This window comes from Eublepharis macularius, chromosome 6 (assembly GCF_028583425.1).
Source record: "Eublepharis macularius isolate TG4126 chromosome 6, MPM_Emac_v1.0, whole genome shotgun sequence".
NCBI lineage: Eukaryota > Metazoa > Chordata > Lepidosauria > Squamata > Eublepharidae > Eublepharis > Eublepharis macularius.
The window spans coordinates 102,770,706-102,842,794 of NC_072795.1; the positions used below are offsets into that span (position 1 = coordinate 102,770,706).

The 72,089-nt window shown below is 43.0% G+C and overlaps 2 protein-coding genes across 2 annotated transcripts; one reads left to right on the forward strand and one right to left on the reverse strand.

Annotated features, from left to right (window-relative positions):
* The first annotated feature begins 18,542 nt into the window (after positions 1-18,542).
* ANKRD1 (ankyrin repeat domain 1) lies at positions 18,543-37,550 on the forward strand. Its single transcript, XM_054983400.1, has 9 exons — positions 18,543-18,626; positions 20,740-20,919; positions 28,909-29,046; positions 29,138-29,245; positions 32,324-32,422; positions 33,903-34,001; positions 34,133-34,231; positions 35,312-35,410; positions 37,188-37,550. Exons 1-9 carry the CDS (start codon positions 18,600-18,602, stop codon positions 37,296-37,298), a joined length of 960 nt encoding a protein of 319 aa, XP_054839375.1. The 5' UTR covers positions 18,543-18,599; the 3' UTR covers positions 37,299-37,550.
* A 2,004-nt stretch (positions 37,551-39,554) lies between these two features.
* On the reverse strand, positions 39,555-56,748 carry RPP30 (ribonuclease P/MRP subunit p30). Its single transcript, XM_054983401.1, has 11 exons — positions 56,572-56,748; positions 55,548-55,603; positions 54,277-54,333; positions 53,296-53,370; positions 51,160-51,231; positions 45,655-45,744; positions 44,670-44,786; positions 43,525-43,554; positions 43,030-43,067; positions 41,897-41,976; positions 39,555-40,088 (listed from the first exon to the last, which is right to left on the reverse strand). Exons 1-11 carry the CDS (start codon positions 56,651-56,653, stop codon positions 39,976-39,978), a joined length of 810 nt encoding a protein of 269 aa, XP_054839376.1. The 5' UTR covers positions 56,654-56,748; the 3' UTR covers positions 39,555-39,975.
* Between the last annotated feature and the right edge of the window lie 15,341 nt (positions 56,749-72,089).

Here is a 72,089-nt window from a genome sequence, read left to right on the forward strand (position 1 = left end):
GGCTGGGCCATGCACCTTCTGGTCTCTCCCCTTCCTGGCCTTGGCTGGAGGTTGGCTCAGAGGAGGTTCCTGAGTAGCCTCCTGGGTTTCTGGCCTCCTGATTGAGAGGCATGGATCCAAGTCATGAGACTGCCTTGTGACTAGGCTTCATTGGTGTTGTTCAGCAAGGTGGTCCTACTGCCACTTGGCTGTTGGGCAGGGACCTGGGCCGTTTCCAGAGGGCTTACCTTCTGCCGCTCCATGCCGCAATGTCGTGGCTTGTGCTGGAGAAAATGCGAAATAGCGTGTTTTCTCGCTCGAGTTTTGTGCAACATCGCGCAAAACTCGTGCGAGAAAACGCGATATTTTGCGTTTGCCCCAGCACGAGCCGCAGCGTTGTGGCATGGAGCGGCAGAAGGTAAGCCGTCTGGAAACGGCCCTGGTGTCACCTCTGCAGCTGCATCCTGCACTGCGGGATAAGTGAAGGGCATTGGTATGCCCACTGTGGTGGGTGGGGGGCACCCAGCCTTGGCAGGTCAAAGTCCAGGGCATATCAAGTACCACCCCTGAACAATTCATGATTCAAAATCAGAACTTCAGATATGACATTTCATTTTAATATGAGATTTTACTTTGCTATTGGATGACAAGCTTTGATGGTTGGTGTGCATAGGTGTTTAGTATCTGACAAACATTATTGTGTATTTGGCAATATTTGACAGGTGACAACTTATGATGATAAGTCTATTTGATATTTGATGGGCAATAAAAGGCTGAGGTTTGACCATCTAATATTGCTGTTCTGTTTATATGCAATTTATTATTTATTATTTTATCATTTTTAAAAGATTTATTGCTTGAAAATAATATTTTGTATCACTAATTGTAATACTTAATTTCTACACATCACACAACAGCATGTCCACCCCTTGCCTTGCCCCCAAAGCTTCCAGCCACCTGGCATCTCTAGCCACCAGACTTTTCTTTAATAGGAGCTACTCCTGAGTAATGAAAAATGTCCCACGCTACAATGCATGCACATGAGTGCATGCACACACACACTTGTATGGACTCGAAATTTTCTGTTAATGTATGAAATTTTCTACCTGGCATGTTACAAAGAGCATGGATTAGGAAGAACACCGGAAATGAAGCTATCAGCTAAGCAGCACAGAGAAGAATCCAATGAAATGGAACTTTTTTTTTTTAAAGGTAGGGCAGTATTTCTATAATAGCACAGGTTATCATGTTACAGCACTTTGCCAGGAGAAAGAGTTTAAGTAATTATCCCATACCATGGTAAAGCGCAAAAAAGTCAATTGCAAAGAGCATTTTGAAGCAGAAAAACTCGTTTCCAATTGTAGTCATCTTGTGAAAAAGGTAAAAAGTATGACTACCATCACAAAAAAGGCAAACACAAGGCCCTGCTACTTCACCTGCTGCCATTTTACTTGTGCCGCCATTGAGGTATCTTTTGAACTATTCAGACCATATTTGGAGTGCCAATGGGGGTTTTCCTAGTAATCTTTAACTTCTACTTGGTTTTTAAAACTGTGCAAAGTGGGCTACTACATTGTATACAAACACAGCAGGCAGCAAATAGAGTCTTGAATAATACATAATAGTAGGCAGGGCAGGGCTCTCAAAGTGACACTTTAAGAATGGGACTATTTTCATCTGTGAAATGTTAATATAGCCTCTTTCTGGTGGGTTGTATGGGGCTAATTCAGGAACAGAACTTGCAAGGCAAACTGATTTCAAACAAATATTTATTTAACTCAACATTTCTTCCATATAGAAAAATGTGATAAAACTGATGTAGCTAACAATATAACAGTGAACAAGAAACTGCAACAGAGAGTCTTTCATTGAGTTCAATTAAACAACTGGTTCTTGCTTGCAAAACTTTGTGGTGAGTTAAGTTCCACCTCTCAAGTCCACCAAGGAGCCGGATTCTTCTTATCCACCTCTCATTCAAAAGGATGCAGTTCAAAAAACTGGGCTATGCAGTAACCAGAGCGTAATATGCAGTTTGAAAGACATAGCCTTGCGATAACAATATAATTACTACAATACCAGTTATACTAAATTCACCCCCATTTTTTCTAATTCATTTTCACATACAAAGTTTTCCAATTACCTTATGCATGGTGATAAAACCCCAGAAAATCTTATCAAGCTCCCCAGCAATCAGCTTCTTTTACTGTTGTTCAACTCCATGCACTGACTGGACTAAACCAACTAGTTTTTTTGGGGGGGGGGGGATTACATTCGCAGCTATGTCTGGGCTCAGACATAAGCAGAGTTTCCAACAATGGCTTGGGAAATTCCTGGAGAATATAGGGTGTGACTTGGGGGATTTAGAGGTTGGCCACCCTAGGTCACATTTGGGAACATGTTGAGGAACTGAAAAGCAAGTGTCTCAGAGTCTCTCTACACAAGACACACAAGGATGCTCAAGTGACTTTCTGTGTGGTCTTACATTCAAGTGTACTCTGTCTCCCCAGCAGCGCATGTGTATCCACAATACGAGAACAAGCGTAAGATCTTTCACTTGAGCATCCCTGTGTAAGATGTCTTGTGTAGAGAAACTCTCAGTCTTTCTTCTGGGCTTGCCTATATTGTCTGAAACAGAATTTACTATCTCTCCTGATAGTGAAATGCACAAGTAGTCCCAGTTTTGTTTTAGATAATAAAGCTTTTTCAGAATTACATCCATGCATGAAAGGAGCTCTGTGACCACATATACTGGAAACATAGTCCCTGTGATCCTCCCCATATGCACAATTGTCATTTCATGTGAAGAAAGCATCGCACAGGTTATTTACGTGTGTATAGCTTCAGTACGTGCCACACAAATCCCTGAAATCTCGTGGTTAGTTCAAGCATATCAAAATTGTATACCAAACCTGTGTGGAACGCAGCATTTTTACTTTATTTGTAATTATTTCATTTATACACCACCTTTCTCCCCAGTGGGAACTCAAAGTGGCTTGCATCATTCTCTCCTCCTCCATTTTATCCTCAGAATAACCCTGTGAGGTAAGTTAGGCTGAGAGGGTATGACTGGCCCAAGTTCACTCAGTAGGGAACCCAGGTGGTGGGAAATATCTGAGTGGTTTGCCTGCTTGCCTGCTAATCACTGATGACCAGCACGAGGTTTCAGGCCTTTCAGCAATTGCCACCAGCAGGCACCCTGGAAACACAAGTGGCAGCGTGATCCCAGTGGATGCAACAACATCTCTTCCAGAAGTGACATCATCACGCTGGTGCTGGGAGCATGCGCACAAAGCACGCCTGTGAGGAGGTCTTCTTGGTTAGTGCCAGCCCCCCCCCCCTTCCTGCCAGGAGGGTACAGCCAGTGAGATTGGACTTGGATCTCCCAGATTCTAGTCCAGCACCCTAATTAATAACCAAACTTTGCCCCTGTTCACAGAACACAGTGGCTGTGTTTATTGGGTAGGGTTATGGTATAAAGGTAGTGTTTTTGGTAGACATCTGAAAAGGCCTACAGAAAAAAAAAGCATAACGAACACCAAGCACTCCTGCTTTGTTTCCCCCAGTAAAAAAAACCCTAATTGTTACCTTTCCCCACCTGCATTCTCCTTATGCCATTTCCTACAATTTATTAACACACAAATAGTATGACAGTTTCATAGGACAACCTGATTAGGTCATCCATTCATGCACTGAGACTTTAACTCGCTGTAATGGAGAAAAAGTACTTTCCCCACTCACAACATTTAGCCTGGTAAAAGCGTACATTAATATTTTGAGCGTAATTAATTAAGGGCATTTTAACTAAGAGGGTTTTCTCTGAGAAAGAACAGCCCACGTTTAGTAATGAGAAGGGAAACCACTGCAATTTTCTGGTCATGGAGATGGTTATTACTAACTAAAATGTATTACTCAACATTTTGGCGTTTACCAAATCATTTCTATTGCAAGACTTAATGAGCCTGTAAGCCCTGCCCTCATCTTCTGCAAACAGTTTCCTCCCTAGCATTACTTTCCTGAAGATTCCATAGCAACATGCATTAATAATTCATTCCATTGTCAGTGATGGTGTTAGTACACGGTCCTCTGCTAGCCTGAACTGACAATGTAGTTTCACTGTGTATCAAAAATGTCCAGATAAAAGAACTTTTGAGAATGAAGGCTTTTCGGCTGCATTATATTTTATGAATTCAGTGAACTTATATGTCAACTTTCCATTCCAAATGAAACCCAAGTTAGCCTATAATAACACAATAATAACATTCAATTTATATACCACTCTTCAGGACGACTTAACGCCCACTCAGAACGGTTTACAAAGTGTGTTGTTATTATCCTCGCAACAATCACTCTGTGAGGTGGGTGGGGATGAGAGAGCTCCTAGAAGCTCTGACTGACCCAAGGTCACCCAGCTGGCTTCAAGAAGAGGAGTGGGGATGGGAATCAAACCTGGGCCGTTTCCAGACGGCTTACCTGCCTCCAGAACGTTGCGCCATCTTGCAGGGAAAACGCAAAATATCGCATTTTCTCGCGTGAGTTTTGCGCGACATCGTGCGACGTCGCGCAAAACTCGCGCGAGAAAACACGATATTTCGCGTTTTCCCCGCAAGATGGCGCAACGTTCCGGGGGCAGGTAAGCCGTCTGGAAACGGCCCTGGTTCTCCAGATTAGAGTCCTGCCGCTCTTAACCACTACACCAAACTGGCTCTCATAATAAAATTTAGAAAATAGAATTATCATTAAAAACATTCTTAAAAACACAATATTAAAATATCAAGCATGGATATATTTTTTCCTTCAAGGGCCTCTCGTAGTGATTGTCTTCTGTTTCAGGTACCTGACATAAGAGGACAGTGTTGTTCAGAACAGACATGGGCCGTCGTCACATGGGCTTTTATTTAGTGCTAAAATGGCGCTATTTCCCGGCAAACACCCACCTTATTCCAACACTAGCAATTTTCTCTCTTCTGCTTTGTGCTTGATAGTCGCGCTATTTTTTGCCTCAGTGTGAATGCCTCACATCAATGTATTTCGCCTCGCAACGTCCTATGCCCTCCCTTCAATCCCAGAATCCATTTCTTCCTGCGACTCCCCTTTTTTTTATTTTATTATGTCCTTATAACGCCATAATGACATAACACAATGTAAACTTTCTGCTGAAGTAAAAATGACTCAATCGCCATGGCAGAGTCTTCAGCGATGGGGATCACGTCAGACAGGGAGTTTTCTGCAGGCAAAGGGCTATTTATATAATTTCAAAGTTGGAAAAACAAAAGGGTCGTAATGTTTTGCTCTAACGGAATGTTTATATGCTGTTTTTCCGTTATTGCAGAATTAAACGCCAGAATAATAAAAAAAAGGGGGGGAGGAGCTGCTTCTGCGCGGTTAGAGAGAACAGAACAGAGTGCTTCGGTGTGGACAGCTGGTGGCGCGAAGAGCCGTTAGGTGACCCAAAGAAACTTTACTGTGCCGATAACAGGTAGGACGCTATATGCTGTAAATTTAACAGAAGAGATGCCCGTGTGACGACGGCCAAGTATAGACACATTGTCACGAATTTGTGAAACAAACCACACCAGTGGAAGATAAGACTTTCATAAATTTGAAAGGCGGTAGCTGCTTTTGTTTAGCCCTGAACTGTGTAAAAACCACTAGGTGCGATCTAGTTTGCTCTGCACACAGTGAATAGAGCGGAGTGTCAGTTTAGCTCTATCCCACCAATTGTGTAGTGTTAGCATTTAACTGCTGCCACTGTTCTCTCTGTGTATATTACACTGCAGCAGTGCCAGTTCAACATTTTGAGGGGCCTGGGGCAGACAGTGCTCCAGCTTCTCTTCTGCCCATCACCAGGCCCCCCTCAGGCCTCCCTTTCCACTTACCTATGTCTCCCCACTTGACAGTTCACCTTTCCCCTGGTTGCAAGCCTGCACTCACAGCCTTCTGCACCACTTTTGTGTCCTTTCCCTAAAGCACTGGGTGGTGTGTGCTGCTGGTAGCACTGCTACTGTGGTCAACAGAAGTGCTGCTCTTCCTACACGCACTTACCCATCAATGCTGGAAAGCTGAGGTTGCCTTGCCAACTCTATCTTGAGAAATTCCTAGAGATTGGGGGGGGGGGGGTGAAGACTGGGGAGGCTGTAGTTTGGGGAGGGGAGGGACTCAGCTGGGTATAATGTCATAAAGTCCACTCTCCCAAGCTGCCATTTTATCCAGGGGAACTGATCTGTGTAGTCTGGCGATCAATTGTAATTCCAGGAGATTGGCAGGACCCACCTGGAAGTTGGCAACTCTATGGAAAGCTGGGAGCATGGGTGGTGGAGTGCTTGCACGTGAAGGGGCAGGGAAGGGCACACGGATGGATGGCAAGTGAGATGTTTGGGTGGGGGGTCAGCAACAAGGTGCTCAAAAAACCTGCCCCACTTCACGGCATGCTGAATCTGGCCTTGCACTGCAGCCCATGTACTGACTATAAGGCAAGGTCTTCACACTGATACATACAGAGTCATACCTCCCCAGGCCTTCAGTGGGCAAGTGATACTTGGACAAAGCAAGAATAGTGTGGTGACTTGGGAAGAAAAGAGCTCTTCAGTCAGAAAATCAGAGGTGATGGTTATTCAAGCTGCACAAGTCTCTCTCTCTCTCTCTCTCTCTCTCTCTCTCTCTCTCTGACATATAATCCAGACACCACCACCCCTGCAAACTTATTATTATTTTTTTTTAGTTTGGAATTGTAGTTATGCCCCAAAACTAAACAAAGCAAGCAAAAAAATTAATAAAGATGCCAGGAAAATGAACAGCATTTTAATACAAACCCATCTGAAAAAGAGAATACAGACAAGCTGGTGTAGTGTGGGGGTCAGAGTATTGGCCTAGCATATGAAAGACTTGGGTTTGAATTTCCATTCTGCCATGAAAGCTTTCTGGGTGACCTTGGGCCAGGCACCCACTCTCAGCCTAACCTACCCCCCAGCGTTGCTGTGAGGATAACGTGGATGACAGGAAAATGATGTACACCACTTTGGGCCTCCACTGAGGAGAAAGACACGAGATATAAGTGAAAACATCAATAAAGTTATTCTCCTGTTCTATCTACTTGCTTATAAGGTATCTTTCATTCACTCAGTAACATGAAACAAAATGTTTACAGTAAAGGGAGTTGGCTTCTTTTGGTTCTTGTCATGTTTGCGATGTTTGTGGGCACAAACACAGATCCAGAATTGGAGAACGTTTAATCCCCCGACAGTGAGAAGCTGAATCATAATTTTTCTGACTCCACTGTCTACATCCTTCAGGTTCCTTGCCATCCTGACAGGATGACTCTCAGTCTTTTCACAGGACGCTGCCAAGAAGCAGACTTCAGCAGGCCGATATCACTTGGCAGCAGCTGAGAATCTAGGCCTGGCTCCAGCCAGCAAGAGGCAGTCCACATGTGTCTCCACTAGTGCCAGCTTTAGACATGTTTGTACCTGAAGACAAAATGACTACCTTCTGCTCAGGAGTAGAATGCTCCCTTCTCAACTCTCCCCACACATAATCATCAACGGTGATCGAGAAGGGAGGAAGAACCTGACGTCCTGTACAGAACATAGATACTGTTTCACCCCCCCGCCCCAGTTCTTACACATAAGTCATCTAGGCTTGCCAACTCACCTGCTATGGCTGATTTCTTGCTGCTTCCTCTGGCCCCTGCCATTGCTCAAATGAGCAATGAAGGGGTATGGGGGGCAGGGAAGGAGTCGCTGTGTATACGTCAATGTCCCTTGTGGCTAAAACCCAGAAATGATGTCACTGACTCTTTATGATTTCAGTCATTTCTACGGTATACTAGGTTTTAGCTGGGTCTCCAGGTTTTAGCTGAAAGTGAAGTTGACACATACATGACATCATCCCCCCCCCCCCGCGCGTGCTCTGCCTGCAAAGTCTCCCAGGGGTTATACACATGCACCTAGCAACCCTGAGATCATCCCCCTTTCTGACATGTCCAAGAAGCTGTTACAGATGAGCAATCCCATCCTAACACCTATTTAACAATTAAAAAATTCAGAGTGCACTGAGATCTCCACATAAAGCAGTAGATTATGTTCATATATTCCTGTGTCCGTATATTGCAGTAGATTACGTCCATATGTTGCTCCACCTTTCCCACCACCATGGCAAAGGGAAACAGTCTGTGTGTCCGTTTCTCCTTCTCACTCTCACTCAGAGCAGGAGTTGGGCAAGTTCTGCCAGTTCAGTTACTCTCACAGGTCTATGGGCTCTGGCACCAGTTTGGGGGCATAGCCCTTTTCAGCACAAGGGCAGCCACTCACTAGAGAGCCCAGTGAATCCCCCCTCCTTCCTAGGAGTCTCTTGCACCCTTTAATGAGCCCTCTATTTGTATGCAGCTGCCGGGAGGCACTGGACCTGTAATTTTTTGTAATTTGGCAACTGTCTGTACATTCAATACTTTTATGGCATGCCCAAATGTAACAGAACCCATTTTTCACTCCTGTGAAATAACATGTATTTTTCTTTTCCCTTTGATAAGTCTGTTTTGTCATCTCCTTTACTTCTCTGGTGAGATACATGTTGAAGAGTCAGTATAAGGCAGCAGCTGGCACACGGCTGGGTTTTCTTAAGTAATGTCAGCTATGGGACTAATAAACTTCATGTGCCCTTAAATCTGATCGATGGATTTCTCAATCGCTCCCTGCCTTTACCATACAAGGTCACTGAGCAATACAGCATAGAAATTAAATATAACTAAAGAAATAATAAACACAGTTGAGTAGCAAAACAGATTGTGTCCATATCCACCCTTCGCATTTCCCATCCGTATGCTCTAGTCAATATAGTTGATATGCCATATTCTGCACCAATTGTAGCTTCTGGATATTCATTGGCAGCCCCCCAAAGAGCACATTTCAACAGTTTAGCCTTAAGGTTAAAGTATCCAGGTCCCAATGGAGTACAGAAGGGAAGAGAATTTCTGCATCCAATGCAGTTGATTGATAAAATACATTATTTCCCACTGCAGTTACCTGATCTTTTGACAAAAAATGTGGTTTCCCATAATACACTAACAGTGAAATCTTAAGCAGAGTTACTCCAGTCAAAGCCCATTGATTTCAGTGGGCTTAGACTAGAGTAACTCTGTTTAGGATTACATTTCCTGTTCTTTACAGAGATAGTTAAATTCAATCCACCGCTTTCTAAAGTGGTTAGCACAACCCCTGCCAAAGTTTCCATCTTACCTGTCAGCATCACCTTCATCTTGTTGGTGTTCAGCTGATCCTCGGCCAGCTGGCTGATGGAATAGGTGACTCAGCATGCCTTGGACATTGGCTGGGGGCGGGGGTGCTACATGCCTCTCTGTGTGTATATGTAACTCTCTTGTTAGTAAGGTGCTTCTCTTTGTCTCCTGACTCCTCCACGAGTAGGCAAATCTCATCTTAATGTGAATGGGACTTTTCTTATTTCCTAACTTGCCCACATCTGTTCTAGTAGGGATGCTTTTTCTCCCACTCCTGTGCCCGATCATATCATAGTGGTGCTGATTTTCCTGATCTCTTCATGCACATTTTTGTTCTTGACTGTTTGCTTTGAGGTCTGTTGAAACTGCATTTTTTGCCCTTTCTAGTATGTGATGTGTTGCATGACTACATGCAAATAGTTGTCAGATTAGGATGGAAGAGTAAAGGATGCTGAAGACATCTCCATTTAGCAAGGGGAAAATAGTTACTATTTCCATATGCAGGGGGCATAGAGGGGAGGAATGTGTCTCAGTTAAAAGTTTTGCAGATTCCCTAAACGCTGACTGGCTTTCATTCAGTACTTTCACCCCTTGTGCCAGCAAAGTATCCAAGAGATGAAGGCAGTCTGACAGACGGACACAGTCAAAGATATGTAGGACATTATTAGGCAAAATGGTATGCATGGTAAATTGCTGTTAGATTGTTTGTTAGTTTATTTGCCCTTTGTGGGGTTTTTAAGCTTCTGGATTAATAACAAGAGCAAGCATTCAGATGTGTGTGTGTGTTTAGCATAAGAACTCAGGTGCTGTAAGTCAGGAAAAAAGATAATCTTTTTGTGTATCAACTGGGGTGCAAACAGTGTGAGCAAAGAGCAAAGTGGCACATACCCAGCGCAATGACTAGCACAGTGAAGGAGGTGTGAACAAGCCTGGAGCAAGACATTTTATAGTGGTGAGAGTGCCTCAGGGTGCATTGCAGTAGCAGTTCTATTATGGTATTTAACTTATTATTAAGCAGTTTTAATGAAACAAGTGTAATTCCAGCAACGTTGTTTTTAATGCCAAGTGGTTCTCTCACATTACAGTGCTTTGACAGCAAGTTTACTTAAGCTACTGGATAGAATTGCTGCCAGAACATTTTCCCTTCTATGTCTAGGCAAGGGGGGCTCATACATTGTTGATCCTGTGCATCTCAAGGGATGCATCTCAAACATCCTTTGAGAGAATCTTGAAAGAGTTTAGGCATTTGTTTGTTTGTTTGTATGTATGTATGTATGTATGCATGCATGCATGCATGCATGCATGTATGTATGCAGAGGTGGGCACGATCGGCATTACGATAGAAAAATACCCACGATAATGGCGTTCTCGTGATTGGGACCCGGCGGATCAGTGCCGTCCATGGTGACTGATCCAGTGTTTGGGGGGGGGGGGCTTGATTGGGGTGATCGGTATCTGATCGGAGATCCAGTCACTCCGGCGCCAGTAATCTATTCCCTTGGCAACGGAGCCAGGGGAATGCCTAAGCTGAGTTTGCCCTCCTTCTGTCACCCTGGAAACCCGAATGGAAGCCCAGCTTGCCTTGATCAGCAGGGCTTCCTTCCAACCACGGAGCAGCAACGCACTCACCAGTTGGAAGACAGCCAGGGGAGGGAGGGGGAAGGGGGTGTTCTGTAGCCATGGGCACTCCAAACGTTTTTTGCTTTTTAAAAAAACAGGGCTTTGTAGGAGGAATGGCTGTTTTTCTGTCTGTCACTCTGTTTTTAACCTGCTTTTAAAACACTGTATTTTGTGGGGAAACCTCATTCACGGCTCTCTGTGTGTGTTTAAAATATGCTTTTGGAAGACTGGCTGCTTGCTTTTAAAATCGGGTGGGGAGGAATGTCCCCACCCGACTGGCTGTCCCTGCTTTTTTTAAAAAGCTGGCTGAAACATGTTGACGGGGTGTCTCTCTCTCTCTCTAAGTGTGTGTGTGTGTGTGTGTGTGTGTGTGAACGTCCCCTCCCTGAGGGGAGCCGGCTCGTCGCCGGGTTAAAAACTTCCCCCTACTCTGCTCTAAGTGTGTGTGTGTGTGTGTGAATGTCCCCTCCCTGAATGTCCCATGCCCGCTGGACCCGGCGGTTGCCACCACCACCCACCTTCCCACCTGGGAACAGCAGGGCGCCCCTCCGCTTTAGCCTCCCCGATCCCCGATCCACAGATTGGAAATGGGAGATGACCGGTGTGGATTGGTGATTTGGGGTCATCGCCAGTGCCGATCCCCAATCAGCTTGAGCGGTAATTTTTTTTGGATCGTGCCCACCTCTATATGTATGTATGTAATTTATATTCCACCTTTCTCACTGAGACTCAAGGTGGATTACATAGTGTGAGATTAGTACAAATTAGTGGCAAGGACAAAGGCAGGAATTTCCATACAGTGTCAAGAATATTTCCATAAACAATGTCATGGTGAAAAAGAATATAAGTTACAAAGATATTAGCAAGGATCCAGTATGGAGTTAAGGAATTGCTGAAACAGAACATAATCAATTCTAGGACTTACATGAACAACATAAAGCACAGGTAGGATATAGGAGTACATATTTAAAGGAACAGATAATATGTAAGGCAACATAATGGTGAAATCTATGGTTTCTAACTCATTAGTGAAACATCTGGGATCCCTTTCCTACAATACCACCCTCTTAGTTTAGAAAAAAGGCCCTTTTTACTGATTTTTGTATGGTAGATTGGGTTTATATGACCCCTGAAGAAATCCTTGTATGAAAGAAGTGCACAATTCCTCTTGTTGGGTCCTTGAAGATTTCCCCTCTTCTCATTTGTGGTTCCACCTGCAACAGAAAAAAGACAAAGAGATTAGATGTTGCTCTTGGATACTTACCAGACAGCATCGGTGTTTCTCTTCAGAGCACCCTTCTTTTGTGCATCTTCAAAGAAATATGTGGAAAGAAACTCCAGGGTCTATATTCATATTTAGATTTATATTTATTGTATTATATTGAATGTACTACTCTGGACGACTTTTCGTATTTTGTAATTGCTATTTATTGTGGAGTGTGGATATATTGTAAGATGTTTTATAAGAACTTTTAAAGATATTTATATAGTCTATATGTATATTAGCACTTTTGCACTTTAAATATATTTATATTGGATTAGTACTTATATTTATACAAGCTTCTCTTCTGTCCCCATGGTAGTGGTTTTCCACTTTAAGTTTCAGGATTTAAACTGTTTAAAGACAATGGTCTTTAAATGGTCCTGTGTAGCTTTCAAGTGTCAGTGCTTCTGAGGTTCACTCTCTGCTGTCTTAAATGTTGGAGAAAGCTTCAAATTACAGCCAGTGAGTTCAATGGAGGATAAAGACCTTGGAAAGCCAATGTTACACAGACACTATACACTGAGGTTCTATAACTTGGTTTTCTTGACATTTAGCCAGGTGCTGAAATTCAAATGTCATCTGTCTGTATGGACATATGTGCTGCCAAGCGACAACCAACTTATAGCAACCCCGGCAAGTGGCTTTCAAGCCAAGTGAGAAGCAGAGGTGGTTTTCCCTTGCCTTTCTCTGCAGGGTCTTCTTTGGCAGCCCCCCTGTACAAGTATTGACCCTGCTTAGTTTCCAAGATCTGACAAAGGCTGAATCCATACTTACCGGCATAGCGCTAAACAGTCAGAATGATAGCGTCTTCCTGGCGCTTTTTCTGACGTCGTCGCACCATGAGAGTGGCATCGTGGTGCGATGATGTCAAAAAATGCACCAGGAAGACGCTATCATTCCGACTGTTTACCACTATGCCAGTAAGTGTGGATTTGGCCAAAATCAGGCTATACCTGTCAGGACTGACTATGCTTCTTATGTGATCTAACCAAAGAGACTCCATTTTAATCCTGTCAGTGTTTTAAGCTCTTCTTTTGCAGGTGACAAGCAGTACAAGTTAGCTCAAATAAGAGGAATGTTATGACTACAACCTTTCCAGCCTTGGGAAAGTTTCACTCTCTCAGCTTCAAGCCGTTTGTTTTGAGAACCATGGGGGGAGGATGGGACTTGCTGGGCTATGCTATTCTGTACCTTAACCTTTGCCTGTCATTCGTAACAACACTCGTGTACCAGCCAAGATATTGCATCTTGGTTAGTGGACTATAATGGTTGTTTATATTCAGTAAAATCTTTTGAAACCAATGGACTCATGTCTAATTGCAAGAGATAGGCTGGATTGCAACTTTTAGTAAGCCACAGTCTGACAATACCATGCTGCCTTTCCCTTCCTGCCATCTGTAGGACACCCCAAATTAAACCAAGTAATAGACTAAACACTGAACCATGTGTTCTGTATGGGCAAAATTTGAGGGTGGAAGGACATACATTGAAATTATAATTTTGACTACACATCTTGAAGGGACAGGCATGCCTCCCCACAGGTATAACCTCCATATTCTGAGTCCCATCCATCTTTGAAATCCACACCATAATGCACCACAAGTAGAGAAGAGGTGGCCATAGAACAGTATGTCCAGGTGCAAGTACTGCACAACTCCTTAGACTTCCTTAGAAATACCCTAGATTTTCATCGTCTGTAATTTCAAGTTTGGCAACAGCCTCAGCAGGTGAAAGAACAGCAACAACAAAATCTCCCTCCCTTTGGTTAGTGCCTGACCTGCAACTTCAGTCCAAACGGATGCTTGAATTTTCCTGAGTTTATCCCGCAGGCCTCATCAAGGATTTCCAAAGAGCCACCATGACCCCCAACTTAATTCCTTTCACAGGCAAACTAACCAGACCCAACCCAATCCTTATATAAAGATACACTCCATGACTTCTGTCACCCCCCGAGTGGCCCACTGGTCCTACCCTCCCAGCAGTCTTATATGGGATGGCAGCTAAAGAAATGCCTAGAGGTCTGAGAGACTCTCATATAAAACACTAGTCTTGCAGTTTGCTTCCTTCAGTGTTTTTTCTTGGCTTTGGTTATGGGAGGACTCCAGTAGCTGTAATGGCCAGTGAGCCAGGGCTTTCACAGCAATTGATCTCACACCCTTGGCGTTTGCAGGTGCAGCAAACCAACTTTCTTCTTTGCACTGTGTTTTCCACACCTTCTCTGCTTCATCTGGGGCTAAGTGGTTGACAATGGATCAGTGGGGCCAGACCAGAGTGTAAGCGGAATGGGTTAGCTTTAGGCTTGCCTAGGCTGCTTTTTATTTTATTTTTAGTAGTACTATTACTGTTCATCAATGCGTTTTCAGTTTGCAAAACAAAAGTGCATATTCAGGAACTCTATAATTTTAATCTTTGTTAAGGAATCCTGATTATGATTTGGATCCTATATGTTCCTTCGATTTGCATAGGATGATACCTCATAGCCAAACATGTGCTTCCAGTGCCAGACATTGTCTACGAATGCAGAATGCTGCATCTTGAAAGAGGAGAAGGCGCCTAGCACCCGAGGTACATGCTCTATGATGGAAGATCATCCTATGCAAGTGGAAAGAAAGTAAAGGCTCTGTTCCTCACTGTGCTTGCTTAACCAATGAAATTGCATTGCTGAACGAGACCAAGGTCCACCTGGTCTCTCTGGCCATTCTCTGGCCGTCGTCACACGGGCCCTTATTTCGTCAGTTTTGCACTAGAAATTGTTTCTTCTGTTATCGTTATTAGAACGGATTCTCCCATCTTTTGACGACTGCTTGCACTTCCAGTCAGTCACATTAAAAGGGGAAAGCGCAATTCGACGGTCAGTCAAAGTGCCTCCGGAAACGGGGCCCTAAAAATCCCACCCCCTTAAAAAAAATTTTTTTCCGCATATTTGCACTATATCGCTCTTCTACTAAACCAGTGTTGTGCTGGGCCAACCCAAAAGCCAACCGTGATAGGTAGCAGAGGTTTCCCACCCATGGCAGAATAGCGCTATAGCGTTTTTTTTTTTAATTACTTTGAGGCTTAATTGCGGGTCGCACTGGGGCTTGTGGGAGTGTAGGGCAGGAGAATCAGTATTAGGTGAGACAGATGATCAGGGAGAGTGAGCGTTTTGGTGTTGGAAAGCATTCATAGTCGATCCAGGGCATTTACATGGAAATGGATAAAGACGATATAAAGAGTCACAAAGCGTGAATTGGGGAGAATGGCGAAATCGCAAGAGAGCCGGAATAAGGTGAGAATTCAGCGGGAGATGGCGCAAGTTTGGCGCTAAATTTATGGCTGTGTGACGACGGTCTCTGTTTTTTGCCATGGCCAGTATGGCATTGCTGGGCCATCTCTGTTCATCCCAATATTTGGTAATCAAAAACTCAAAATGATGGAATTCCCTCCACACTGAGATTAATCTGTCCCCTTCTATCATTTGTCTTCTGCCCGTGAGTGAAGACTTTTTTGTTTTGTCTGGCGTTCCTTTGCTGGTATCTCCTGTTCTTGTGTTTCTTTGTGTTCTTTTTTAGTGTTTTTAGTCATTTTTATATATTTATATGTGTTTTAAATTTAGTTTTAATGTTTTTATTGTTCATTGCTTTGGGGACCCTGAGTTGGGTGGGAAGGTGGATTAAAAGTGTTTTAAATAAAACAAATAATAATCAAAGATGCACTACCTTTAAACATGGAAGTTCCATTAGGCTAATCACCATGGACAGGCATTTCATCCTTCGATTTGTCAGATCCTTTCTGTAGTCATCATAGATACAGCACACACCTTTTAGGTTGATAGCCATGTTGGTCTGCAGTAGAACGGCAGGGTTTGAGTCCAGAAATGCCTTAGAGACCAACAAGATTTCCAGGGTGTAAGCTTTCAAGAGTCAGAGCTCTCTTCTGCACATACCTTGCATTCTTTTCCAGGGTCTTCTGTTTCCTACCTCTAACGTGCAAATGGGGTGGAGGACATCAGCCACATCTACAGCTCTTGCCAGCAATCAAGGTTTTCTCTTGCTACCTTGAAGGAAAGCAACAGCAGTGTTCCATGATGGAGCTGGCTGATACAGCTTGCAACAGTGGCAGTACGGTCAATTGGAGGACAGAAGTGAGTTGTCTGTGCTTTGTTTTGGAAAAGAGCCCAACAAGCATCAGGCACTGAGTTGTGCCTTGTCTTCTGTCCACCTTGGTGCAAAAGAGGCAGTCTATCTTTGTCCAGCCTACTGTTTTCTCTCTGTTTGCATGCCAAAAATCCATACCCCTTTTGAATATGCTATGCACATCTAGCTGCTTTGCATGGATGCTTTGCATGGATACTACACCATTTAAATGAGATGCTGAACCTGTGCAAAGTTGTGTAGAGAAGCTTATTTGCCTCCCCTGCATCACATTTAAAGCAAGATGTTGTCTGATTCACCAAGGCTGTTACGTTCTTATGTCAATGTGCACACCCAGGATCATTTGACACAGACTATGCTTTAACTATTAAGAAGTCCTCTTGAGCATGCACCATTACTTTGTAAATTTAAAATATGTTGGGATTCTAGTAAAAAAGAAAGAAAAACTGATCAAACTGTCCCAGCGTACATGAAAACCATTTCAAGTTGTCCGCAGGACATCTGGGTCACTGGAAGGAATCATCTGAGATCTGTGGGAAAGGTTGTTTGAAACCTGTTCTCACATCAATATTTCTCTGTCTCTTGAAAGCAAATGTTTCAAGGAGAAAGCTGAAATAGGAGCCATCATTCTGACTTCGTAGCTTTTCCAAAACCATTCTCCATTTCAGGATCTCTGCATGTGGGAAGCTTTCATGTTTGTGCATATACCGTAGGTCCTTCCCCATTGCTGATGCTCTGACAAGAAAGCTTTCCTAAACATTCTATCTCATTAAATAAAAAGCATGCATGCATGGAGTATTTTCTGTCCCTGTATCCACATAGCAGCACACCCTCTCAGAGCAGATCCAGCTGGCAATTAGAAAAGCAGTGGGTGGAGGAAGGTTTAAGTACCCACTCCCACTCCCACACACGCACACCGCAAATCATTCTATCCCAATGCTTGTAGTAATAAAAAGGCAGAAATATTATGCATGGTTGTGTTATAATGTGTAGTTTGATGTGTAGAGGTTTACTGAGGCTACCATCTAGAATACAACTGCATTTATTTCTGTTTGATTGGCTGTATCATTAGATATATTTGTTAGATATTCATTTTATAGTTTGATAGTTTTTGGCTTTGTGTAGTACATTCATTGTACGTTTCCTCAGGTACTTTTGGAGAGAGAGTGAGATTTGTAAATACATACAATACTTCAGGTATTATAGTTACCTGAAAGGAAGATGACCTTGAATGCAGGACAATCCCCTTCCCCCAAAGTTATGCACAAAAAGTTATTTATTATTGTATATACCAGTAATTTGTATGTGAATTTAAGATGGTTCCCTATTTCTGTTGCTAGCATTCTGGGGGGGGGGGGGGGGAATCTCTAGTCTTCCTTTCATGTAAATAGGTAATGCAGGCTTTTTATTAAAGGCTGTGCAAATGATGCAATCAACCAAGGCTTATTTTTCATCAGCTATAAATCTTACACACATTTTTGTTATACCCAAGTCTATGTGCAGAAAACATCATAGTTGATTTTGTAAGACTTGTTATTTCAGATTTAATGGAATTCAAACAACATTGATATGTTTTGCCTTTTCCCTTAGAATTGCAGGTTGTCATTCATTCCTCTCCTTATATGAAGTGACAGATTCTAAGGAAAATGCAAAGCAAGCAGGTTGGTATCATCGCATGTCATGAAGCCTTTTTAGCACCAGAGACACCATTCTGGCTTCATAATCCCTTCAGAAAATTCCTTCCAACAAATATAGACAAATGCTGTCATGATGAAGGGAGAAGGGGGGGGATCCCTTTCCTCCAAACTGCTTACAATCCACAAAGAGAATGTAATAAGAATGGCTTCTCATAACAGAGATGATTTCATGTTCGCTTATCGGAAAATGATGCTACAAGTGCAACGCATAGGTCACTTGTCTTTTTTTTCCTGGAGCTTCTTGCTCATATGAAAGTTGGTTATGATATAGCGTGGTATCTACAGACAGCTGTCCTACTGGGCACTGGACAGACAGAATGGCTGGCATTGCTGAGCTATGTAGTCACTGCGAATGGAATGAAGTGCTTGTATTTCACACTGATTCACTTATACAGTGCGGTTACACTGCAAGACTCATCCCTCTCCCCACCCCTTCCCAATTCCTATCCTTGATACTAGATCTGGCTAGTTAACATGTCTGGAATGAGAAAGCACCTAGCTCAGAGCTGGCAGGGCTAAGGGCATACTTGCATTCCCAGGTTGGAAGATTATCTCATTCAGAAGAAGTTCTTCCAGAGATATATAAACTAAACTAGATTGGCGTGTCTCAATAAAGCTGCCTTCCTTGGGCCTTGAGAAACATCTTCCCTTAAAGGAGTACACCACTAGCACCAACTATGCTGATGCTAAGAGTAGAAGAGCTGGTAAGTGTTAATTCCCTTTTGTATCTACTTTTATTTTAAGGACTGCAGTGAATTTGTGCATAATGTTATGTACTTATGAAAATTGTTGTGGATTGGACCACCCTCTACTTAAAGGAAAGTGCCCTATTTTGTTTTGATTTCAATTTTATGCCATTTCACAAATGAGAAGGGTTATGGAAGGGGATGCAGTTTGTATTGGTGAGCTCATGTGGTGTTTATGAACATTTGTGATAACCCACCATTCAAATCTCAGTTCAGCAGGAAGCTGCTTGGAGGCCTTAGGCAGTGGCTATCCCACAGCTGCAATCCCATAAGTATTATAGGAGGATCACAATAGGGGCCTACCTTACAAAGTTGTTGTGAGGGTTGCTGAGATTATTAAGTGCTTTAAGTACTTGGAACAAGAGCTATAAAATTCTAAGTGTTGTCATAGGAAGAAATTGCTTACAGGAAGAAATTGCTTGATCCTAGGGGAAAATGTTTTTTAATTAGATCTGTATCCCCCTTTTGACCCAATGGGTCTCATAGGGTGATTCCTAATTTTAAAAAATAGAACCATTTGCTGCAATGCGAATAAGGCTGGATTGGCAGATACTAAGATGATCTATCCCACTCTGAATTTACATCTATACTCTTGAATCTTACAAATGTATTTCCAACTGTGGCTATGCTGTGGAAACCCCACAAGTCCGCCTCAAGTAACGATTTACTAGGCTGTTTTTCACCTCTAATGTTTATGACTGCTTCATTAAAGGCAAGCATTATTACCAAAGAAAAGTACAAGACACTTGTCTTCTAAACAGGTTGATTGCTAGCCCAATGAGTGCATTTCCTTCTGCAGGAGTTTTCTCCAACCGGAGACAAATGTTAGAACTATTTACAATAGTCGAATAGAGTGGTTCATCAAATATGAACCGGAATTGTTTTGTATTGACTTCAACAACTGGAATCAATGGAAATAGTTTAAGATAAAAAAATAACAACCACATCTTAATGAAATTTGATGACATCTGCCACTAATACTTGTGCAACTTCTGAAGAAACAAAATGGATCATAAAAACAATACCATTAGTTTTGCATACTCAGGAGCGTCGGATTTGTGTTTCTCAGACGTTAGGATCCACACAAAAATGTTTCAAAAGTATGCAGCATGATAATGAGGTTGATACTTCAAAGTAAATGGATTGGAATAAACCATCCCACTGGACTTATATAAGTGCTTGGATGTACCCAAAGTAGTATGCAGGAACTTAATCACTAACCTGTTGAAGCAATGGGATTTATGTTGGCTGATTGGTTTCCTTGATTACAACAAGACTTAACCCTGATTAACCAGATCAGAAGAACCCATGGAGTGGACTGGCTGTGCTGGCTGATTGATGTGTATAATAAACACAGTATAGTCACAGCACAGAAGATAGAAACATGTAATTTTAAATGGATGGACTGGTCACCTTTGACCAAAGATTTATTTGGTTATTTCTAATCGATAAGTCACATTATGTTACCTGACACATTTGCACTGCAGCGCTTCCATGCAAGCTCCGCCCTTTTTGTGCGTGTGTTTCACCAGTGGGAAAAATCCAGTTCCTTCTTACATATGAATGTCTTATCTATTTCCTTATAGCTTAAATATGACTAAAAACTTGCAGCCAAACAATTGGTTGGTCAGTCAAAATAATATGTGAAATTTATCTGCCTGCTGTTGCTTGCTGACCTCCACTGCCCCTTAGAGTTGCCAGGTCACAATGCAGCAGAGTGACAGCAGACACAACAACTGACAGAATTCCCCTGTCAAGAGATGCATGAGGGTTTAATCTGACAACTTTCCCTTTCTTCCCAAAAGCTGGGCAGGAAATATTCTGAGCACTTTGTTCCCTGAGCATTTGGAATGCTCGTCAACAACATTCTTTGTCCTCAGTGCGGCCCAGCCAATTGCCTTTCTCAAATCCCTGTTCATCCATGTTGTCCTTGGACTGGTCATCCTTTCACCCCTATTCTGACATATTCCTCCCTCTCTATTGCTCAAGAGTTTTAACCCCATGTAGGTTTTTTATGTAGCAAGGCTTCCCCTTGGAATTTTGATCTCAGGCACCCTGTTTCCTTCAACAGATAACAGGCAAAAAGGCAGATGGTAGAGAAACTGGAGACTTCCTCCTAGAGGATTTCAAAAATGGAGAATATGAAGCTGCTGTAAGGTTAGAAAAACATGAGGATCTGAAGACAATCAAGGATCACTCCTTGACACGGCGTAATCTGACGTACAAAGAAGAAAAAGAGCTTGAAGCACAGGTAAAAAAAAATATTTTCTGTATGTCATGTTATGCTTCTGAAGCTCTAAAGAATTCTTGTTAATCTTTAACTAAGATAATACCCTAACTCTGGAAAGAGCACACCTTTCAAATATTTATTTTAAAAATATTTTTACTTCACCTTTCCTTTTGGCTCAAGGCAGCTCAATAAAAGCTTCTGGTATAGATACTTTGGAAACCAGGGAATAAATTTCCTTTCCCTAAAGATTTAGTCATAATCAGGGCAAAGCGCACGCATGCTCCCAGGGCCAATGACGTCACTTTGGGTCAGCTGGAATAAGGGGGGAGTTTTTAAAAGTTTAAATCACCCTCAGCGAAAATGGTCACATGGCTGGTGGCCCCGCCCCCTGATCTCCAGACAGAGGGGAGTTTAGATTGCCCTCCGCGCCGCTCCAGCAGCATGGAGAGCAATCTAAACTCCTCTCTGTCTGGAGATCAGGGGGCGGGGCCACCAGCCATGTGACCATTTTCAAGAGGTTCCGGAACTGTTCCACCACCTTCCAGCTGAAAAAAAGCCCTGGTCATAATATAACATTACCAAACTGGTCCTAAGATTCTCAGCACCAGGAAATGATAACTTGAAACTCAAGAATAGGAGGAAATTAAAGAGGACAAGCCGGGGACCTACAAGGACTTGCAGGGGGCATCTTGTTTTCCCTTCCTCCATTTCCTTTTTCCTTTTCCTGAAAGCTCCCTTAGCCATGTCCTGCTTTCTTCTCTCTTTCCCATCTACCAGCCAACCTACTTTTATCTGCTTTACCTGTATTCAGCTTTCCTTCCCTCCCCCGCCCCCTTGGCAGCCTCTAACTGGGAAAACTATGGCCCAGTTCTATGGTGGGGAACCCACAAAGACAAGGGAGCAACTAATTTCCCCCCTAATCCCATTCCCTGCACCATTTCATCTTTCCCTCCTCCTGAAACCTCTCATATCCTCACTTTTTTCTGCTTGCTGCTCTCTTTCCCACCCACCAAGCAACCTACTTTTTATCTGCCCCCCATCTTCAGCTGTATTTATTATTTATTCATTTATACCCTGCCTTTGTCCACAATAGCTAATAAGAGTCCAGTAGCACCTTTAAAACTAACCAACTTTATTGTAGCATAAGCTTTCGAGAGCCACAGCTCTCTTGGTCAGATGCATGCATCTGAGGAAGAGAGCTGTAGCTCTCGGAAACTTATGCTACAATAAAGTTGGTTAGTCTTAAAGGTGCTACTGGACTCTTAGCTATTTTGCTACTGCAGACTAACATGGCTAACTCCTCTGGATCTTTGTCCTCAATGGGGCCCAAAGCAGCTTACATCATTCTCTTCTCCCCCATTTTATTCTCACAACAACCTTATGAAATAGATTACCCTAAGAGTATGTGATCGTGTAACTGGCCCATGGTCACCCAGCGAGCTTCCATAGAAGAGATTCAAACTTGGGTCTCCCAGATCGTAATCAGAAACTGTAACCACTACACCACTTAGGCTTTCATGGGGTGACTGCTATTGATAGAAGTGAGCAGCTGGACCTGGGTGAGGCATGCAACTCATGTGGAAGCAAGTCCCCCTGTGGCTGCTGCTGGGTATGTCCCTGTAGACAGCCAGGGAAAGAGATTTGTCCCTCCAACTGCCTTTTACTGGCGGAAATCAAGACTTGAAGGCTGGCAATACTGTTGTGGCTGGTTTGCACTCCCCACAAGCACATAATACAATGGCCACTGACAGGGCATTTCTTAAAGCTACAGGATTTTAAACCCCTCAGCTATTTTTTAAAAAAAAATCTGGGGCTTTTTAGAGTTTGTAGAAACACCAGCCTGTTCTGTTCATGGCTCCAATCTCTGGATTTAAGTATCCACAGATCTGGCCATGTAGAGAATTAGATATATTGAGAGGCTGTAGCTAACTAGCTAAACTTTGCATCCTTGGTGCCCCAGATTTAGTCCTAAAGTTTTTCAGTTTAGAGATCTCAATTTGCAGGATTGGGAAAGAAGTTCTTTTGATAGAGTTTGGAGGATGGCTGTTAGGCATGGCTGATGGGCTAGGAGGACAATTAGTCAGAAACAGATTGCAACAGTGATGTTTGAGGCCAAAAAAAAAATGAAATGACACTTCAAAATATCCAATATAATAAAATACCTTTAATAATTTGCTGCTTTTTATTTATATGAAATTGTCAGCTGTCTGAACTGGGCTTTGCTGGCCCTGCTGTTGATCTTAGAATAAAACAGCCATTTGTATCTTCTTAATGAATGAAAGCTTATGCAGAATTACTCCAATGTGAGCTCTCTGAAACTCTGCATAGGATTGCACTGGTAATTGGCTGACTGCATGGGGATACCTAAACTGTGTATCTTATGGATCAATGACTCAGATAATGGCTGGGAGGGGTTATTATCCGAGTGTATCCTCCCCACCCAAATGCCTTCCTGTCAGCTTGCAGTGGTTTTGTGCCAAGCACTCTGTTACCCCAACCTCATCATAGCAACTGGCAAGACCACCAGTCTCTCCCTAGTCTGCATTTCATGCTTACAATTTCTCATACTCATGCCTTTTGCTTATCCTCCAGCAAAAGGCAGCCCAGTCATTTGGTGATGCACAAGACCGCCCCCCTAATTTTTCAAACTCAACTTGTCTTACCCAAACCAAGCCCTTCCCCAAATGTCAGCTCTCCAGTTCCTCTGTGCATTGTTCACAACTACAATACTATGCTGTGTGCACAGTACAGTACCTCTTTGCTAAAGCAGTCCAAGTTTCATCTAGTCCAGCATCTTTTTCTACCAGCCAAGTTCCCCACAGAAACTCACAAGCAAAATATGATCAAAATATCTCTCCTAACATAGGCCAACCAAAAGTATCTCACCTCTGTACATGAAGATTTTTTCCCCATCATGGCTAACAGCCATTGATAGAACAATCCTTATGAAGCTCATGCTTCATAATGCTGTAACAGGGCCAGAGCAGCCACACTGTCAATGCTACTATCCTAGCAATGACAGAATTTCCATAATATCTGTGTGAAAAGTCTTTACATGAGTGAAGGTAGAGAGAGGGTAAAGCAAAGACTGGACATAGGAAGGCTCACATATACCATCATATCCTTCACCCCTCTTGTGTCTGTCTAGGATGAAACAACCCTACACACCCAATGAAAAATGACTATAATGAATAGGCAGCATCACAGGATATACCTACCATCTGGCCCCATCCTTGAAATGCCCCTGAAGCTTTATTAGAACAAGCCAAACTCTATGCTGGCCACGGATGTGGGATATGTGGGATTATGTAGACAGAAGAAGCTGCCGCAATGAATCACACCACTGGTCCACCTATTCCAGACTGACAGTGAGCCTCCATAGTCTTAAGGTCAAAATGTATTTTTTTAACTGAAAATGCTGGGGACTGAACATGAAACTGTATGCCTAGAAAGCAGATACATGGCAATTAACTAGGGTTGCCAGGTCCCCTTCCCCTCCCAATGGTGGTGGTGGGGGAATGTTACTCAGCACTTACCTTACGAATGTTCCTGTGCATGGGCAAAGTGCATGTGCTCCTGGCATGCCGTGATGACGTCACTTCTGGGAGTGATATCATTGCACGGGCCCTGGGAGCATTCCTACACTTTGCACTGGGCTGATTCAGCCCATTTGGGGTCCAAATTGGCCCAGCACAAATTGGGGGAGAACCTCTGGGTCCTATGCTATGATGTCACTCCTGGAAGTGATGTCGTCATGCTGGGAGTGTGCCTTGGGAGGCTCGGTCCCCCACCTTTCCCCCCATGCCAGCCAGCTGAGTGGTGGCAAGGGGGGGTGGCAGATAGGAGCGGAGGATCCCCACCTTCACCAGGGGACCAGCAAGCCTACAGTTAACATATGATCCCACACCAATAAGTACATTTTGTAATGCAATCATCTTGATTTTCTTCCCGTCACCCATTATTTTTCTTGTGGGGAATGAGAACAAAACTAGTGTCTACAGAAATGAGTGTACCAGCTTTCTCCTGAAAAGATATGTGAAAATGGAGAAAATGTTAGTAACATTTAATTTCACAGACCTTCACTTTGAAGTAACAGATTATCTGGAGCTTGAAAATTAGCATTTTACAGCTTCAGTGGTGATGGATTATTCAAATGAAGAATTACAACACAGTGTTACATCTAATGACAGACCCAAACTCTACATTTCTTAAAAGGTTTGAGATCTGACTCTTTCTCCCTTCCCTTTTAATGAGGTGTAACAAAGTGTAACTTGAAACTGCTTCATCGAGAGTCACTTAAAAATGCATGGGGAATATCTGCCAGTGCAATAGTCATTTAACATTTGGGGAAAGATTCTGTCTCTCACATTCACACTTGTAAGCATCAAGCATCATGTTCTGGAAACAATTCTGCTAAAGTCAGTCAAGCTGCTATGCTGTTCAACAAAGTTGACTTCAAATAGTGCCTGATGCATATCACTAGAGTTCTAACTACAGTGAATCCTAATGAACATATAACCCTTTACAGTATGTGTAGGCTATTCTTTAACCATTTGTTGGCCTCACAGTTTAAGGACGAGCGGCATTAGGATGTATCTACTTTCTACAGGGATCGGATCCTCTCAATCAACATATCCAGTCTCCCTAAGATATTCCAGAATCCTAGAATTACCCTGTCATAGTGCCAAGATGAAATTATGAAGATTTCTCTTAAATCACCCATCACCGAGCCAACCTGCACATTGCAGTTGCCATTAGACTCAGTCATCTACAAAAATAGTGACCACTGGCAGAGATGAGGTAACTTTAGAGTCAGTGTAGTTGAGCAAGATTCTGGGAGACTCAAGTTCAAATCCACACTCTGCCATGGAAGTGTGTTTGGTGCTGTACTAACACTATGAAGTTACCTGCAAACACTATTAACTTACCTTGCAGAAAACAGATAGCTTGTCATTAATTAAACTATAACATGTTGAAAGGGATAAATGGTATTGTGTGGGTGGAAATGCTCTTCCCCGTGCCATAGAGAACAAAACACTACATAGTAACTTCTTCATTACACTTCAGCCACATCCATCTAATCCAGGGGGGCACATCCTTTTCAGGCCTGAGGGCATCTTCGGAATTCTGGCACAGGGTGATGAGTACAGTCACAAAATGGCTGCCACAGCAGGCAGAGCCAACCACAAAAGTGAAGTCATGCATAACTCTAACAATAACTCTTCAGCATTTCAGGCAGGAGCTCTGTTTAACAGGGTGCCTTTTAAAATTAACATATGGTTTAAAAAAAATTTCTTGCAAACACACAGCTTACCTTCAGTCACACATTGCTGCACTGTGCTGTGGTGGCAGCTGCCGCTGAAGCAACTTCTAAAAATTCTGCACAGCCAATCAGCTCTCCAATGGCCAATTAGAAGCCCTGCTGTGCGAAAGCTCCAACCTTTTTTAAAAACACTTGGTGGATACCAAAAGGTGGGAGCCATGACATTGGAGCTAGTCTGGCCTAGTCTGATTGAATCTGTAGAAACTAACCATTTATATTTATTTATTCTGCAATATCTTTACTGTCTGTGAATGTCTTTACTTCCACATTTTACAAATTTTAAAAAAATGCCTTGGGACACAAACTAAAACAACAGCAAAAAAATTGCTTGTTGAGCCGACTAAAAGGTAAGCAGAGGTGTACAAACACCTCCAGCATCTGGCAATAGTGTTTCAGAGAATAAAGGAGGCTGGTTTGACTATAAAAGCTTCAAAGTATCAAATAGCAATGAGCCACATGAAATACCTAGGGCATGTGCTTGGAGGTGGAATGATAAAACCTGACTGGAGCAAGGTGCAAGTGATACAGAAGTGGCCTAGACCCACAACAAAAAGGCAGATTAGAGCATTTATAGGGGTGGTGTGTTATAGGAGATTCATTGCTGAATGTAGTTCTATCGCTGCTCCTTTGTGTGAATGCACAAAGAAATTCTTTCTGGATAAGATGACTTGGACACAAGAATGCCAAACTGCTTTTGACCTACTAAAAAGGGTACTAACCACAGACCCAGTGTTAAGGGCTCCTGATTTCATGAAACTCTGTACCCTCTACACTAATGCATCTAATCTTGGGATAGTTTCATGTTAAATCAGACTGGGGAGGATGGAAATCACATCCTATCCTTTACATTAGTAGAAAGTTGGTGAATAGAGAGCAACACCTCTCTGTGATTGAGGGGGAATGTTTGGCAATTGTGGGCCATAAGTAAGTTAAAACCATACCTATGGGGAAGAAAATTGACTTTGTGCACTGACCATTCACCATTGTGCTGGTTAAACCAGGTGAAGAATACAAACAGTAAACTGATAAGATGCAGTCTTCACTTACAAGATTAGTTTTGACATAGCGCACATAAAAGGGAAGGAGAATGTCATTGCAGATGCACTCCTCAGAATCACCTAAACGAGGAGGTTTGCAGAAGCAGATTGGTATGTCTATTGAATGTTGTAAATATCTTGGTATAAAATGTTGAACTATTGGTGCACCCATTGAATATTGTAGATATGTTGGAATAAGATGTTTAACTATGGGTATTAATGTAAACAGAAAGATAATATACACACATGCTTCACCCATTGCACAGGAGAGGCTTGTGAGAACCTCCTATGAAGCAATGAAATCAAACGGCGGGACATGTGACAGACTGCACTTTTTAAAAATGTGGAAGTGCTGTATAAACAGCTGAAGGACAGTTAAAGGTTAATCCCTCACAGACACAGATAGCTTTGAGAGACAGGCAACTCTAAGGAATCTGGGTAGCATGAGCTGGAAAGAGGAGGGGCTGTTTTCAGTCATAGCTGAGAGGAATGGAGTATGAACATTGGCCATTTCCACACACATTGAATAATGCACTTTCAATGCACTTTCGTAATCCTTTAGAAGTGGATTTTTTGTTCCACACATGGAAAATCAGTTTCAAATCTTCACTAAAGAGTATTGAAAGTGGATTATCCAATGTGTGTGGAAGCAGCCAGTGTTGGAAGTCCTAACTGAAAGCAGTTTAATACCAACAGGAAAACTGTGGGAAAGTTGGCAAGGAAGTTTGGGAAGTAGGTGTGGACTCCCATTCAGGCCAAAGAAAGAAAGATCTTCTAAGGAGAGGAGACTTTCCCTACTCAGTTAAACAGGGAGGTAGCTCTGGAGAGTAAAGAAATCCTAGGTGTGATTGGAAACTGCCTTTTGGAGACCTTAAGATTCATTCAAAAACAGAAGGAAAGCAGTTCTGTTTGAAGAGAAGGGGTTTGGGGTACTAGAAAGTGGGTACCAGCATTCTTAAATTCAAATGAGACAGAGAATATTAAAAGAAAGTGTACTAGAGTGTTTGGGGGGAAACCAGGGAACAAAAGCCTCCAATTCTTAAGAACAAAAGTTTGTGCATGTACTGATTTTACCTCAGAGATTTCTATGCTGAATTACCTCAGAAATTTTCAACCCCTGATTTCATCTGATCTTTCCCCTCTAAATAAATAAAATAGTAAGTTACTTTTGAATTCTAAAAATGCCTCTTGTGCCATTACTGCTGTTTAAGGACATATGTATATGTATATGTCCTTAATAGATAAAGCACATACACAAATAAACAAGTAGAAGCTGTAGCATCAGATGGAATCAAGATGGTTTTGTCAGTTTTCAAAACTACGAATGATGTGATATGTTGAGAAAAGCACTTTGTAAGCATGGTGGCACCAACACAGAAAGACCCTGCTGTTGGATCTTTGTGACCTTAAATCACTCCAGAGCTTGTTATTTTAACAAAATTTATACCCTACATTTATGGCCTCATAAGGGCCACCAAGTAACAAATTGAAACTTACATAATAAACATACATAATTGGCAATAGGACTTCAAGGAAGTAGGCTTTCTGAGATCTATGCATTTAAGCCGATGTTACCACACCACACGTCTGATCTAGTTTTTGGTCAGTCCATTGTCTGAAACAACCTCAATGCTTGCTATTTTCATTCAGCTGAAAAAGAAAAAACTAGAGGAAAGACCAAAACTTGAAAACTTGGAAGATCTTGAAAAAATCATCCAACTGAAGAAAAGGAAAAAATACAAGAAAGTTAAAGTGCCAATTTTAAAGGAGACTGAACAAGAAGTTATAGTAAGTTTGGTGACAAAAGTATCTTATTGCTATTTTTATGGCATTGTTCTTCACCACTAAAATAAGTTAACACATTTCTGTTCCCCATCAGACAGGTCCTGTGGATGTTCCTATGTTTTTAAAGGCTGCCTTGGAAAACAAAATGCCTGTAATTGAAAAATATTTATCAGACAAAGGAGATCCAGATGCTTGTGATGAGGTATAATGTTATTTCAGTTCTATTTCAACTAAAGAATATCTATATCTGTTTTAATGATAGTTTAACTGCCATAACAGTCCTCAAAGGATTCTGAGAATTGGTGTTTGGTGAAAGAATTGAGAGATCTCCTTCCCCTAAACTATGGTTACTAAGATGCCCTGGAAAAAGGAGTGGACAATCAAACCAGCTTAAATCTAGACATATCTATTCCATAGAAAATAATAGAGGCAGTTAAACAAAACTTCTATTCCCTTTTCACTTTTTAGCAGTTTTCTCTTACATATTTTACAACTTTAAAATATCATAATAGGGGTGTACAATTTGGTACATCCAGTCTGAAAATATACTCCAAAATACCTTATTGGTATTTTTCGGTTATATTTGGGAATCCTGATCAAATCTGGGATTCTTGGATAGATGAGTGTTTGCTTCCCGGTTAATTCTGAAAATCTTTGGAATTAACTGGATCCATTATTCCCTATGGGGGAATATTTCCAAGGGCTGAAGGACTTTTTCTGGAGCAAATTATACCAAAATTGCAGCAGAATGAGGGCTGACTGTCCTCTGAAGGCCCCCCACCCAAGTTTCAAGAAGATTGGGTCAAGGAGTCCCATTCTATGGGCCCTTGAACAAGATCCCCCAGCTTCTCTTCATTGTATCCTGTGGGGTAAAGAGAACCCCATGCTTTCTACTAGACAAAAAGTCTTAACTGAACACACAAGAGCAACCACTGACCCAAAGCCTCCCAGAAAGAACTAGCAAAGCCCCACAGAACCAGAGAATCTCAGCGCACCTGGAAGTAGAAGGCACACACTCCTGAAACTTTTTTGCCTTGGCCTTGGAGCTTTAGGGAAAAGGAGGGAGGGGGAAAGGAGAGAAGATGACTCTCAGGCAGCGAGTAAGAAAGAGAGAGCTCTGTCTTTCCAATTTGTGAGAAAATCATTGTTACTGGACAGACAGCTAAGGCTTCCTTGTCTAGTAGAAAGCATCAGATACAATGAAGAGGAGATGGCCGACCTTGTTCAAGGGCCCATAGAACTGGACCCCTTGACCCAAACTTCTTGAAATTGTGGGGAGGCAGTCTTCAGAGGACAGCCAGCCTCCACTCCATTGCAATTTTGATGTAGTTTTCTTGAACAACGTGCCCCCCCCCCCAGTTCCCTCAGAAAGGTTCCCCCATAGGGAATCACGGAGCCAAATATATTCAGATTCCAGGGGAGGAAACAGATCTGAATATTAAACAGATATTCTTGGACCTGAATATCAAGAACACTAACATTATTGGCCTTCCTGATACTCAAATCTGAAAAATACTGATTTTCTTTTAGTAACACATCTCTAATCCTAAAATATAGCTTTAATTGGTTATTTAAATAGGTATTTAGGATTATATAAAATATATTTAATTATATTTCTTTATGGCCTAGTTCTCACAAACAGCAGAAGAGGTGGTAAACCTGTGGATTCAGATCTAGCAATGTGTGACTAGAAAGAAAAATTCAGCACAGTTCTGCTTGTGCAAGCAATAGCACAAGGGCTGTAGCAACATACAACACTGCACTATGATTTTAAATGAAATAACTATGTACATATGCAACAACGGAATGTACAACAGGTGGTTTGCATTATTTAATTTGTTTTTGAAATTGCATTAGAAGAAACAACTTGCAATGTGTCTTGTGCACATGGAAAATACTATGAGGATACACTTCATTTACAGCAAGCAGACAGCAAAGAGTAATTGTAGTGTGTCCACTTGAGCAAGGACTGTTATGTGCACAGAAATGCTCCATTGGATCCAGTCCACTGTCTGAGAGTCTATACTTGAGGGATGGGGTTCACAAATGAATCTTTCAGATTCCAAAAATTCCTTATAAACTGGCATGCCAAATAGAAGATTGGCTTGGAGCTTCTCTCTCTGACATGGTGTTCTTCTATGTATGATGTACTGGAAAAGCATTTATGTGAGCCTCCACAGACAGCATGAGATGCATCATGGCATTCTCAACAGAGATTCAAACACTAGAAGCTTTATGTGCAGCTATAAAATCTGGAGTACAATCATGCCAAAAGTAAGCCATTGAGTCTAGCTGGAGAACTTAAAGGATGTGTGTGATTTTCCTGTTTAAACTGATGGTACTCAAGGTGCTTATTCTTGGCTAGATCATGCTTCTGAATGCTCACACTCTGAAATATTTATGCTACCTTAACATTACTCTGCATAAAAAAGATACTAGTAAGATCCAGTGAAATGCTGACTTTGGAATTCAAGGGACCCAGAACATTTAATCTAAAATGCAAATTGCAGACATTACTCATGTTCTTTTTTTAAAAAAATGCCATGATTGTCATCTCTTATCTGTCAGGACGCTACTTTGAAAAGAAGCAGATATTAGGGCACAAAGCATCACTGCTTGAGAAGAAGCAAGCATAATGCATGTGCACTTGGCGTTGTGCAGTGACTTCAGACAGCTGGGTGCCTGGAATTCCTTGATGCAAAACTCCCATCAGTCATCAATTCAGCAGCTGGCCCAAGGACAGGAACTCTGACAGTGCAATTGTATGACAAGTTACGCCAGTCTAGGTCCATTAATTTCAATGGGGTTAGACTGGAGTAACTCTGCATAGGTTTGCACTGTTGTTCTGTTAGCCACTGCCACCATCACCCTTTATGGCCATATGGAGACAATAGGAATGTGTAAGAATTCCTGGAATTATATATAGAACTAAAAGTGTACATGGAACTGTAGATAGTAATGTAAGCAAAAGATCCTGTTTTAAGAAGCTTATAATATACATGTAGATAAGAAGGAAAGGGAAAGGGGGAGAGGCAAGGGAAACAAGAGGTGAGCATAAGCAAATGTCATTCATAGGCTTTGACTAAGGGCTTAATCGTGTGTGTGGGAGAAGTGCTCTGAACACTCCAAAAGCATTAGATAAATGCTAAATGCTGCTTGCTTTCCTCTAATGCAATGAGAATGAAAAGCTAGTTTTTCTTTTTGACACACTTTATATCTGACATATATATTGGCTTTTAAAGAAGGAAAACCAACCGTTTATCACTGTTCTAATTCACAGTATAAGCGCACGGCATTACATCGAGCATGCTCCGAAGGACACCTGGCGGTTGTGGAAAAGCTTGTAGACGCTGGAGCCCAGCTTGAATTCCAGGATATGGTAAGTGCATATTTTGTGACAGTGTGTATAAAATACTTGCAGCAACCCATGCAGCATGCTTCTTCAGGTTACTCATGGAATTTCCACAGTCACTCAGACATTAGGCTTTCATCTGAGAGAGCTCACACATTTGGCTGAGAATTATCAGGTTTGTGTAACCGGTTGCTGAACTAAAGTGATGCATGCACCTGTGTGAAAGTCACAACATTCCAACAATGTGTGTTCAAAAGATGAAAAGTGTCCTTGTTGTAGTGCACAACAGACCAGCATGTACACAACAGCATGTACAGACCAGCATGTACACAATAAGGCCACTTATTGCATAAGGCTTGGCCTGTTGTGCACTACAAGTACTCATTTCATCTTCAGGACACACATCACTGGAATGCTGTGACTGCAGCAGGGTGCAGCAGTACAGTGCCTCGTTTGCACCTTTCCCAAGGCACTTGGCTTCCTCTTAGGCTGCCCCTGTGGCAGTTGTGGTGTGAGCAAACGAAGCTGCTTGAGTCAGACCATTCGTCTATCAAGGTCACTAATGTCTACTCTGACTGGCAGCGGATCGTCATGGTTTCAAGCACTGGAGAAACTGGGACCTTCAGCATTCAAAACAGATGCTTTTTCACTGAGGCACAGTTCCACCCCCTGATGTCTACCTCTGTACTTTGGCCTATGGGTCCCTTGAGCTGTTGTGTGACCTATAAACACACCAGGAAGCCAAACCACATCTGCTGAAGCCTATAAAGATACTCAGAGTAGCATTAGCATTATCCAAGAGATGTCAACTACACTATGGAAGTTGCTTAAATGGAGATGTCAGGTTGCCACCTATTTATTTTTGATGGAAGTACTACTTGTGCCAGTCTCAGACAGTCCTGGTAGGGGGGCCATGGCCCATTAGGCCATCTGCTCCCCCATATGACTTACGGCTTGATCATCTGCCCCACCCCCCATATGAGTTACCACCTGATCACAAAGGCTTGTTCCTCCTCTTTTTACCCACCCTTTCATGTTTTACAGGCAGGGGGTGGTTGCAAGGCCACTGTTTGGGGGTGGTGTCAACAGGAATTCTGTTTTATTGATATTTTAAAATGTAAATTATGTTTGATTGTAACCTGCCTTGAGCCTGCTTGCAGGGAGGGCTGGATAGAAGTCCAATAAATAAATAAATAAATAAATAAATACATTGTAGTGCTCACGACCAGTGGACTGCAGACTGCCGGGAACTCCTGTTTTTCAAATTACGGACAGGATTCCGCAGCAGCTTCCCTGCATAATGCCATTAGGAGGCCCTGGCTAAGTGGCAGAGCCCATACGATGCTTGCAGGAAATCCCAGGGTATAGCCCCAGTTAAAGGAGCTTAGAGAGCAGTGCTGGGAAAGATCGCTGTTGGAGACCCTGAAGAGCTATTTGCTCAGGTCGACAGCACTGGGCAAGATGGTCCCATTGTCTCCTCTAATTAGATCCTTTTCCTTGGGCATAGCTCGAATCCACAGCTATTCATTGGGCATGTCGTGGTGGAAGTGTGGAAGTCCTGAAGTACTTGCTGAACAAAGGAATAAACAGGAACGCCAGAGACAAGGTAGCTTTTATACTATCACAGGGTTTGATGTGGAATTTTGTATGTGATTCTGTTTCAGGCTGCAGTTGTTTTTTTGTGGTATCGAAATAAACTGCTCTGCCTCTCTTGCTGATGCTTTCTTTCCTCCCTAGTTGCTCAGTACACCTTTACATGTGGCAGTGAGGACCGGACAATATGACTGTGGGGAATACCTCATTGCCTGTGAAGCAGATCTCAATGCCAAAGACAGAGTAAGTGGATTCCTGCTTAGGGGAGGCTCTTTCCCATGAGGTAGCTCTACTCTTGTGATACACGCAACAAAGACAATTTGAGAAGCATACAGGAGGGGACAGAAAAGTCCTTTCAAAAGTTCTAATGCAGTGTTGCCTTCCATCCACTTGTCTTCAAGAGGGAGAAGGGGACCATTTCGACCCCTGAAAAGGTTATGCTGAGGACTGGGTCCCATGTGAATAAAAAACCATTTGGGGATGGGGACAGAATACAGTATGGAAGAGAATTAGGCCAGATTGCTTGTCACCCCTTGTACTAAGGGAAAAACTGCTGGATGTAGGTTCAATTTAGAAAGGAAGGACACCTTTATAATGGTGGGACATTCAAAATAATACAGGTAAGCAGAAAGTTAAGTGACACTGCTCAGAGAAATGCTGGCCCTCCCTGTAGAACCACCACCATCTATGCCGTGTTGAGGACCCAAAGATCACCCCTTTCCAGAAACATGGGTGAGACTGGTGCTGTGTGCTGGTGAACAGAATTGGCTCCAAACAGAAATGTCTGTGGGGTTGATGTTATCTGGATGATCCTGTGAAAGCTGGGCAAACATCTCCCCTTTGCTTTAAGTAATCCACAGGATTCAGAGACCTGTTAATCAGCTTCACAAAACAATGAAACTACACACACAATTTACAAACTCATATGCTCAAGCATATGAGTTTACAAACCAATTTGCAAAAGCTTCCTGCCTCTCTTATCTTTTTAATAGTCACAAGTGACTGGGTCAATGGTTACTTAAAGCCTTGGTGAGATTTCTGCACAGCCTCTAACACATTCCTCGGTTGCAGGTCAAGCAAAAGGTTATACTGCTAGTTTAGCTGCTTCTTCCTCTTCAAGGAAGTTATTAGCGACCAAGAGCGCCCCCTCAAACACGTTCCTGCCAAGAGGATAGTAACAGCACTTAACACACCTGCGACCCCCCCCCCTCAAGGCAATCCAGCGCCCTGGCACTGGGGTGGAAGATACTGCCTGATTAGTTAAGCATTTTCAGTAAGATGCCTGAATGCAGCTTCTGTTCAATCCCTCCTGCTCTGTTCCAGGAAGGAGATTCTCCGATGCACGATGCCGTGAGGCTGAATCGCTATAAAATGATTCGACTCCTGATTATGTATGGAGCCAACCTGAATGTGAAGAATACTGTAAGTAGCCCATCAGTCTTTAATAGTATAATATGGCAGAAAATACATCAGTGGAAATTATATAGACACTACAGAAACCTATATAGGATGCACAAAATCCAAGAGTACACTCATTTATTCAGCAAATCCGAAATTATAAAGATAACCGTAATGTATCTATAAACTCATTTAATGTTTTAAAGGTACATTTCATTTTTAAAATGAAATTAACATTCAGCAAAACGTCACATGCCAATACAGGTAAGCAGAACGTGACGCTGCTCAGAGAAACGCTGGCCATCCCTGTAGAACCACCTTCTATGCCGTGTTGAGGACCCAAAGATCACCCCTTTCCAGAAACATGGGTGAGACTGGTGCTGTGTGCTGGTGAACAGAATTGGCTCCAAACAGAAATGTTTCATTTTTAAAATGAAATGAACATTCAGCAAAATGTCACATGCCAAAGGAAAAAAGGGAGGACTATTTAAAATAAATAGTTGCCCCATTCCCTTTATATCCTCCTTCCATTGTACATTTTCTCTGGTGGACACCATCTGGCAAGAGTTAATCTCAATTTACAGCTAATTTGGATCTGTGAAGGGTTCCTGATCCCTGCACGTACATAATACTTGCATATTAATGTTTTCTCTCCTGACTTTAAACTGTGTGCAACATATGCATAGGAGGGGGAAAAGTTGGAGCAAGATAGGAACTTGTGAAACAAAATGTCAAGCCACATGAAATCTAGCACATCAAAGTACTTTTTGTACACCTGCATCAGTCCTAAACTGAATTGCAGTGAATACAGCGGGACTTATTTGTGACTCACAAGTCTATTTGATTTCCGTGCGATTCAGAACCAAAATAGACTAGATATTAGAAGTAAATAACAGCTGAAGTATCTCATTTGGATTGGAGAATGTGTACTTGTAGATTTCCCCCAATGGGGCAAAAAGGAGCTTTAGGGGACTCTTTAAAACAGGGGAAATAGCAGAGGAGGACGGTTAAAGACCCCTTCCCACACACCACAGCTAAAGTGCAAATCAGGTATCAATAAAAACACTTAGAAGATCTCATCTAGTTTGGGCTTTAATGTTAATTATCTTTTGCTGGATTTGCTATTATGTTGACTTTGTGGTCTTGAACATTTGTACTAGCAAATCTGACTGCTAGTCATGAACAGGTGAGAGTGAGTGTGCTAGAGGAATGGATAGAAATTGGTAGGAACCCACTGTAAAAACAGAAACATGCTAACTGACCAAATCTGTCATCCCTCATGAAAGGTTTCGCCCCACACATTGTTCCAATCACCATCACGAGGGCTTTTTTTCAGCTGGAACGTGGTGGAATGGAGTTCTGGAACCTCTTGAAAATGGTCACATGGCTGGTGGCCCCGCCCCCCTGATCTCCAGACAGAGGGGAGTTTAGATTGGTCTCCACGCTGCAGTGCAGAGAGCAATCTCAACTCCCCTCTGTCTGGAGATCAGGGGGCGGGGCCACCAGCCATGTGACCATTTTCTCTGAGGGCAAACCACTGAGTTCCACCACCTCTTTTCCCAGAAAAAAAGCCCTGACCATCACCATAGAAAGGTACCCAATTTGAGAAACATGGTAGATGTTCACCCACCTCACAGGGTGTTTTGTTGTGGGGATAATAATGCCATACTTCGTAAACTGCTCTGAGTGCGCATTAAATCCGGTATAAATCAGATATTATTATTATAGATCAAAACAGAACATTATAAATTAGACTACAGTTGGAAGATTAAAATCTCCTTTCTTTAACTTCCCCATACAGGAAGGGAAAACTCCCATGGATCTTGTTCTGCAATGGCAAAATGGCACCAAAGAAATCTTCAGCAGCCTGAAGGAGAACTCGTACAAGAGCTCCCCCATAGAGACATTCTGAACTCAAACATCAAGGGGACTGACAGCAACCTGGTAACTGGCACCATTATCCACAGGAAGGAGAAGCACCAGTACAAAAGATGCCACCTTCAGGGAATGAAACAAATATTTGTTTTTTCAGGATTATTTGAGTCAGAAGGAACAAAAAAGCAAGGAGGACAAGACCGTTTTCAAAGGAACAGCTTGAGTGTTCGAATTCCACTGATTTCAAGTTGCTTTATTTATTCCTATTTATATTTTGTATTCCATTCCTTTCTCTCCAACCCCCTCCTCCCTTTCTTGGATAGTGTTTCGTTGGCTGTCATTCTTTGTTGATCTTTTCAGTAAGTCAAGTTGGCACTGAAAACCTGCGCTACTGATGTGCTAATCAGAATCAGCCAGGAGCATTAAGCTGCTTTTTATACAAGACAGCAGCAGTTCAGAGCATATTAGTAGCTTCCCATCAAGTATTCTTTTCATTAGAGGGTGTTTGGAACCATCATCCTGTTTCTGCTGATTTGCTGGTGTCCGTGCAAGCTGTTAAGATGGAGAAACTGCAGGAAGGCAGGGCATGTTAACTTCAATTAAGGAGAATTAAAGAGGGAACGGTTCTTCTCTTCTGTTAAAATTTAAGGGAGGTAACAGCCAAGTCGTTCAATCGTTGTGGAACTGTTTGGACTACAGATTTCAAAGGGGAACATTTATGCAGGTTAAGAAGAAGGCAGGATAAAAAAGAAGGACAAGGAAGTAGCCTGTTTTTTTTCAGAACCTGAGAAGTGGAAGAAAAGGTGATGTATATTTGTATGGCTTATTAATGCACATTTTGTATTAAATCCTATTTGAGATTTCACACATCACTTTTTCTCCTCTTAATTTGTCTTGAGATACTGCATGGAATGGAGAAGCTGGTTTTCTTAAGGCTTCATGGCAAAAGAACATTGCTTCTTGATGGCTTGGCTAGAGCCAGTTCTGAAAGACAAACTGGTCACCTGATTATTAGGTTGAGAAGGATTCCCAACTAAGAAAGCCACATTCCAAACCAGTACTGCAGCTTATCAATGGGGCATCCAGCCATGCTCCCAGTTCTGTGACCCTCCACAGAAATCTACCATGTGCAGGCTGAGTTTTATTTTTTAATAATCAAACACCTCTAATTTTCTAGCAAAATTCACAGATAAAAGTTATTGGCAGAGACACAATACCAAATCAACATCTCCTAGAGATTTAAAGCAACATGGTAAGCAGAATTACACCCTTCTAAGCCCACTGACTTTGTGGGACAAGGGTCTCTCTACAGGGTTACAGTGTAAGTTTACTCGAAAAGCAAAGTCATATTGGTTCTGGAAGACCCAAGACTGTTTCAGAGATGACGACTATCTGTTGCAAAATAAACTGGAAATATCTTACAGCCATAAATGGCCAAACAGAGGCCACTTAGCTACAAAGTCCCCCCACCCTGCTGATGTAAACATGACTGTTCAGGGTTTGGTGATTTCAAGTTTACAGCACACAAATAGCACTTCCTTATCTTCCTGTAGGCAGCCACAATAGGCCTTTGGGAAAGAGTATGTCCACAACACATGCCCCTTCTCAGGGTGGGTAATTACATTCTCCTTTCCATCAGGGGCTCATCATTAGTTACGGCCATGGCAAAATGCAGGCCCTACAGTGCACTAAAAGGTATAAAGCAGGGGGTAAAGTAGACAGGAGGGAAAAGGGCTCCGAGTCCTTCCACTCCATGTTCTTTTCCCTTCACTCCAAGACTAGGGCAACTCTTTTCTCCTGAATGGAGTTCACTTCTCCCGCTGAGGAAAAAGCAGTACTTACCTACCTCACAACCATCTTCGGCAAGAACTCAAAACCACCCCTTTTTATATCTGTTTGGTGGCTACCCTTGGGTATCAAATTACTGGTATTTCTAACTCGTCTTATCTGAAAGTTGTTTAATAAAATCTTCAAGAGGAGGTCAGATTTGTACAGATCCTAGTAGAAAATTACACTAAGTCTGTTGTACAGCAAGATATGACAGAAAGGGACAGGGCCTGCAATCTCTGAAAGCCTGAATTCCATTTTGCAGCCCAAGTTAATGAATCCAAATGGGATTTACTAACAGGTTCAGATGGGAAAGGCAAATGACTGCCAATGAATCAGGAGTGACTTACAGCCAGAAGTCACCCCCCCTTACAGGACACACAGGCATCGACATCATGATGCATGTACAGCTATACTGCTGGGGCCCACATTTGTAGCCTTCCAATTATTGCTGTAATACTGTTACTACATTTCAGAAATGTCTTTAATAGCTTGACTGTGATTAATAGCCATCTGAGTTACAATCATTATATAGGGAGATTCCATTCCTGGAAATACTTGGGAGCACAGATGGCAAAAGGCAGCATAACAGAATCCCCTGGTGAAAGGTCTTCATTATAAGGGGAATGGAGATAAGCAAATGCTCTTCCACCCGCTTTCAAGCCTGTTACATTGCCACAGTCCTCTAGGTAGCCGCGAAAGAGCTATCTTCCTCCCAAAGAAGTTACAACAGCATCAGCAGCCTCCCATGTCCATGGTCAGACTCTCCACTTGACCTCATTGATGCTTAAGCCCAACATCTTAAATTGCATCAATGGTTCCCATCTGGCCGTTCAAGACTGGCAACCTGAAGCTTTGGGGCTTTGAGGAAAGTTGCAGAGGAGAGCCTACTCATCACAATGCCATTTTGGCCTTTTGGTAGCTGGGGTGGAGTCATCTTCATCAGGGGTTCGGGGCTTCTTCACTGTATGCACCACTCCACAAGCAGTCTTTCTGGCTTCTGCAATTTGACAAGCAAAGGATGTAAAGACTCAGGGCCACACACAGCTACGTTCACAAAACATCTCCTAGAACTAGGCACCACTAATGTGACATGTGAGATCTCAGCACCACTGTGACAGTGCTGCAAGCATCAGTACCTGTGCAGCTACAGAGTTTGGTGTTGTGGTTAAGAGCGGCAGGACTCTAATCTGGAGAACCAGGTTTGATTCCCCACTCCTCCGCTTGAAGCCAGCTGGGTGACCTTGGTCCAGCCACAGCTCTTTGGAGCTCTCTCAGCCCCACCCACCTCACAGGGTGATTGTCATGAGGATTATAACACTCTGTGGGCATTAAGTTGTCCTGAAGGGCGGTATATAAATAAAATATTACCGTTCCATGAGGAACTGAACCTGCACAGGCAACTAACAACGTCATTGGATGCAGTGTCCTGGCGGCACTCAGCATGTGGATGAGAAGTGACCGTGAATGCGGCACATGAAGGGGGATAACTCATCCACAAGACGGATAAAGAGGCAGAGGTAGCAAGGCATACTTGTCGTGTGCAGAATGCCATGGGAAGGCTAGTGCAGGAAGTTGTAAAACAATTTCCCCCCCCCTCTTTTATCCTTCCTTCCTATCTGCAATTTATGCCTCATATAAATTTTTTCCATTTATCTGAACTAAACTGTAGCTTTAGAACAGCCCATCTGTAACTTTAAACACTGTCATGTAAAAGGACTTTTTCAATACATTGTATCAAATATCTCATTCTAATAAAGTTCATAAGTCTAAAAACAAATGACGTAGCAACATGTTAAAACTTTTCCTTGATTTCTTTTACAGGAAGAGTTATAGTTTGGGATGTGTTTTATAGGCATAAATAGGCATAACAATATACTTTAAACATATTATGTTACTGTTAAAAAGTATTCCATGGAAAAAGATTAATGTTCAAACTTGAATTCTTTTTTTTAAAAAAAGATTATCTTAGACATAACAGGTTGAAACTCGAGGACGAGTTTTGCTGGTGCTGTGAGTGCTTCTCATCAATCTCCTCCTTCCATTGCAGACCTCTGATTCTCCTTTCATCCTGTTTCTAGGGGTCCCCTGTCCCCCAGCAGCAGACATTTGGGAGGCACTCCGGGTTGCAGTGAGCAGGAAGGAGATGGAAATCGTTTCACTAGTGGAAATGTTCAGCTGGATCCAAGCCCAGGCACATGTTGAATGGCACTTGAATTCAAAATGTTATACACTGACTTGAAGCCCAAGATGTCCTCTTTCAGACTACTGTCTATTCTAGGACAGCTTTGACTCTCCCTTACACATGGCGGCACAATGGGCCAAAGCTGTGTCTCCCTTAATTTACACTTTACTCTCTGTCATGTATCCCCCAAAACCTTCTCAACAAACTTAGAACAAGCCACTGAAATCTCTACATTGCTTTCTTTTCCTACTGGAAGAATAAACAGATCAGAAAAGGAAAAGCCCACTAAGCTGGAAAAGGGAAACAGTTTCCTTTCTACGAATTCCAGAAACTGCTGTTGCCCATGAAGCTTTTCTTCAATAAAGAGTGCCCTAGAGTTTATGCTGTGATGGATGCCGCCAATTCCTGCAGCTCATGGTTAAACTCAAGGGCCAAGATCTATCAAGGTCCGTACTGTCTACTGTGCCTGGCAGCTGCTTCCCAGGCTGCTAGGCAGCGCTCTCCCACGTTGTCTGCTACCTGATTCTTTTGAGTAGAGATGCCATAGATGCAGCCCGAGACCTTCTGCGTGTGATGCGGATATCGTTCCACTGAGCGATGGCTGCTCCCCAAATTCAACTCACCTCCATGGAGCAGGACTGCTCTGCCATTGGTAGAAACAGCAGCCTTGGCGTTGCTTTCAGACAGGCCGAACAGCCACCCTCTGCTCGCTTCATTAAGGATCCTCATGTACAAGGAGGCAAAGCTCATGTACAAGGAGCTAAGCTTGTATTCCTTACCCATCAAGAGCTTTATTTTGCTGTAGCTTTAAGTTCCCTCGTCCACAGCCCTCTCCACCCTACAAGTTCCACTGCCGATTAACAGTGTAAAATCCTGTTCTCCCTCTCTAGACCCATATTGTTTCTCCCGCCCCCACTTTACTTGGGCTTCTCTTAAGTGCTATGCTTTCTCTACCCCACCCTCCCCATCAATCCCCAATTCTCACATCCCCTTTTTTACCCCACTATCTTTAGCCACCCTCTTTTCTTTCCATCACCTTTGCCAGCCTCTTAACACAATTGCTCTCTTGCGCCCCTTTCTGCCAATAACATCTTTTCTCTGGGTCTGGGGTCTCCAACCATTTGGGGCTTGTGGGCACCTTTGGAATTCTGAGGTAGTGGTGAACACCATACCAAAATGGCCGCATCAGGACGTGTAGCCAAACACGTTACCTCCCTCCGTGCTTTGCAAAGAACAGCACAAGGGAAGTAAAAAGAAAAGCCCAAGGGGGCAGGGGGAGGATAAAGAGACTGGGAAGTAAAATGAAACAAAGGAAAGCCTGGGAAGGAGGGGAGAGCCTGGGAAGGGGAGGGGAAAGAAAAGGGGGAATAAAAAGGAAAGCCTGAAGGGGAAATGAAACCCCAAGCTTGGCTGTCTACCAGTCCTTCTTATCCTCCAGTGGTTGCAGCTCTTATTGCAGCTGTAGAAAACACCTTCACTTAAATGAGGGCAGCCAATAGCAAGCCCTGCCTTACAATGGCCCCACCCACTTTCTGAAAAGCTCGGCAGTGGGGACCCTGCTCTAGGTGCTATATGAGGTCTGTTCTATGTGACCTCATTTTGCAGTCAACAAGAAGAGTTTACCAACATTTTGTTGCCAGGGGTTTCCCCTAAGTAAGCAAGGCTAGAACCAAACTGCAACACATTTTTAATCACAAAGCCATTTTTATCACAAAGGCATTTTAAATATCTCAGCAAGCATGTGCGTAAAGGATACAGGTTAGCCACATCGTAAGGACCTCGCATCTGTAACGGCTAAAGCAGAAAACAAACCTCGATAAATACAGAGGCTAGATAATAAAAAGTGTATCTGTAAACTCAAGGAGGGCATCACGTAATGACTGATTGCAAGATCAGAGCCAAAATTTGGAGTCCAATCTACCTCCTCCTGGCCGAGTCAATGACACGGCTCTTTTGTTTCAATAGTGAGAGGTTGCACACTTGCATCATCTGATGGCAAGCAAGTCAGAGTTGTACATAAATAGCCTTGCTCTGATGCTCTTAGAAAAGCCAATACAAGAGTCAATCTTAATTGAAAGGCATGCAAGTTCTCCCAAGTACACAAGGACACACACACACACACACACACACACACAATCACACACACGCTTCTTCTTTATCAAAGGATGGAGGGGGAGATTTTTCCCCCCAAAAGCAATTAGTTCCAGCATCTATTACAGATTCACATGCATACGTGCACCAGAGAGTTTACCTTTTCTGCTGCGCTGGACAGTACGATATTCTAGGAAATAAAGACATCATTCATTTGAGACAAAATGAGATCTAATAGTTTAGTCTGAACAATCACTGCTGAACATACTTCCTCTCTTGTTCCAAATGCCCCCCATTCACAGGGCAACATACACTCATGTGGACAGAAGCCACTCCTATGGAGAAGATCTCCTCTATATGAACCAGTATAGTACGCTGGCTACAGTGCTGGACTCGTACCGGGGAAACTTTGGGTTCCAATCTTCACTCAGCTGGGAAGCTTGCTGGGCGACCTTGGGCCAGTCGCTCTTTAGCCTAACCTTCCTCTCAGGGTTGTTTAGGAGACCATGACAGAAGGGAGAACCACGCCCACCACTCTGAGCTCCTTGGAAGAGCAGGATAAAAATGCAGCAGATCGATTTATTTCACTGGATGCGACACTACCCTGGGCAGATCCCTCAACGGGCAGGAGATGTGGCCCTTTCCCACCACTGAACCAGAAAGCTCTTGTGGACAGAGGAGCCAGACAGGAGGTTGGCTGCCTCTATAATACAGTGCAGGATATGCGGGTGCTATGCTTATGACCCATCCAGCAAGGGACAAAAAATATACCCAGAAGCTCTCATATGTGGGGCGGCCTCCTGGGCATGATTTACAGGCACAGCCAAGCACTATGCGGAGCACGCAGCTCACACCGGCGGCACACATGCCTTTATCCCTCTCAGCAGATGGCTGATGCTATTCCCTAAGGCGTTCTGTGGGGGGGGGGAGATCAGAGGACTGATCCAGACACACCCTTTCCATACCTCCAAATAGCTAATCAGCATTGGTAAAGGTGACAGTATTGACCATCGGCTTGGAAAGAAACATAGCTGTGCACAACTCATTATTTTGGCATAACCACATGAACCCCTCTAGGACTGTATAACCTTTCCAGATAGAAAACTAGAAATGGCTGGGACAAGGCGTCCATACTCATTAGAAGATTAACCACCCCAAACCAGTTGTGTTTGCAGACAGACTCATTCACCATTGTTTTTCCTGATAAAACAGAGGTTCAGGCGCCTACGCTTAATTCCAGTGAGTTCTCTCAAAATTGTTCAGAAGGCAGAAGTGGAGCAAATCATTTCATTTTTTAAACTTCACCTTTCCTCGGCAGATCTGCATCAGGCTGAGAGCATTGGAAATTGTGTATCTTCTCATCGTGGAGTCTTTGATGGCAGGCACGTAAACAAGTTCAAAGTATATGCCTCGATCAATTGCCTTCACATGAAAGAAAAATAATTATAATTGGGAGGCGGTGTCACAGTCAAATCTCACAGCTACTGCCTATTATTGATATGTTTTACTTTCTTGCCTTCTCTGGTATAGAGAGGCAGCCAATGGGACGAAAGTACCGTTCAAGAGGGAAAAAACTGCACACGAAACTAGAGTTGCTGCAATTCACATTCATACACTCAAAGATTTAGAATGCTTAAGATGTTTTGGCAGAAACATCCCACTCCAAAGGCATTCTATTCCAAAAGCAGGGGGGAATGGAATCTGCTAAAAGACATATAGGGTCATGGCACTTCAGAGCACCCCTGCTTGCGCTGCACTGTCACGTGACAATCACAGGGAGGGAGGGCTTAATTGAAAGGGAGCAGGTGGCAGGGCCTGGAATGCATCCAGATATCGCAACAAACGGTAGTTTCTTTGCTGACATAAGTAACGCAAGAGATGGTCTGCTGCTTGCCTCCTTTCCCTGTAGATGCTATATCCTCAAGCTCCTTGCTTTGCCTGGCTGTTGGTGCAGCTCTCTGGTTACTGGTCAGCTGGAACTGGCAGGAGCGCTTCAATCATAGGAGAGCTAGGAACAGAAGTGCTCTTGGAACAGCACAGCCAGACAAGCTCTGGTCGATACTCAGTGGTCCATAACCAAAACAAGGCTGCAGGGAAAATGCTATTCTTCTCCACCAGTGCTAAGAATTTCTCTAGCAGGGCACAACATAGCAAGAAAAGAAAAGGAAAGAAAGAGCCAACACATTCCTTCAAAATCATTCACAGGGGGGGGCGGGGGGAGCCTGAGGGAGAAAAACACAAACCGAAAACGAGGGCCAGGAAAGCATACTCAAGTTACAGACTGTCTTACCACATTAACGGAAGGTCTCTTGATGTAGAAAGGCAGCTTTTCTGTCACGTTAATGCACACAAGGTCTACATCTAAGGTTGTACAAGCCACCTGCGTTTGAAATTTGAAAAGCAGAGAATAAGCGTATTTTCTTTCTCAATGACACACGGGCATGGAAGACTTTCTCTGGCAGCAGTAATATATGGGATGTTCTCAGAGGTACTTGTTTTATTTCAAAGCCGCACAATACATGGCCTAAGGAAACAATTTTAATTTGTAAGACTGTCTTTGCCAAAAGGCTGAGTTGTCCTACAAAGAACTGGCAGGTAGTTGCTCATCTATAGGTGTCTGGCGACACAACATGCAACAAGCGGACTTTCTGTTTTCTGAGGTCAAAGCAGGAAGGAGGGAACCAAACAAGCATTTCAAGTGCAGAGGACTCAAGCACACGGAGCGGGAGGGAGGGTCCAGTGTGTGAGGGGGGAATGGCTATATTTTATTGGGTCCAAGAGGGCCGGGGTGGAGGTGGTAGAGCCTTGCCTGGGCTGGCAACATATTATCGTATCGTGAAGATACCATATTAACACCATTTCAGATACAGTATAGATTTTTTTCTTTCTTGACTCAGGTAACTGCCAAAGGAGATGAGATGGAAGGGGGGGGGGCAGCAGGGGAGGGCCAGAGGGTTTACTTATTTATTTATAGTTCATGTTTCTCACTGAGACTTAAGGCAGATTACACAGGATAAGTCAATATGATCAACAGCTGGGGCGTTCAATAAACAACGCAATGGAATATACAAATGAAAATTAGAAGATATTTGAAAACAAGCAGAAATCCAATACAGTGCTGAAACAGAGCTCAAGCCATTAATCGTGACATATTAAACAATGCAGAAACTGCCCCGTAGGAAACAATGCTTGCCTCTTGGCAATAGACGGGTGAAGCCGCACAACTGAGCCAAGACTGTAAGTACCTCAAGTAACTGTGAAAAGGGAGGCAAGCCAGGCAATGAGGTCAATCTTTAGAGCGAGAGAATACCAGACACCCATAACCCCCTCTTGGACCTGGAAGAACTATGGGAAGGAAAGGGGGGAAATTCAGAAATCTGACGCCTACATTCGTGCCTGATAATGGACAGTAGGGGTGTGCAATGAAAAAAAAATCTGTTTCAGTTTTGGATCTGGGGGTTCCAAACCAACTATGCACCATGACTGTTTTTACCGGATGGGGCACTGCCTGCTCAGACCTGATCCACCTGGTTTTTGTTATCATGATTTTGGCCCTGCTCTTTACAATGCGGGCTTCCAGGCTCTTTTAGGCAGATAATTTTGCACCAAACAGCACCAAGACAAGACAAAACACAGTCCTCCCTATAAACCACAGACACACTGATGTTTCCCTCAGTTATACTACACTCACACACAAAACAACAGACCCTGAAGAAGGCAAGTGTTGGCAGGTGCACATGACGAGAAACTGGCTGGTTAAGAGAATGGAGAGGAAGCAGTATCATTAAAAAACAATTCCCTTTTATGTTCACTTATTTCTTTTTTTTATTGTGCCAATAGATTATTGGCTTTGGTGCCCTGTTTTCTCATGCTTACTCCCAGGGAAGTGTCTTTAGAACTGCAGCCTATGACTGAAGTCTTCCAGGGCTTTCAGCAAGTTTGATTCCCCCCACTTCCGTCCATGGCGCTTTTCCTAAGGGTGATCGTCCAAATGCCCTGATTGTAGGGGGGTGGGGGGAGCCAGACCAGTGCCTGGGTAGTGGCGCAAAGCAAACCCAGATGCACCCCAGCAGGTCTACTCAGATGTAAGTCGCACGTTATTCAACAGTGTTACTCCTTGGGAAGAGTTTTTTTTTAAAAAATTGCAGCCTATGATTGAAGTCTCCCTTCCAAACGTTTCCCAAGCTGATAGGAGGTCAGGGGTGTCCCCTTGCGAGGACTCGATTGGCAGGGAGAGAATGTCACTTCCGAGGTAGCAACCAGGGTGAGGGGAGATGCATTGTGCTCATTTCCCTTCCTGCCAACAGTTAATAACGAAGGGCTTTCTCCCCTTGGGACCCGATTGGTGAGTGCTGTTCAGGAAACCAAGCTGCTGCCTTGCTGCTGCAAGCCCAGTGCTTGCCTGATGCTGCAAGGTACAAACTGAAACAAAACACACAAAGTTTTTGGTGGGAGGGACTCATTACAATTTAGTTTCCCAGATTGGTTCAGCCTTCTGGAAGCTGTTTAACAAAATAAAGCAGTGATTTCTTGGTCTATTTTCAGTTAGTTTTTTCCATTATGCACACCCCTGCTGGGCAGCACATCCCCTCCCCCATACTAAAACACAGTATTTTATATGGACTTCACTTAACCTGGCCCTCTCAACAATCTGCTAAGATGCAGCAGAATTCTCTATGTGGTTAGGATGAAGGGTTGAGACTGAGAACCGGTGGACTGTCTAAGGCCTTCAAGCAAGTTAATGGCCAATATTTGAACTAAGGGCATCCCAACAAACTGTGTGTGTTCTTAATCATCAAGTTTATCGCCAGAAAGTCCAATTCCATTACTGAAATCTCTTCAACCCATTCAGGCAAGGAGGGATGGGGACAGAAGGCACAGTCATCCTTCTTTAGATGACTGTGGGGGCAGGACACTGGTTTATAAAATTATAAATAGCGAGGAAGAGCTGGAGTGGAACTTTCCCCCTCCTACCATAATAGAAGAACTGTGTGTGTGTGTGTGTGTGTGTGTGTGTGTGTGTGTGATTCTGATGGACAATAGATTTAGGAAAAGGAAAAAAACGACCACTGCTTCACACATCACATAACTCACTTGCAGAATTTATCTACTGTTAGATCAAGATGGGTAGCCATGTTAGTCTGTCTGTAGCAGTAGAAAAGAGCAAGAGTCCAGTAGTACTTATAAGGCTAACAAAATTTGTGCCAGGGTATGAACATTCGTGAGTCTGAAGAAATGTGCTGTAACTCACTAAAGCTCTAACCCTACCACAAATTTTGTTAGTCTTATAGGTGCTACTGGACTCTTGCTCTTTTCTACTAATTCTAGATGTGATGTCGTCATGTCTGCAGGAAGCATGCATGCTGTGAGTGTTCTTGGGGTGTCTGCTGGTGGTGGGTGATCTCTGGGTGGCCCAAAGCAAGCAGGTAAACTGCCAGAGATTGCCCACCACCAGTGGGCACCTGGGATCCCTAAGCATAAGTCATAGGAACACATGAATCTGCTTTATACTAAATCAGGCCACTGGTCTATCCAGGTCAGAATTCTCTGCTCAGACTGCCAATGGCTCTCCAGGGCTGCAGGCAAGGGCCTGTCACATATCTACTACCTGATCCTTTTAACTGGAGATGCCAGGGATTGAACCTGGGACCCTCTGCATGCCAAGCAGATGCTCTATCAACTGAGTCACAGCCCCTCCCTGAAGTCATACAATCAACAAGATGGAACCCTGAATAAGCAATGTTAATAGGAAATCTGAAACCGAGCAGAAATCTGAGACAAAGCTTAAGTATTTACATAGTGTGTTAAAATGATGCAAAAATTACATAGTAGGGTAATATATACAGCAACAGATAGTACACACTTTACACAGTGGTACAGTCCACAGTCCCTTTCTCTTCTTAAAATCATCTTTCTGAACCATTCTGTTATAGTTTAGCCCTATTACCTGTGTAAGAACGCTCTACTGAATAATTCAGTTTTGCAATTTGCAGGAAATCAAGAGAATGGGAGCTTTTCTAACGTCATCAGGCAGGACATTCCATAAGGTGGGGGCAGATAATACACATGGACAGGCAGTTGTTGATTTAGCCCACTTGCAGTGTAGCAGCTGCAGAAGGCCATGCTCATATGAGCAAAACTGTCATGGTGGAGCTAGAGTGGAAGAGGCAGTTGCACAGATATGAGAGTCCAATGCCACAAAGGGTTTTGAACCCAGTAACTGATGGGCAGCAAATAGATAGCTCCTGATAAATAGCCAAGCTGTGACATTCTGCGGGTATCTGTGTTGACCTCAAGGGAAGACCCAGGTAGAGTCCATTACAGTAGTCTAGCCTCGAAGTCTCTATGGCATAGATCCAAATCAGCCAAGTCAAAGTAGGAGGCCATCTTTAAGGCTAGACTGAGTTGGAAGAAAGCGTTTTTTGCAGCTGTATTAACTTTACTTATGCTGTGATGCTGTATCCATTATGACCCCTAGGCTCTTAACTGACTTCTCAGTGTCAGTTGAATCCCACTGAAGGTAGGAAGCACAATGTCCTTCAAAATCTCTACCATCCCAACCAGCCTTACTTCTGTCTTTGTCAGGATTTAGTTTCAATTTGTTCACTCTTAGCCATTTAACTACAGTAGATAGGCAGGAATTCAGAAGCCTAATTTCAGGGATTTAAAATGATAAGATATTCAAAGGGGAAAAGAATCCTTGGGGAGAGGGTAGCCTGACAGAATGCTTCACTACGGCAGCAAGCTATGAGTCCAGTGGCACCTTAGAGACCATCAAGATTTTTATAACCTTCATTATAGCACATTCCTCAGTTGCTATTTCCTCCGGTCAGAGGGGCAATAGCTCCATCTGGTGGACAAAGGACTCATACCTACACCAAAAATATTGCTTCAACTCTCAGAAGCTTGGTTATGTGTTCCTTGGGTGTGGGAATGATTTTTTAAAATGTTGTAAAAATTAGCATTAACATTGTTTTTTCATCTTGATATTCCCTCTTTAAGCAGCACAGTGTGGGGGGAGCTATATGGTCCATCTAGTGGGGGGAGCTATATGGTCCATCTGCCTCCCTATGTGCCAAGGAGTTTACCAGCTGCACCTCCGCCCTCTTTCCCCGTGTGTATGGTGTGCAGGGAAAGGGGAATGGCGCCCCATCTGGGATACTGAAATGTATGCTGCTATATTAAGACATGATTTTATTGTTTTACTGTTTTATCTTTTTAACTCTATAATCTATCTATTGCTGTAACCCACCCTGAGCCCGCCTACAGGGAGGGTGGGCTATAAATGTAATCAATCAATCAGGATAAAATTTTCCAAAGACAGGGAGAGACCCTTTACCAACATCTCAATTCTAGTTATTATAATATATTAACTGTTAGTACTTACGAAGAGACTTGATGTGTTCAAAACACTTTACATACGTTCTATCAGTCAATCCTATAATAAGCATTTAAAGGAGCCGAGGCAGAGAAAAACAAGGCAAGCCCTGAAACGGGCTACTTTCCAGCTCACCCAACCACTGCACTGACCCACAATTCTCTACCATACTACCTCGGGGATAGCCCCCACAACAGAAAGAACCATCCACCACTCTTAGGTGTTGGGTAAAACCATCTCCCTGATAACTCAGCAAGGGAATGACAGACTCTCTGTTCCACGGCAGCAAATGCATCACACTAAAAAGAGGTTGATTTGGTAGCAAAACCACCTTCTTCTTCAAGCTAGTCCAAAACATCAATCACATGACATTTTTCATCCATGGGGTGAGGTGGGGGAGACAAAAATTGAACTTACATGGAAGAGCTTCCCATTCTTAGGAAACACAGCGAAGATGTCATAAAATTTTATGTTTGTAGATGTAGCTCTCTGGGATAGAAGAAAAATTGAACTGTTACGGATAACACAACACACAAGGTATGTATCCTATTGACCAAATAGAAGGAAGAAATCATTTTCATACTTAATGGTGTAAAGCTAAACTGTGCCCATCAATGGCTAAACAATTCTGTGGACAGTATCTGCAACTTGCTGCACTTATTGCTGAAGCAATGATGAGCATCAGGCAATCTTTCTAAAATCTTAGTGGAATTTCAATTCTATAAACACAAATACACAGAGCTCACAAGTTTCTAGCTCTCAGTGATCCAACAGTGACTGAAAAGACTATGCATTTATAATTAAATTTATATCCTGTTCTTCTACAAGATACTCGGGCAGTTAACAAAATAAAAAATGAGAAATGTAAAAACAATGAACTCTAATACTGCCATCTTAAGAACACTTTTCTGAAAGCATGTGGCATTGAGTAGGCCAGCGTAGGACTGCTCTCTAAGTAATACAAATCAACAATAAAATGTAACAACACAATTAAATAAACAGAAAAACTGTGATAACCAGAATTAAAGACCCCCATTAGAAATCTAACACATATGTTGCTCTAGTGTGCTAAGCTTCCATAAGCTGCTTTGAGTAGCCTCCTGCTTAGCAAGAGGCTGCGCAGTTGCGAAGACACACAGGCCAGTCAATTTGTTTGATCAGCATGATACTTAAATTAGGACTAATTGCCTCCAAGTGGCCAGGAAAGGAAGTTTAATCTCATAGACCAGGGGTGGCCAAACTTGCTTAATGTAAGAGCCACATAGAATAAACATCAGATGTTTGAAAGCCACAAGATATGATGCATTGGAGTGACTTCAGAGGAAGAGGCAAGTTTAGGGGAGTGACCTAAAAGTGATATCATAGGAAGGGGTGGGGGTTTGATGCAGTATACTGGAAGTGACATCATTGGAAGGGGTGGAGCTTGGGAAGTGACATCACCTGACCTTTGACCTGAAAGTAGCATCACAAAAGTGATGTCACACCCTTACTAGCCCCCCCCAGGGCTCCTGGCCCCACCCCCAAGTCCCTAGGTATTTTCCAAGTCGGACCTGGCAATCTCAACATTTTTATTGAAAATATGAAAGACATGGAAAGAAGGAAGGAAGGAAAAAGAAAGGGAGGGAGGGAAAGACATGGAAAGAAAGAAAGAAGGAAAGGGAGGGAGGGAAACATGGAAGGAAAAACTTTGATTAAACAGCCAGGGAGGGAAGCATTGGGATCACTTGCCCTGGCCACCCGCTCGCTAGCCAGCAGCCTCCTGGCCCAGCACCATGACCACGTCTCCAATCTGGCTCAACCCCACCAGCTCTGCACCATGCCCACTGTTGGTCCAGCCGCCCAGCCAAGGGAAGGGGAAAGGGTGCACATGCGTGCCTCAGCCAGCCAGCCATCTGGCTCCCCGCCTCACCTCTTGCTGCTGCCGCTGTTGCAGCTAGAAACATGGAGCCTCCGGACATAAGACCCCTCACTGAACTATGTGGCTATGTGCTCTCCTTTCCCTCTCTTTTCTCACAACAACCTCTGGTGGAGGGGAGGAGCTTGCAAGCCTGCCTATTTCCCCCTCCTTCCCTGCTAAAATAAACTGTACTGCCACAGCGATGCTCAAAGACCTACGGAAGCTGCACAATATGTTTAGAAGAGCTGTAGGTGGCTCCTGAGCCACAGTTTGCCCCCCCATCATAGACTGTCAATGGGCCACAAATTACTAACAGATGTGCTTGCAGGCAGATGAGTAACAAGTTGTGGGCTAGTCTCTCTTGCAGAGTTTTGTGCATGGCCGGTGCAGAAGTAATGTGGCTTCCCTCTGGTATCAGTCTTGGGCAATTTAGTAGCTCTGTACTCAAGACTAACAGGCATCTTAATATTCTGCAGAATTGATTAAACAACTTTTTAAAAAAAAACTCAAACATGAACTATGTATTTCTAGCCACACATATGCAACATGTTCTATGAAAAGTAAGGAAACAGCCTTTACGCTGTGATCTACCACCATGAAGCACCTGACCCTATTGTTACAGTCAAAACAGCTTGAAAAATGCATTACGAACTTACTAGGATATTGCAGTGGGATGGATCAGAAACAACAAGCGTTAACCTCGACAAAATCTTAATTGGCTTGGATTTCCCCTGTAAAGGAAAATCAAGACTGTGAGGAATGGAGAGAAGCAGAAACCACGGCAACAGGCCACCTACTCATCATTAAAATAAAATGAAGAATGCTGCTGTGTTAGAAAATCAGTGCCTACACAAATCCTCTTTCCACCGCAGAAGCCAAACGTATCTTTGCCCTTCTTTAATTCCCAAGAGGTCTATTTTCAGCTAGGCAAAGGGTTTTAACCATGCTGTTTGCACCTCCCCTTGCACAGAACTTCAGTTAGTTCAAGAACTTGTTTCGTGCTCCCCAAAGTCAAGTACTTGTCAGGAATGCCACTTCTGCTGTGATGAAACATTTCCTTTTTTCCGACTGCAGCTATAAGCCTGCTGCTAAAGGCTTCCACAAGCAGGAGCTTAATCAAGAATTGCCTTCAATCTGCAGCCAAAGGAACTTCAAAGAGGAGAGTTTACGAATGCTGATAGCAATCTTTCCACTTTGCTTCTAACCACAGCGGCCTTTGGGCACGTATCTGCTACCTGTGCTCAAGTATGACCCACAGTTTGTATTTCAATGTATCTCAGATGCCTGCAAGTTATGAGGAGGCACACATGACAGATCAGTGCACAGGCCACTCCTTCAGGCAAAGCTCTTTTTTTTAAAAAAAAAAGGGGGGGCATATTTTGAATTAATGACCCAGCAATATCAGCATTGCCCACCGAGTCACTTCTTGGGCCAGAAGGTTCCTTAATCATCTAGTGTTACCAAAATTGAGGCATTGGAGAATTCACCTCTGGCACACTTGTGCTCCCTCCCATTTGCACTGGCAAAGACGATACAAATTTGAATGAGCACATAAAAAAACACTCAGCCAAGCCCACAGAGTTAACAGTATGCATTTTATAAACATGATGTAGTTACAAATCAATACCTGGACATACCTGCACCATAGGTAAAGATGTAAACAGTTCTGAGGATGATATAGGCTTCACAACTTCCTACAGGGAAAATGCACAAACACATCCAGTACATTTAATATATAAGTAACAACAAGGCAGCTCTATTTGACAGCATCACACAACAAAGTGAAAAGCAAAACTAAACCAAACAGGTATTTTCACACAGTGTCCTAGCAATCTAGGTAGACCCAAAACTTTGTGCGAAGTAAAGGCATTAAAATGTGTCGAAATTACTTCTGCCTTGTAACACCTTATTCACACGAATAACTTACTTATTCTTCTGTGGGAAATGCAAATTCAATTAAACATTACGTTTTCTACCTTAAGCTGCTGTTGCATAGAGGTCAAGTGACTGACTTGCAAATCAGCACTCTGCTGATTTGACTCCCACTACTGCCAGTAGTTTAGGTGGCCTTGGGTAAGCCACCTGTCTCAGCCCCAGCTGTATTAAGGGTATAAAGGTAACAACACTGAAGTTGTTCACTGCTCTGAGTGGGGCACTAATCTGTCTAGGGGAGTGGTATATAAGCACAGAACCATGGAAGCCCCTGACTGTTTTTTTTACAGTTGGGCAGGACATGTGGGGCACAAGCCAGCCAGGCACACAGAAGCCTGGTCCATTTCCAGGGGAGAGTTAAATGCCTGCTTATCTTTCTTTGACTGAAATGGTCTAGAGGTCGGATTTTGCTCACTTCTCTCTCAAGCAAACTGGCATGTCATAATGCCCGGGAAAGAATTGTCTATAACGTCAGAAACAAACCTACTCTACCCCACCCTCAAGCTGAAGCCATTACATATAATCTTAAGTACACTGACACTCTTCTAAAGCCCCTTGAAGGCTTGGAAAGCCACAACTCTGCTTTGGACTGGACTGTCAGAACCCAATAATGATCCAAGCGGGCCCGTGAAACAGTCATCAATACCTGTCATTAACAATGACATCACAAGTGACACCAGCCCCACTAGAACTGCACAGATTTACAGTCAGGTTTGCTAAAAGCGCCGTACCTTATCTCAGCAAAAGTTACTTTTCTTCTGTAACCCAACTGCAGAAGAAGACAGCAGCGGCCTTTAAAACCCTTTGAACGGTGTGCAAAATATCCCCTTCCCTGTGCACTACTGCGCAAATTTCCCATTTTTTAAAAAAGCAGCTGCTGGATCAGAACTGCAGTGTTAAAGCAGAAACGACCTCCACCTTACGGAGACTCTGTCATCGGCACGAGTGTGCACATTTTCAGAGACGTTGGCCTTACCTTTTTCTTTTCTTCATAGTCAATGACATAATTAATTGCCACGGTTGAATAGCCAACTAGAAAAAGAAGCAAAATATAGAATTCAATTCAAAATGCAAGGTTTTAAAATTCAATCAAGAATGTTTGCAAGAACGAGTCCTTCAGAAACAGTATACCCCAAAGTGTCACAGACACTGGAGGAAAACAAAGTGCTATCGGTGTGTTTTCCATGAACACAAGAAAGCCCCTTGTTGCATGCGCTCCAGTTTCTGGATGCAATGTAAACTAGCAGAGAGAAAAACACCAAGCCTGCGTCACTTAAATTTACTGCCAAATAAGCCAGGTTTTTATGAAGATCCTGTATCGAATGACATATTTTTAATCTCAATGGAAATAGAACTACTGACGTTTAAAACACAATTTTTTTGAAGACAGGATTTTCCTATAATAGGAGCATCTCCCCCACCCAATTCTTGTGTGTGCACATAAAATAACCACTCATCATGTCTTGGTAAATAATTTCAATTCTAGATCTTGCTACAGTGATCCACTTTTATCCTAACCGTACCATTCTTTGCTGTTGAAGTTAAGTGGAAACCATCAGGATTATTTTGCACATGCTCAATCAGCATAATAAAGGAGCTGCTCCTAACAGCAAGTTTTTAAATGAACCTAAGGCAAGGAGAGTGTTCGTCTGAACATATGCAGAGGGCTCACTGTCCTCTGAGCGTTTCTGGAACGAAGCTCTGTCCAAACCAATGAAATTCTGACTGACTGAGTGCGTATAGCTGTGGAAGCATAAAGTCCTTCTGTCTACACGAGAAGTATTTAGAACAAACCCCTGACGCCGACCGCTGGGGCACAGCCTGTGATCGTTCATCGCATCCACCCTTCCTGAGCCAGCAGAGGAATCCAGCGATCTCGAGGCTCCGCGTCTAAAGCGAGCGCACCGGACAGCCTCGGAGACCTGGCCCGGCTCTGGCTTCATCCCGGCAGCCCCCCTGGGGGACGCTTCGCCCCCTGCCCAGCCGCACTCCCGACTCACGATGCGCCGCGGCTTCCACCAGCTTCCGCAAAGACTCCTTCTCCAGCGAGTGGGGAATATTCAGATCCACAAACCCGGCCATGTTGGACCCACGTGGGGAACAGCCAGGAAAGCAAAAGTCCCCTTTACACACTCCTGTGCATGCCGGGAGTTGTAGTCGCCCGCTCTTCCTCTCCCCGGGATGCCTTGACTTTTCTCCTGCAGCGAACGGCGAGTACCTGTTGTCCTCCTTGTGAGCACAGAAGTCGGTTTGGCGGTGATCGGAGCGACCAGCTCGGGCTTTTAAAAAGAGCTCCCGACACACAAGCGCGTGTGAACAGAGCGCGAGTCTCCAACAGGCCACAGGGACCTGCAGGGTTCTATCCCCAAGGCCCTCGGGGGACTGAAAGCAAGGGCGCCTTCTCCCGTTTCCTTTTAAAAGTCGGCGTGTCCTTGTTATCAAACCTTGCTGGAGGGAATCCAGCGCGTTGCAGAGCGGACTGTTGAGCGTCGCCACGAATCCCCAGGCAAAAATCCCCCCTGTCCCGTTCGCCCCTGTCCAGAACCAACACAAAGTCATAGGAAAACAGCGCTCATGGATTGCCCGGCCCCGCGGGCCCTCAGACTGTTGTTGCTCAACTAACCTCCCACTCAGCAGTTCTGATTGCTGGCTGCGGGGTGCGCTAGATTACATGGTGACCCAGGCAAAGGTCTTAGAAAGTTGCCAACCCCCAGATGGGGCCTGGAGAGCTCCCGGAATTACAACAGATCTCCAGCTGACAGAGATCAGTTCCCCTGGAGAAAATGGCTGCTTCACAGCATGGACTGTCTGAGTAAATAGTAATGTGTAGATGTAGAACAAACATAGTGAAAGCGGTCATAAGACAGTGTATGCAAATTACCGCTAGACACCTCATGAACAAGAAACCTTGTGGAAACAGAGCAATTTTGTCCTGTGAGATATTTAAATCACCTGGTTATGCCAAGTTTTATGGAGAAGCAGGTGACATACAGCTGGCAATAAAAATGTAACTTGACAGTCTCTTGGCACGGGCCTGATGACTCTGCTTGCATCCTCTTCACTAAAATGACTGCCTCTCCTTCCTTTGTTTCAATTTTGACCCACGCTCCATGGCAGCTTGTTTAATTCTCGCTTGTGATCTGCCCACATTCTCTGTATCTCTGAGGGGAAAAGACAGCAGCTTACCTCGCCTCTGTGTTGCTGCAGCCTAGGCCAGAGAGAGAGAAAGAGAGAAAGAGAGACCCAGATGGTGCCTTTGCCTTTGGGAACAGCAGACAACAACTTGTTTCTCCAGAAAACATTCTTGAGCATTATTAAGAGTGATTTTCAGTGCAGGAAACCTCCCACCCCCAAACCCCAGAAGCACAAAACTGCTTCATCTACTATACATAAATATTACTTCCTTTCCAGCAAGACGGCTCCTTTGGTGGCTATCAGGATACTTTTCCCTTGACAGCTTGGCCTTTGGTGTGGTTTAAGGGCAAAAGCCATGGGCATCTTTGCTTGCGGCCCTATGTGAGCCCAGATCCTGGCATGATTGCCTGTCCTGTTTAAAAAGTGTACTGTGTACTTGTTGATTAAAAACATTTCGGGGGAGTGGGGGGGTACATTTTATATCCAAGCAGCTTTGAGTCCCGGTGTAAGTGAAAAGTGGGATGCAAATATTTCAATAGATAGACAACAAGGGTGGTGTGTGTTAGAGCCTGGATGATTCAGCATCAACTTGGGGGAGCTGGGTTTAAATTCTCGATGGACTTATTCACAGACAGGGCTTGAACATGTCTCTATTTTTTTTTTGCCTGCATCTGTAAAACAGGAATTACAGCAACCTAATTCCCAAAATTATTAGATAAAAATTCTTCAGTGGACAGCTAAGTCTTAGCTTGAACCCATTTTCAACATCAGGACTCAGCTAACTAAATTATAAAGAGGGTACATTTAAGCAAGTACCAGGGTCAACGAGAGAGGGTGGACTAAGGGAACAAATTTCGGGGGGTCCTGGCCACCCTGGGGACCCATGGAATCAGGCAAGTGATGTGATTTGTTTTTATATGGAATACAAAATCAAAGTACAAAATCATTTATTGTATATAGCCAAAGGCCATTTCAACCAGCACAATGGATGTAAAAGAAATTATTTAAAAGAAATTTAAGAAAAGAATAAAAGAATTTAAAAGAAAAATAAATACATATATCATAGATACTAAATACTAAAATAACCAAGTCTAAAAATTGATACGTTAAAATATGACACCTTTTGGATGTGACTTTTTCTTGTGTTTTCCTAGCTGCCAAAACAAACAACAATATTATGTTGGCATCTGAAAGAAGGAAAATCAGCTTCTCTGCTTCCAAGGAAGAGTTTAAGCCCTTCAAAAGTGCTGAGGGATGTTTTGTTCCAGGCTCTGTGTAGATCGGACAGGATAGAATGTAGTGGTGTGAATCTTCTGAAACCAGAGTGGACCACATATACAAAAGCGTGATGTACACAGTTTATGGGAATAGCGACCATCAAGCAAAACTGTTGGCATGGTCTGAAACTGAGCAGATGTAAATGCTATTCTGAGATTGGAGAGTAATGCCAGTCAGATAGGAGGCTCTGGCATGGTCCCTTTTAAACAGTTTATACCAGGGTGAAAATTTGGAGCTGGAGTTTGTTTATCTGAGGAGGCACGGTGCTTGAATACTCTGTAACAATTATTGGTGCTGGCCATAGGGAGACTGTGGGAATCATCCAAGATGGAATAGCTGTGGAAAATATTGTTATCGGCATCTTTTGGCATCATCATGAGACATTGCCTGCAAAGTAGACTGGCAGTGTCATTGATTTCCCCTCCCTTTGTAATAATATTTCCAGGCCATCCTATGTATTTTTAAGCTGCTTCCAATCTTTTTCTATCCATTTGCCCTTTGTCGATAAAAAATACTAGGTCCTGGCCAATTTTCTCATAGTAGCTGGCTGCGTAGCCCTTTTCTCACTCTGATCCTGCATTAGTCATATAGCCAACATTAAAGATTTGCCATCGGATAACTGTGCATTAATTTCCTAGCAAAGATATGCATTTGAGGAGAAAAAAGGCAGAATCTGAAAATAGTAAGGATCATATTCGTTTTGTTTTCCTTGGGGATCATATTCCAGAAAGGTATTAAAAAATAGCTCATTGTCCTTTCCTTTCTCTCCCCCCTTTCTAGCTTATACCAAGACCTTAGGTGCTGGAAGAATGCCCATTTGATATTTCTGTCATGACTCATCAGTTGAGTATAACATTTTTAATAGCTTAATGGCTGAACAGAGCACACTGTGAGTGGGTGATCAAGGCACCACCTCACTTGCTCAGAAACATCTCAGAAAATAATTCAGAATCATGTCCCCCATTCTGAACCTCTGCCTTCTGTCTGCCCTAACTGGATTTAATTCTTCCCTTTTTATTCTTCCCTCACACAGGGCTGATTCCAGGTCCCTCCCTGCCCCCAGGCAAAGAGTGACTAGAGGCTAGGATTGCCAACCCCCAGGTGGGGCCAGGAGCTCTCCTGGAATTGTGACTGATCTCCGGACTGCAGAGACCATTTCCCCTGGAGAAAATGGCTGCTTTGTAGGTTGGAAGAAGACAATGCTGTTGAGTCCCAACTAACTCATCCACTGAGTGTGCCAGGCAAGGTGGTTTGCCATTGCCTTCCTCTGCATAGCAACCACAGTTTCCTGGACCGTCTTCCATCTGACAATGGCCAACTCTGCTTAGCTATTCCAGTTCTCATCATGAGCCCAGGCTATGCTGGGCTATTGAGGCTGCTCTGAAGGGTGCAGTCTATTGTATTGTAGCCCACTGAGGCTGCTCCCCTCCTCAAAACCTGCCCTTCCCAGGCATCATCCCTAAATCTGCAGGAATTTCCCAGCCCAGAACTGGAAATCATGTCCTTAATAATCCGTGGGACCAATATTTCAAGATATGGGACCAATATTTCAAGATATTATTTCAAGATAATAGCATCTGGGCACCATAGAAAATGTCCCTCAGTAATTATACCCTATGATATATTGTCTCCCAATGGCATCAATTCTGATTTTGTTCAATTAATTGAATAATCAGACAGATCACCAAAATTATTAATCAAATCCATTAATTCAGGAATGGAAGACTGAGGTTCTGAGATAAATAATGATCATTTGCATATAAAATAATTTTAAATTCTAAAGAATTATGTAGAGCCCCCACTCTCCTAGCTTTCTGCAAACGATGCAAAACCAAATTATTCAAAAAGGCTTTTGTATTGTAGGGAGGGGCTCTCAGATGCTTCGCTAATGAGTTAAGGACTGTAGACTTCACCACTATGTTGCCTTACGTACTACCTGTTGTCTCTAATAGGTGCTTTTATGAGCTACTTGTGCTTCATGTGGTCTAATGTCAGCCCAAGAACTGCTTATGTTCTGTTTCTATGTCTTTGTAAAATTGTGTTTATTAACCCTACAGCATTGTTTATGGAAATGTCCTTGAAATTGACTGTACTAATCTCACACTGTGTAATCCGCCCTGAGTCTCAGTGAGAAAGGTGGACTATAAATGACATAAATAAAATGTATATTATTACTTTGTATAATAGGACATGCCAGAGGTTCCAAACATAAATAAAAAATATAAGACAATCTTGCCTAGTACCTCTTTCGAAAGGAAAAGTTCAGAAAAAATACCATTGGTCAGTACAGAATTCTAATCCATTTCAAAAATTCATGAGGGAAGCCAAATTTAACCAATGTAGAGAAAATAAATTTCTCAGCTGAGAAATGTATTTAGAAATAAATTTATTTAGAAAATCAGCTGAGGGTGGGGAGAACCATTTGAGTTACAGCTATTAAGACATAAGAACACCTATATGCTGATGAATATATTGATGAAAGCCTTCTGTGACTTGGACACAGCTATCCATTCCAAGCATAAAACTGGAATAACCATAACTGATATTTTAACTAATACAAATAACCATAACTGATATATTTAACTAACACAGAAACAATCTGCATTCAAAAGCTGTGGGAACCATAACAATGCCAACTTCAGTCAACAAAAGAATGAAAGCAGCACACACACACAACTCCACCCACCCCTGAAAAGAAAGCAGAATGAACTCAAAGCAGCACACACACACACACCACACACACACACACCTGAAAAGAAAGCAGAATGAACTCAAAGCAGCTTAACATCCTCTAGAGAGCTAGCCCCAGCAGCTTTGCCTGCACTCATGCTCTCTCTCTCTCTCTCTCTCTCTCTCTCTCTTATAGAGGAATGAAAAGAAAGCAGAATGAACTCAAAGCAGCACACATACACACACAGCCCCACCCACCCACTCCCCCAATGAAAATAAAACCGAATGATTCAAAGCAACACACACATACACAGAAACCCCTGAATGAAAGCAGAATGAACTCAAACCAGCTTAGCCTCCTCTGCAGAACCCGTAGGGCCAAAGGAGAAAGGAATCATGTGGGCAGATTCTAGAGCTGCCGGAATGCCGTTCCGGAGCATTTCCCCTCAAAAAAAGCCCTGGTCCTCACATTCCTATCTGACTAATCCATGCTGTCCTGTTTGGTAGGGTCTTCTTCTCTTCATTCTTTGTACACCAGACATTGCTAATTCCAACATCTTATAGGCTCCAGTCAATTCTATCTGTACAAGAGAAGCTCGCTGACTCACAGGCAGGCTGTATTGGCACCGAGAGCAGGATGCAGTGGAGGCGTGGTCAGTCTGGAAGAGGAGGAGCGTCCATCTCTCCAGTTCAGCCACACGGTCGGTGCCCTTCCTTCTGGAGCCCTGGCAGGAGGAGCACGTTCCCCACCCACCCTCCGCTCTGTGGGCTGAAGAGAGGGCTGTCACAACTTTACAGGTTTGGCTGGTTTGAGGCATTGGGCTAGATCCCAATAGAGTGAGTAGGGCATTTGGGCAGTTCACCCCAATGGATCAGGAGGCAACAGCTGTCCAGCATGGCTGGCGGCGGAAGAATGCTTGCTGTGGTGTACCAGTATGGGGCTTGCGTGATATGCATCAGACAGTGAGTGGGCCTTCTGATGCCAACGGGGATCTGTGCCCATACGCCTGGCCAATGCTCCATCTAGCTGTAATCAATAAAGTTGTGGCCTTTCAAACCCACGAACGGTGTCTGTGTGTCATTTGCTGGAACACAGACTGATGTAGCACATAGGTGACAATGGATAGGAGATCACAGATTTGCTCCCTCCACTGTGGAATAATGATGCTTAGCTAGAAGCATGCCTGAACAGATGGTCTTTGGAACTCTAGCTTTTCCTAGTCTTGTTCTGTCAGAAATGGGCTCTTTCCATGTAGAGTGGGCTGCCTCTTGTTTCTAACATAACGTTTCCTGTTCTCTGCTTGAATTAATCATTTAGTTGGTGTTTGCATTATCCACACTTGCCCCAAATCTTTATAGGTTCTGAAAAGTACACAAAAACATCAAAATGAACATTTCTTCTGAATAATCTTGTAAACCACTCGCAGAGAAATCACAACTATCCCATTTATCTTGCTAAAATGTCAGGTCTTTTGGATCATACACTGTGCTCATTTGGAATATTTGAGAAAGACAAAATGATGTTCATATCCAGTCAAATGCCATTTTGCAAAACAGGTGTGCTTTCCAGAACTTGTGACCAGAATCTGCTCCGAAGCCTTCATTTTATGGAATATTTTCACCGTAATAATTTGAGGGTATGAACCTTTCTTGTTCCCACAGCAGCCAACATAGATTTAACAGAGCAAAGTAAATGACAACATTGATGAATGCAAAACTGTTAATACAGACATTGGCTTGGGTCCTCAGATGCTATTCCATCCATGCAGATGGGAGGGGAAAGGAGATTTTTTTGCTTATTCCCCTTTCCTCTTGCAGTCTCCCAATTTGATACCCACACGTTGGGTTTCCTGACCCACAGAAGCACAGTTCTGGGGGTGACACAGAAAGGTGCAGGGGGCGGGGACAGGAAGTTGCCAACTTGCCTTCCTCTTGTGTGACTCTGCTCATTCTGCTTAGGATCCAAGTCACAGCACTGGAAGTGGCCTTGGAAGTCAATGAATCTAACCCCATGTTCAATAGAGGTTTCCCATCCAGGTGCTGACCAGACTCATTCTGCTTAGGTTCAACAAGGTTTCTGTATCACGTACCTTTACCATGATAAATGTACCTGTATCATATATCATCTGCATATCATGTTACCATGCCTATTATGCATACAAATTTTATACAAATCTTAAGTTTTTTTTATTCCCAGATGTTTTCAGTGTCTGTCTTGTTTTCATCCCGCCCACCTTCAAAAAAGATTTTCCAGTTCTACATTCCTCCATGCTGAGTCAGAATTTGTTTACATCTGTAAAACCTTCATTCTGCATTTAAATTGTCAAGATGTAAGAACTTATTTTGACAGACCCAGAAAAATTAGTTTTATCACTCTCTTCTTCTGCTGCAAAATGATGATGATTTATTTGCACAAATCCTGGTGATGGCAGTGGAGAAGACAGCAGCTGCAACATCTTTACTACAAGTCAAACAAGAATCGCATTTGATAAACAGTACATGCCGGGAATCAATATCATGTGAAAATATGAGACAGCTTCAACATTTACTGAAGACTTTCTTTAAAGATGCTAAATATTTAGACAATATCTCTCACAGTACAAGCAGAAGCAGCTACTTACCCACTTTATTATTATTTAGCAGGTTATTACCCAGAATGGCAAGATATTTTAATGCAGTTTTACAAGGAACTATAGAAATAAATTTGTTTATTGTCAGAAAAGGAAAGAGGGTATGGGAATATTGTAGAAAAATGGAAACACACACCAAAAAAAGACAGAAGGGTCACACGGGATACATTGGAAAAAACTGCAAAGGGATAATCAAATACGAAGAAGACTCCTATGCTAGGGACTCTGTGTGATTCCATCTTTCTGTTTAGCACGGGTATGAAATCAGCTAAGAAAACTGCCGTCTGCCCTTAAAGAGATAAATGGAAATTGCAAGGATGGGAAAGAGATGATAAAGAAGATTCGCAATTCATCAGGGTTTTGCCATTATTTCACTGTGTCACTCTTGGGAAGCTCACCTATGGAGTCATTGTTCCACAAGTGTTCCACTCTCAGTTCTCTTATTATAAAACCTGCATTTCTGTACAGGCTATACAGGCTGATTGCATCTGCAGTATTTAGCTGAGGAGGATTGTCTATTCTTATCATTCTAGGGGTGCAAGTCCGGATGCATGTTTTTGGATACTCAACTATTTCAATTTTAATCTGTCAAATTATTCCATTGAAAATATCCCCTAGAGGGGGGTGCCAAACAGTAGGTGGTGCTGGCAAACTTTTGTTGGAATTCCCAATATGTATTTACCCCTCAAATAAACAGCCATGTGCCCAATTAGGTCCAAACCAGAGCTGGAGATGTTGATAGCTAGTTTCTTTGCTATTTATCTGACTGAAAATCACCATAGAAAAATCACCTTGGGGGGGAGGGGGGCAAAAAGACCTTACTCACCATCTATGCACCATTTTTTGATCGGATATTGAACGTGTATCCAACAACATTCTGAAAACTTGAAGACGCTGCAGTCTTCTTAAGAGAAACCAACGATTTCTCCAATTTCCTGCTCCCACTGCAGACCCTACCCCTTTTCATTAGTTACAGTAAATGCACATATGAACTGTGTACAGTGTACACGTGATTTTTCTTCACATGTGAATTGAGTAATTCTCACATTACATTCAATGTACTTACAGCTGAATGTGTGGTATAAACCCCTCATTTATCCAGGTGTGTGTGTGTGCGTGTGTGTGTTATGTGCTGTCAAGTTGTCTCCAACCTATGGTGACCCTATAAATGAAAGACCTCCAAAACATCCTATCATTAACAGTCTTGCTCAGATCCTGCAAACTGGAGGACATGGCTTCTTTTATTGAGTCAAGCCATCTTGTTTTAGGTTTTCCTTTTCCTAGTGCCTTCTACTTTTCATAGAATTATTGACTTTTCCAGAGAATCTTGTCTTCTCATAATGTGACCAAAGTACTAAAGCCTCGGTTTTGTCATTTTAGCTTCTAGGGAGAATTCAGGCCCACTTATTTGTCTCTTTGGCTGTCCATGGTATCCGCAGAACTCTCCTCCAGCACCACATTTCAAATGAATCAATTTTCTTCCTGTCAGCTTTCTTCACTGTCCAACTTTCATACATCGTAATGGGGAACACCATTGTTTGAATTATCTTGATTTTGGTTCCCAGAGAAGTATCTTTATCTTTAAGGATCTTATCTAGCTCCCTCACAACTGCTCTTCCAAGTTTCAATCTCCTTCTGATTTCCTTGTTGCAGTCTCCCTGTTGGTTGATGGTTGAGCCAAGAAATAGAAAATCTTGGACAATTTCAATTTCCTCATTGTCAACTTTAAAATTGTGTAACTCCTCAGTAGTCATTACTTTTGTCTTCTTGATGTTCAGATGTAATCCTGCTTTGGAGCTTTCTCCTTTAATCTTCATCAATAGCTGTTTCAAATCTTCACTATTTTCTGGCAGTAATGTGGTGTCATCTGCATATCTCAAACTGTTAATTTTCTTTCTACCAATTTTTACTCTAGCTTCTTCTAGATCTAATCCAGCTTTCCTTATGATATGCTCTACATAGAGGTTAAACAGGTAAGGAGATAATATGCATCCTTATCTGACACCTTTGCCAATTGGAAACCATTCTGTTTCTCCATACCTGTTTCCAGGTACTGGTCTCCCGTTTTAATTCTTACAAACAAATGTACATGCATGTGTACAGGACTTCTCACCATGCCATTCCTAAGGTCCCTTTGACTCCCAGGTAAAAAAGGTCAGGGAATCAGTAAGCTACAGCAGAGAGGGTCAATTGGTAGGCATTGCGGCTCCTCTTAAGAAAATATAAAGGCAATCACATTTTCTTAACCCTATTTGAATATAGGCCACTGATTCCTGTTCCTCTACTGCAAAGCATCCTTAAGAAGTTGCAATAAAGGTGCAAACTCATTTCAGAGGCTCCCCCTGGAGTTATATAGTGATTACAGTAGACAAATCTTGCTTTTATGTTAGAAAGTCCTGGCAATGCAAATACTCTTTCTACTGGAAGCTACATTTGGCATCAGAGAACAGCTTTCTGGGATAACTGGGCATTTTCTCATACTGTTAAGAGTCTTCTTTCTCCCTCTCTAGCACGGCAACATACAGCTGAGTTTATATACCATAGGCTGTGAGAAAGCATTTGGTAAATCTGCTGGGATATTAACAAAATATTCTGTACCCAAAATGTTGTGAAATAAAACAGCTGCTATGATCAGGTTATATTGGGAGATAGTTGTTGGCTTGGGAATAACACAATACATTGTCTGTTCCTTCAAAATGTCTTTGTAAGCAAAACACAGCTGTACAGGAACACAGTCTACCATGTGCCACAGGTACACTTCCTATTCATTTCCAGGGGGTTTGCACAAGGAGGGCTTACAGTGGGTAACGTCGTGTAGATAAGTTTCTAATTTAGGGACATTTCCTTGCATTTTACAGTGTTAAGAAATTATTTTGTGGATGACCTTAGAGTAAGCCCTACAAAGTGCTGTACAAGATGGTGTAGCAGCTGTTCATATTAAACTTGTTTTAAGCCATTCACCATTCTGCATTGCTGACCAACTCCAGATCTTCTTGGATGACTCTAGCCCTCTGGATCCTTTTCAGTCTGGATTCAGACCAGGCCATGAGACAGAGACAGTCCTAGTAGCTTTAGTGGATGATCTCCATCGAATATAGACAAAAGCCACACAGGCATTCCACTGGGTACCTATCAGTTATCGTGCCCAGTTTACGGTATTGCGTATCATATACAAAGCTTTTCATGGCCTGGATCCAGCATATCTACTGGTCTGCCTCTCTCCCTATGTTCCTCCATGCTTCGCTCATCTGAACAGGGTGTCCTGCAGTTGCCAACATGCACACTGTTGAAATCAACAGCTGCATGTGCATTCCCTGTGGTGGCCCCAGCCCTGTGGAATGGCCTGCGTGAAGAGGTCAGGAGAGCCCCCACTCTCCAGGCTTTCCACAAACACTGCAAAACTGAATTATTCAGGAGGGCTTTTTACTCAGATAGGAGTGCTCTATGGTAGAGAAGGGGTCTCAGATGCTTTGCTAATGAGTTAGGGACCATGTACTTCACCACTACGTTTCCTTATGTCATATCTGTTGCTTTAAGTATGTGCTCCTAAGTGCTGCAGATTTTCTTCAGCCCATAAAGGACGTGTGCTGGGCAGATGGATAACTGGGCTAGCGAACAGGCCACCTTAGCATTTCAGAAAGAAGGAGAATGCTCTATTGTCCCACAGCACCTTCAGTTAAGGAAGGTTGCCTATATATATGTTAATATATCAGAGGGGGATTTATATAACATGCCTTCAGGGCCATCAAGATACATACAAAATCTGACTTTGGAGGACCAGGCTGAGTAGGGGACTGCAGCTGCTTGTAGCACTCATTAAGGAGTTCCTCCTTTCCCTTTCAGAATCCAGAATCCATGCATACAACCAATCCATGAGCAGCACAGGATTACAGTCTGCTTGCATCCCAAACAGATCATTTAATAACCCTTTAAGACCTGCACCTCTTTAGATGAACTGTGTTTCATTAAAAAAATGGCTTCTGGGCTAATCTTTCAGTTGAGTCTCACTGCTATGCAATTATTATATTAAAAACATTGTTGGTTTATTAACACAAACATATGGGCGGCAGCCAAAGCTGGCAAAACTAACGTTCACTCATGGCACATCACTATTAGATGAAACTGTGAAGGGTGTTGATCTTTATGCCTATCTGGCAATTTTGAAACAGGTCTTTTTGTCAATATCTATTTTTGCCCAGGACAATAAAGAGATTAAAGACGCCTGCAAATTCACTCGGTTGGAAGAGCAGCAAAAAATAAATGAAACAACAAGTCTTCAACAGTAAGGCAAATACAGAGTTGCTCTCATAACATCAACAAATCTCATAGTTTATCTACAAACAAATTAATGTGGCCCACACATGAATTATAAGCAGCCCCTATGTTTATCCAGTAGTGGGCTATTCCATGCTTAAAGAACTCCCCCTTCAGTTATGTTAGAGTGCCCCCCTTATCCCACAAGGGGTTTGTTTGTATGGCAAATTCATAGATTATCCTTTTTAAAATTCATGCTGCAAATCTTAACCACACTTTTAAGGAAACAAAGCCAAGTGAAATCATTAGGACTTATTTCTGAGTATACCTACTTTGAACATCTACGTTTGGACAAAGACTTAATTTTTAAAAAATTCTCACTGAGAAATGTGAAATTATACATTCCTTAAAAATGCGTACAATATAGTTGCCCAAAACCATGCAGCTGATTTGAACAGCTGGACAAGGAATAACTGTTTAAAACCCCATCTGTAAGGTAGCTGGAAAGCAGTTCCTTTGTCCATAGTGTTTTTATTCCACCCTTTGTCCAAGGAATGCAGGACAGTCTACAAACTTCTTTTGTCATCCAGTTTACGTTTACAACATTCCTGTGAAGTAACTGAGGCTGAGAGGGGATGGTTGGATAAAGGTTGCTCAGTGAGCACCATGGAAAGCTGAGCTGAACCTGAGTCTCCCTCCGTTGAGTCCAACACTTCATATTACTAAGTACTATTACTATACATTAACATATAGATCACTGCATAGTCACTTCCTTGTCCAGGGAGCAGTGCGAAGAAGGCTGTTGTTTATGCTTGTTTCCCCTAAAAATACTCTTGCAAGGATCTTTCCCCATCACCACTTGGGACAGTATCGGGCACCCCAAAAGACACTTTGACAACTGCGAAAGGCCTGGATAGTAATGTAGTTGGGCGGGGTGGGGGTGGGGGGGTGGGGACCAGAACTAGCAGGAATTTCCCCTGGATGCTCCTACACAAGCGTACCCTACCTGCCTACCTCCACTGATTAAAGGCTTTTTGTCCTCAGCCTTCAGAAGTTCCCTCAAACCTGAGACTGATTGACTCAAGTTTGCTGATTGACGACGACTATAGAATTCAGAGCTTACTTCGGTGAGTAAATCCTAAATTTAGGTAGCCTTTGTAGGACCAGCCTGAGCCAGCCCACTGTCCAGGTTACTCAATCACTTCTCCTAAAATCATCCTGCTGTCTCCCTTTAGCCTTCCGTACTTCCTCCTGAGCTCAGTACCTTGCACTCTGGATATAATCCCACTATAAATCTTAAATTTGTTGCTCCACATGCTATGAAAAGGGCGTCTTAAAAGGTTTTTTGTGGGTCTTGTACCCGTCTTCTCCTCAACGTTGTGGATCCTTGCTTCCTGGACCTTTCCCTGAATCACTGAATCCTACATCTTGGGTCCTCAGCTTCACTTCTTTTTGGTTTGTTTGGATTTTTTCTTCATCTGTCTCCAGCCTTCTTCCTTCTGTACTGAATCAGCAGACTCTTCTGTTCAGGATAAGGCAATGTATATTTTTCCTTTCACCCCTTTTGCCCCTTAGATTCCCTATTCACCTCCCAACTGAACAACAACTAAGGACAGCATTGCTAGAATTGCATTATGTATTGCAACATTATTTTATGTATTTACTCTCCCTTGCATTTCATTCTTCTAGCCTCGTATCTGGCTAGGGGAATAAAGATTATTTATTTTTGAGGTTCTGTGTGTGTGCCTCATTTGGAGTGCTGCATTGCCATGGTATATACCAGACTGTTGAGGCCAGAAACAATTACCCTGGCAACACAGTCTAACCCTACATGTGTAAGGTAAAGGTAAAGGTAGTCCCCTGTGCAAGCACTGAATCATTACTGACTGATGGGGGGGGGCGTTGTCACATCATGACGTTTTCTTGGCAGACTTTTTTTGGTGGGGTGGTTTGCCATTGCCTTCCCCAGTCATCTACAGGACTCTTTGCACATTATCAGCTCAATATATGGACTGATTTGGGTAACAACAGACCATCTAGTGCTGTAAGAAGGAAATTGATACAAGGAACAGCTAAACACCTTCAAACCATGTCATTTTTTGGTAAGCACAGATTTTAAAAATGAGAGCTGTTAAATAAAAAACTAAGTTCTTATCAGAGAAATTATCCCAGTCAGATGCTGGACAAAACTGCCCATATACATTGTTAGAAATGCTACTGAAATACATAGTTCTATGCAAGTTAGTAACTTAGCAGAAGGCTCTGAAATCCCAAACTGCATTCCAAATGGTGTGCGCTGTCTTCTTACTCCAGCAAATAAATATGTTTCATATAAGTGTTTTCCTTCTGCAAAGCTGTGTAGGAGGCACAGTCTGCCTCTCTCTGCTTTCAGCTTTTTATCGTTTTAGAGAATTCCCTTTCACACACTCTTTCTCCCCCCCCCCCTTCTCTCAAACACACAAAGATGCCAAATCAAATTTTCAGAAAGAAACAGACCAGAAATTTGGCATCTATGATCTGTGCAATTTCTATGCCCTAAAAAGGGGTTATTTGGGTGAAGACAGACATCACATTTTGAGAGCATTTAACTGACATAGAAGCATAATCAACGTTCCTTTACGTAAGCACTGCTTTTCAGTATAAAAGAGTTCAAGCAATCCTTTCTGCTGCTGCTGTAGAAAACAGAATTCTATTCCTCATTCGCATTTAATTTGTAATACTTTACACTTTGGGCAATTTCACTGTATGGACAAGAGGCATATCCATAAAGTAAATGATATAATATCATCATTATAAAGTGAAAAATGCTGGTGATCACCAAAACCACCCCTAATTTTAACCTTTAGTATAAAAATCTGTGGGCCCTGCCCCTCACTCATTTAGGCAGTATTTTATTTCTTTCAAATATTTATACTTCACATATCTCCTGATCAGCAGGACTCAGAGTGGTTTATTATAAAGGTAAAGGTAGTCCCCTGTGCAAGCACCGAGTCATTACTGACCCATGGGGGGACGTCGCATCACGACGTTTTCTTGGCAGACTTTTTACGGGGTGGTTTGCCATTGCCTTCCCCAGTCATCTACACTTTACCCCCAGGAAACTGGGTACTCATTTTACCGACCTCGGAAGGATGGAAGGCTAAGTCAACCTTGAGCTGACTACCTGAACCCATCTTCCGCTGGGATCGAACTCAGGTTGTGAGCAGAACTTGGGCTGCAGTACTGCAGCTTACCACTCTGCAGTCTCATTTCACAAAAATGCAAGACAAATGACAAAATGTGAGTAGGCCATTTACCCCCACAGTAATACCTGAACTTGCTCAGAAGCTACAAAAGCACATTGGAAAAACTCAGCCTTCCAGAGCCTCCCAAATCTCTGCAAGGTTGGGCCTTCCTTGTGCCTTGAGAAACCCGTTCCATGGAACAGAAGCTGCCACTGAGAAAGCCTGAGCCTGGGCAAAAACAGTTCTTGCTATCTAGAGTAGAGGGACAATTAATAATCCTGGTCTGATTATCAGAGCTGTCTTGTGGGCCTATACAGGGGAAGGCAT

Excerpts from the sequence above, each read along its gene's own strand:
- ANKRD1 (XM_054983400.1), top strand. The coding sequence starts at position 18,600 with ATGCTGATGCTAAGAGTAGAAGAGCTG. Across the intron at positions 18,627-20,739 it reads TGCTAAGAGTAGAAGAGCTG|ATAACAGGCAAAAAGGCAGA; the intron begins GTAAGTGTTAAT and ends TTCCTTCAACAG. Across the intron at positions 34,002-34,132 it reads ACAGGAACGCCAGAGACAAG|TTGCTCAGTACACCTTTACA; the intron begins GTAGCTTTTATA and ends TTTCCTCCCTAG.
- RPP30 (XM_054983401.1), bottom strand. The coding sequence starts at position 56,653 with ATGGCCGGGTTTGTGGATCTGAATATTCCCCACTCGCTGGAGAAGGAG. Across the intron at positions 55,604-56,571 it reads GGTGGAAGCCGCGGCGCATC|TTGGCTATTCAACCGTGGCA; the intron begins GTGAGTCGGGAG and ends TTCTTTTTCTAG. Across the intron at positions 44,787-45,654 it reads AGAGACCTTCCGTTAATGTG|GCAATTGATCGAGGCATATA; the intron begins GTAAGACAGTCT and ends TTTCATGTGAAG.